The sequence below is a fragment of the Arachis hypogaea genome, chromosome 4 (genome assembly GCF_003086295.3).
Source record: "Arachis hypogaea cultivar Tifrunner chromosome 4, arahy.Tifrunner.gnm2.J5K5, whole genome shotgun sequence".
Taxonomy (NCBI): domain Eukaryota; kingdom Viridiplantae; phylum Streptophyta; class Magnoliopsida; order Fabales; family Fabaceae; genus Arachis; species Arachis hypogaea.
Window position 1 is genome coordinate 10,020,625 of NC_092039.1, and position 72,089 is coordinate 10,092,713.

General features: G+C 38.7%; 3 protein-coding genes across 3 annotated transcripts; 1 reads left to right on the forward strand and 2 right to left on the reverse strand.

Annotated features, from left to right (window-relative positions):
• Nucleotides 1–16,471: 16,471 nt before the first annotated feature.
• Nucleotides 16,472–41,873, reverse strand: LOC140184034 (uncharacterized). Its single transcript, XM_072234315.1, has 4 exons — nt 41,184–41,873; nt 40,457–41,105; nt 16,804–17,241; nt 16,472–16,737 (listed from the first exon to the last, which is right to left on the reverse strand). The coding sequence occupies exons 1-4, from the start codon at nt 41,871–41,873 to the stop codon at nt 16,472–16,474; spliced, it is 2,043 nt and encodes a 680-aa protein (XP_072090416.1).
• Nucleotides 41,874–53,542: 11,669 nt separating this feature from the next.
• On the reverse strand, nt 53,543–54,423 carry LOC112794623 (uncharacterized). Its single transcript, XM_025836612.1, has 2 exons — nt 53,990–54,423; nt 53,543–53,852 (listed from the first exon to the last, which is right to left on the reverse strand). The coding sequence occupies exons 1-2, from the start codon at nt 54,421–54,423 to the stop codon at nt 53,543–53,545; spliced, it is 744 nt and encodes a 247-aa protein (XP_025692397.1).
• Nucleotides 54,424–67,365: 12,942 nt separating this feature from the next.
• LOC112796204 (berberine bridge enzyme-like 21) lies at nt 67,366–69,142 on the forward strand. Its single transcript, XM_025838557.3, has one exon. The coding sequence runs from the start codon at nt 67,373–67,375 to the stop codon at nt 68,960–68,962; it is 1,590 nt and encodes a 529-aa protein (XP_025694342.1). The 5' UTR covers nt 67,366–67,372; the 3' UTR covers nt 68,963–69,142.
• Nucleotides 69,143–72,089: the final 2,947 nt, after the last annotated feature.

Sequence of the window (72,089 nt, forward strand, 5' to 3'; positions counted from 1 at the left end):
CGGATTGAGGTCCTTATTTGAAGTGAGGTTCTGAACTAACCACTCATTGAGGTCTGTGCTAACGAAAGAGCTATTGCCATTGGGGGGATTAAGCGTGTGCCATATACTCTTTGCATAGTAACAATCTCTCAAGACATGAATGGTAGATTCTTTCTGGTTTCGGCATTGAGGGCAGGCATCATCAGCGGTCAAGTGTCGTCGTCTTCTTTCCAAGTTTGTGAGGATGGCATTATGAGCTACTTGCCAGAGGAAGGTTCTGACACGTTCTGGTCCTTGCCAGTGCCACACTAACTGAAAAATCATGTTGGGAGAGTCGGGGACCTCCATGAGGAATTGATAAGCTGACTTTGTACTGAAGGATCCATCCGGGGAATGACGCCATGCAATACAATCAGCTCCCTTCCACGGCGATGAGGGAGAAATAGCAACAATCTTGTTGATAATGTCCTCTGGCAGCATACCCCGAAGCTTCCCAACGTCCCATTGCCCTGAAACAGTAAGAAAGTCCATCACCATTTCGGAATCATTGACATTACTACTTACCTGGCTTGTGCTCTCGCTTTGCCGTCCTACGCCTAGAACCCAGCAATGCTTCCAGAAGCGGATTTGGGAGCCGTCTCTAATTCTCCAAATGGAACTTTGTTGAACATTGTCCCACGCAGAACAAATACCCTTCCAAAGATTTGAGATACTACGCTTCCTTTCCACCTTAGGAATGAGATCTGTACTGCTGTAATATTTAGACCTGAGGACTCTAACCCATAGAGCATCCCTCCTTTCTATAAGCCCCCAACTGGCCTTCATCATAAAGGCTTGATTCATTTGGCTTGCATGTCTAACGCCTAGTCCTCCAAACTTTTTTGGCGTACAGACTTTCCTCCAATTAAGCAGGTGGATCTTCTTTGTTTGTTCTGTGTCTCCCCAGAGGAAGTTCCTGCAAACACGGTTAATAGTATTATAGGTAGCAGCAGACAAAATAGCAGATTACATTTGATATAAAGGAATTGATGATAGGACAGATTTCACCAGAGTTACTCTCCTAGCAAGAGACAGTGAGGAGGCTTTCCAAGAGTTTAGGCTGGCATGGAGTTTATTGATAATGCCCTCTAAAGTATGTTTAGACACTTTAGAGTGCAGAATTGGGACGCCCAGGTATTTCCCTAAGTCGTCAGTTCTGGCAAATTGCAAGGCATCACTCACTTCAGTTCGAACATTGTGTCCCACATTCTTAGAGAAGAAGACCCTAGTTTTTTTTGCTAACCCTCTGACCGGAGCTCTCGCAGAAAGCCTCAAGGCACTTATTAATAATATTAGCTTGATCCATATTGGCTTCAGCGAAAAGGATAATATCATCTGCAAAACACAGGTGCGAGATAGGGGGCCATCCTTCTTGAGGAGTATTGGTTTCCAGAAGCCATGTTCCACTGCTGTATTGATGAGTTGGGACAATCTCTCGATGCAGAGAACAAAAATGTATGGGGAGATAGGGTCTCCTTGTCTAATACCTCTGGAAGGCGAGAATTCATCAAGTTCCTCGCCATTCCAAAGGACCCTCATCCTTGTTGTCAAGATATAGGAGAGGATGAGATTGATAAAGGCCTGGGGAAACCCAATATCGACGAGGGTGTCCTTGATAAAATCCCATTTTCTCCAGGTCAATCTTGATGGCAATCCACCCTTTCTTCCCTTTCTTCTGTCCATAGAATGAATGACCTCTTGCGTGATGATAATGTTGTCGAAACTGTCTTCCGGGAACAAAGCTGCACTGGTTCAGCATAACTAACTTATCCATAACTCTGCATAGTCGATTAGCGAGAATTTTTGTTACCGCCTTATAGGAGACATTGCAGAGGCTGATGGGCCTTAACTGTTTTAGATGAGAAACAGGTTCAGTCTTGGGAATGAGAGTAATTAGGGTCTCGTTGATCTCAGAGATCTTCTTTGGGTCCTGGAAAATGTTTCTGATGAGATCGCAGACATCCATACCCACTTTGGTCCACTGGCTCTGGTAGAAGATGGCTTGAAGCCCATCTCTGCCAGGCGCCTTCCAGCTACCAATTCCAAAAATAGCGTCCTTCACTTCCTCATTTGTCACCATCTATCCCATGGAGTTATTCTCTAGGCTGCTCAAGGGGGGAAACATGTTTTGGAGGATAAACGGGGTGTGGTTAGGGCTGTCCGTATAGAGGTTTATAAAGAAAGTAGTGGCCATACTCTCTAGGGTCGCCTTATCAATTACCCAGTCACCATTATCATTTTGAAGGTTGGAAATCTTGTTTCTGCATCTTCTAATCATCGTCGAGCCGTGGAAATACTTAGTGTTTCAATCTCCAAACTCAAGCCATTTGTACCTCGCTTTTTGGAACCAGAGGATTTCTTCTTGGATGAGAATGCGTTCGTACTCCAGCCACAAATCCTTTTGAAGTTTATCCAGGAAGGGATTATGCGAGTATCCCAACCTATTTGCAATCCCTTGAAGCCTTCTGAGGATTCTCTGCTTCCATTTGAAGATGTTACCAAACACCGAATTATTCCAGTCCTTGAGCTTGTCTTTCAGATTGGATATACCCTCAGTCTAGGACACATGAACATTCCAAGAAGCATCAACGAAATTTCTGAAGTCAGGATGGGTTATCCAGGCTGCAAGAAAATGGAAAGGCCTTCTGCCTCTATTCTGAGCCATAGCGTTGGAGAGTTGTAAACAAATCAGGGAGTGATCGGATTTAAGCATGGGTAAGTGTTTAACATAAGCCTCAGGGAAGGCAATTTTCCATTCCACATTGCACAGCCCCCTGTCCAACCTTTCCGCAAGATTACCTCTTTTCCAAGTGAATGGCCATCCAGAGTAGCCCAGGTCAATTAAGCCACTCGTCGAGACACATTCTTGAAAATCCTTGCAAGCATTCTGGTGGTTGTTAATCGCCCCTCCACGCTTTTCATGACTATGCAGCAGGGCATTGAAGTCACCCAAAAAGCACCAAGGGAGATTGACATTACTTGCATATACTTTAATGAAGGACCACATAGTTCTTCTAGTAACCCTTTGGGGCTACCATAAACTGCTGTGATAAGCCAAGGGGTTGAATTATTACCCGCGCTAGAGACTCTGAGATGAATATACTGTTTATCGTGCTCTAGGACGTCCACTCTCCAAACCGAGGAATCCCACAGGAACTAAATGCCTCCAGCACAACCCTCAGCTTCCACAACAAAAGCCTTATCAAACCATATCTTATCCCTGATCTGCTTACCTCACGTACCACTGATGTAGGTTTCTAAAAGAAAAAACAGATTTGCCCCATACTCCTGGCGAAAGTCTCGAATAATCGACGAGAAGGCTTTATTGCCGACCCCCTGCAATTCCAACTAATGATGTTCATCATTGCAAAACCAAGGGAGAGAGAACCCACCAGAGGTCAGCATCACTTTTGGGCACGAGCCCATGATTTCGGATCGACTTGATCCCTGGCCGACGAATCTTCCTTTCAGCCCCTGTCTCTAGCTTCCACCATGGTAATCTCCGCTTGCATCCCTAGGCTACCCCTAGGATCGGGGGCCCCCAATCGTGTTCTTGGCGGCTTTGTGTTATCCTCTGAACTGAACAAAATGTTGTCGCGGACTGCATGTGGGTGCAGGTTCATACGGGCATCCTTCAACGACTTGAAAGCTTCCCATTGGTCTTTCTCCATTCTCCTTATGTATTCCTTGACAACCATCTCCATACCTTCCAAATCTGGATCCTTGTCTTTTCCTTTCATGGCTCTCGACGGTGTTTCCACACCCTTAGGGGTAGCTAGTGCACTTTCTGAATTCTTTGCCTTGTTTCTGTTTTGGTTTGGAATCCCACCCTGCTCTAGTAAGGCCCTGGGTGTAGACACGGGTTTCTTCAGGGTTTGAGGGTTTTTGCCTGCACCCGTTTTGGGAATCTGTTTTAGAGATTGGGTCCTAGCCATTACCTCTTGGGCCTTGGGTTGCTAAGGCCCTATCTGCCCTACATCCTCTTGGTCCTTATCCAAACCTTCCATAATATCTTGTACGTTCCCCAAATTTTCCTCATGCAAAATATCAAAGCGAGATCCTTGCCCAGAATCTTTCCCTTTTGAAGACCCGTCCTTTCTAGAATTGTAGCTAGGAATCGGCATTTGATTGGCCTGAGATTTCTTGTGTTATGATTGAGCTTTCCTTTGGTCAGCATATCTTTTAACCAGCATCCATGGCCCGAAATTAGCGTTGGATTGACCATTAATGTGATTTGGCTGATTTTGTGGGGACTCAGACTTTTCATTCTGGTCACCCTCCCTCCCAACCGGTTCTTCCACCGGAGTAGTATCTCTGGTGCTAGTGTCTTTCATCGGGTTGTCGCTAGATGTGAGGTTCTCCATACATTGCTTTGATCTATGGCCATACTTGCCGCATGAAAATCATATTTGGTGCAAACCTTCATACTCTAGGTGGAGTTCACACCCAAGAACCGAGATTCGGAGTACTAGTTATTTAGCCAAGTCAATTTCAACACAAATACGGGCAAACTTCCCCCTCGAGTGAATTGAGGTGGTTCGATCAACTTTTAGCATATGACCAATAGCAGATCCTACCCTCCAAAGAAACCGGTAGTTATAGAGCTCAATCGGAAGATTCGTGATCCAGATCCAGGCAGCAATTTTTCTCACTTCTGTGGAACCTGATAGGAAGAACGGTCTCCATCTCTGAACAATGAGCTAGTGGCCAGTGATCATCCAGGGCCCTTCCATAAGCACATGTGTGTAGTCTTCCTCGTCTGAAAAATGAACCAAAAAATAGTCACGGTTCATATCAATAACATGAACTTAACCTTTGTTTTCCCAATCTCGACGGAGACGTTGTTCCATGAACGTGAAAGTAACACGTTTTCCCAACACCTTGACCACAAGAATATTTTTCCATGGTCTGCACCACTCTTCAAACTCCTCTTTTGACATTGGAATCGTAGGGCAAGGGTTGAAAGATTTTTCAACATTCCCCCCATCCTCAACATCTTGATACCACTTGTCTTCAGGGTTAGGCTCATGATCATCCATGTTGAACGGCTCTTCCTGGTCGCTTTCAAGGCCAGGACTGGTCAGTAGAGTATCCTTGTATGAGCTTTTCGCGAACAGTTGATTTAGATCCACCTTTCCTTGCGTCTTCACTTATTTCGTACTTCGCTATACTAGGTCGTCTTCTTCAGTGGAAACCCTAACAGAGCGCTGTTTCGTATCCATTAATCTGATTAATCTATTTTATCAATTTAATTAACCTTATTTTTTTTGCTTCTATTTGGTCATTATTTTATCCACTGACGTGTTACTTCATAATAGATATCATATAATGTTTGATTACACATACACTACAGCACCTTTGATTTGCATTGAGAGTATCCGTTTTCTCAAAAAAAAAAATGGTCCAATAATAGATAATCAAGTTGAAAGATTTTTTCTTGTAAGAAATTGGAAATAATATATATATATATATATATATATATATATATATATATATATATATATATATATATATATATATATATAGTGAATATTTTATAAAAATAAATTTAAAAAAAAGAAAGACATATAGACATTACAATTTTTTTAACGATAGGATGTGATTTTCATTAATGAAAATAAATGGTTTAAAATGGACTACAGACAAGGATAAAAATGGATAGATCCATAAACAATCTAATACATATCTTATTGTAAAAAAAAAAAAAAGAAAAGGTGAGACTTTCAAATTCTTCGACGTTTTTCCATAGCCTTCCGAACTGCTACCAAGACTTCAGATGGAGAGATTTGATGACCTTTAAAGATGAGAATGTTTCAGGCTTTTCAAATCTGTCAGGTAATATTTGTTGCGAGTTCTCTTTTTTTTAGTTGCTTTATTTCTTCTCAATTCATTTTCCAGTCTCATCCACCATTTCTAGGTTTCTTCTTGCTAGTCTGGTGTTGACAGATTTGCTGTTTGCTAAACATCCTTCGATTCTGTGTACTTCTAGAAACAATGAAAGGTTAATTCCTCAACTTCGTTGCACCATCGGCAGATTAGGTTTACTGATTGAATTTAGGATTGGATTCCATGACCTGTATGTTGAGGATCACTGTAGCAATTTCTAGGCTGAAGATTGATTGAATTAGTGATTGATTTCATGACCTGGTAGGTATAATTAGGTCCAAAACTCTCTCTGGTCTTTCTTCTGTATGTTGTGAGAGATTAGGAGTGATAGCTACATAGTCTTTGACCCATGAATCCTCCCTAATTTGAATAGATAGACCTCCACCCACTTTTCCAGAGAATTCCTTTCTTTAAGACTTTCATTCTTTCCATTATGCTATGCCAACTCCAGGAAGGATTTGTACCTGTTTCTGCTCTTAGGAAACTAGAATTCCAATAATACTTACTTTGGTAAACTTTACTGATAAGAGAGTTTGGCCTGGAGAGTAGACGCCATCCTTACTTTACTAGCATTGCCAGATTAAAGACTTTAAGGCCGTCTTTGAAGTTTAGTCCTCCTTGATTCTTTAGTCTGCAAGTAATTCTCCAACCAATCCAGTGCATTCTCTGTTCAGACTCCTTTTGTCCCCACAAAAATTATAAAATGGCTCTTTGAATTTCTTCAAGGAGAGTTTTTGGTAGTTTAAAACAGCTTAGAGTGTAAATAGAAATCATCATAGCTACAACCTTAATTAACACTTCTCTGTAGGGGTGTGTATGGTCCGGTCTAGCACGAATCCGGCTTCACCCGAGCTGTGTATATATGTTTTAAATTTATTTCAATATTATGTTATATTAAGGGATAGGTATTGTTTTGGTCCCTAACGTTGAGGGCCAGAAGCGAAATCGTCTCCAACGTAATTTTTTATTTAGAATCGTCCTTAACGTTTTATTTCGTATTAAAATCGTCCTTTTAACTTTTTTTGAACAAAAATACCCACCACCACCACCGATACCTTTACCTCTACCACCACCAGCACCTTTACCACCACCACCAAGAATAACAACATCAATGAAATCAACACAAATTTAATAAATCAAGGAATTAGAAATTCAACAAATCAACAATTCAACACAAATTCAACAACCAAATCAACACACAACAATAATAAAATTAGAAAATAACAAATCAAAATCAGAATTAAAAGTAGAAGCAGAAGCAGTCACAAAAGCACAAGAAGCAGAAGCAGAAAGCAGAGGCCAAAGTAAGGAGCAAAAGCCAAAGCAAGAAGCAGAAGCCAAAGCAAGCAGCAAAAGCGGAAGCAGAAACAGAGGTCGAAGCAGAAACAGGGAGGAGCAGCGGCGAGGCGACGAAAACGCGGCGGGGAGGAGCAGCGAGAACGCGACAGGGAGGAGTGGCAAGAACGCGGTGGGCAGCGAGAACGGGGCGGGGAGGAGCGGCGGTGCAGAAGCAGAAGCTCTCTCCCTGGCTCGCAATGGTGACAACGACAGTAGCTCCAAGCTTCGCCGGCATCGTCCCCCTTCCCCTTTCCCCTCTCCCTTTCCCCTTTTCCTTCCCCCTTCCCTCGCGTCCTTTCCCCTTTTTCCTTCTCCCCTGCCCCCTCGCGTCGTTTTCGTTTTTTTTATTTTATAATTTTTTATTAATAGGGGTGATTTAGTAATAAAATAAAAAAATTTATTAAAAAGGACGATTTTAATACGAAATAAAATGTTACGAACGATTCTAAATAAAAATTACATCAGGGATGATTTTGATTCTGACCCTCAACGTCAGGGACCAACACAATACGAATGATTTTGATTCTTATCCCTTATATTAATTATAAGCTTATTTTTTATTTTTAATCACACTTGTTGAATTGGAAAATAGATAAAATTAGAATTTATGGACAAATTCAAGTTCAAATATGGATATCAACTTTTCGGTAACAAGTTTCTTCCTTATAAATAAGTGCATCATAAATAAGTTTTTTTATAAATAAATTTCTTTATAAATTATTGTTAAAGCTTAAAAGACCCAGTTTTCACCCGGTTTGGACTCGGTATAGTTGTGGCCTGAAAATATTGAGGTTTCATCGGGTTTAGAATCGGGTTAGGGTCTAAAAAATAGACCCGGTGTATATTTAGGGTTGGGTCTGAGTCAAGACAAACCCGGTTTCACCTGACCCATGAACACCCCTACTTCTCTGTCACTAGTAGATAAAAGAGCTTGTTTCCAATGACGCAATTTCTGAATCACCCTATCCTTAATGTAGTTGAAAGTAGCCTTCTTGGATCTCTGAATCACTGCTGGGAGGCCCAGATATTTGTTCTAATTTTCAATGTGTGGTACCAAAAGAATTTGAGCTAGCTGGTCGTGAATGTGAACTAGGATATTTTTGCTGAAGAAGGCAAATGGCTTATCAAGATTAACCTTTTTCCCACTTATTTCCTCATAAACCTGTAAAATCCGAAGCAAGTTTTGTCATTTTTCCTCACTTGCTTTGCTAAAAATTATTGAATTATATGCAAAAAATAAATGGTTGATTCTAAGACACCTCTAATTGAGTCTCAACTCGGATATTTTCAGTCTCTATTCTCCTCTGTGGAGCAAATGGGAGAGTCTTTTTGCACAAAATAGAAATAGATAGGGGGATATAGAGTCACCTTGTCGTAACCCTTTACGTGGCTTGATAAAACTATGAAGTTGACCTTCCACACTAACAGAATAAGAAACTGTTGTTATAAGTTCCTTTATCCTAACCATCCATTTTTCACAAAATCTTAATTTCTGCATTATATTCCACAAAAAACTCCATTCAACCCGATCATAAGCCTTGCTCATATCTAATTTCAATGCCATATCATAATCTCTATAATTCTTATTTTTCAAAAAGTGCATATATTCATGAGCAATTAACATGTTATCACTAATAAACCTACCTTTGATAAAAGCACTCTAGGGGATCATTTATAATTCTGTTCATCACAGTTTGTAGTCTATGAACTAGAATTTTTTTCGTAAAAAATAGTGCTTAAGCTTATAGGGCGAACGTGCTTCATAGATTTAATATTCAGTACTTTTAGAATAAGACAAATATGTGTGTGATTGAAGACTTTAAGAATTTTACCTCCAAAAAAACTCTTTACTGTCTGAACCACATCACCTTTGATATTCTCCTAAAAAAATTAAAAAAATCTGGCTGTATAACCATCTTCCCTCAGAGAGGAGAAGGGGTTGATGGAATAAACTGCTGTTTTATTTATGTTTCAGTAACTGGCCAAATCAGGAACCTATTTGTGGCTGCATTTATCTTGTTCGGTATACCTTGCAACTCGACTTCTAGGTTTCTAGGTTGGCTAGTCGCAAAAAGATCTTCAAAGTATTTTTGCACTATTGGTGTCATATCCTCCAGATCATTAGCAACTCCACCCTCTTCATCCTCCAACTCCACTAACTTATTTTTCCTATTCCTGACTTAGAATTTGGAATGAAAAAATTTAGTGTTCTTGTCTCCCATTTAAACTACTACACTCTTGATTTTTCTCTCCAATACCGTTGCTCCTGTTCCAATGCCTCTTCTAGTTCTGCTTCCCATATTTGAATACTACTTCCATTTACCTCGGAATATCTTTATTGGATTCTTAAACAAGCTGATCCTTAAGGTGATGAATATTGGTTTGTGAGTTAGACGAAGAGGTTCTTTGCCATTCAACAATCTTATGCCTGCAATGTTTTAATTTCCCAACCAGCTTGTACATTAGTGAGCCTTGAATGTCAACCTTCCAAGACCTTTTGATAAGATTAATAATCTCTTCATTCTCACACCAGGATTCCTGAAACCTGAAACGACGCTTCTCTCTCCTTTCCTCCATCCCCGAACTGAGAAGTAACGGTCTATGATCAGAACCTGTGTCCTCTAGATGCTTCGCAACAGTTGCTGAAAATTCAATTCGCCAGCTATTTGTAGCTAAGATTCTGTCCAGTCTTTCTCTAATAAAGTTTCTTTCGAATTGTCTATTGCTCCATGTGAATTTATCACCCTCGTATCCCATGTCTACTAACCTCCTGGAATTAATAAAATCATTGAACTGCTGGATAGAAGTTGCGGTCTTAATTCGGCCACCTTCTTTTTTATGATTAGAACGGATTGCATTATAATCACTCATCACTATAATACTCTCACCCCCTCTCTCCAGAACTTCCAGAACTTTATTAAATTGTCCTGTCCTTATACCTTTTTCAGTATGCAAGTAAACATCTATCACCTATCATTATAATACTTTACTCTTTTATTCTTTAATTGTATAATGAGTGTTCTTATTCAATTTTTTTTCTTATAGAAGGATCATCTTTTACACAATTATTTATAATAGATTACATCCATAATGTTCTATTCTAAATTATTTTCGTCGATCCAAATGCTAATTATATTAGAATCTGATAAGTTACGTCTATTTAATTTGGACATGTATTACTTAATATTTTATTTTATTTTTTACTATTTATGAGTTTTTTTTGTATCAAATTTAAACAAAATCAAGTAACTAAGTTAAAAATACCGTTATTTTAATAGTATGCCATATAATTTTAATATTCTTTTATGCTATCAATACATAAAAATTAAATTTTTTAAAATAATAATAATATTTTTTTGCCAATAATACTAAATATATGTAAACAAGTAATACTTTAAATATATATTTTAGGGCAAATGACCTCAGTAAACCAAATGGATTTCAATATATCCTGAATGTTCCAAACTAAAAAATACAACATCAAAGTTTTAAACTACATTTCTATATAAATCGAATTCAGTAAAACACGTAGTAAAATACGTAGTAAATCGAATCAAATTAATTCGAATTAATTGAAAAAGAACTTGAATGAAAATCGAAGCTAGTCAATTCAAATTACGTGAATAATAAAGAAATATATAAATCGAATTTAGTAAATTTAATTTTTAAATATGCGTAAATCAAAATAACAAGATTCGATTTAGCCAACAGTCTTAGTTTCATCATCAACGTAAATCAAAACTATTTGATTTGATTTAATGGTTTTGTAAATCAAATTTACTTGCGCTTATCCTCCTTCGTATTTATTGTGATTAAGACGACTTATCCTCCTTCGTATTTAATTAATCACACGTAAGTCAAAGATTAACATGCATATAATGTATACTAAACTGAATTTTTTTATTTAAATTAACAAAATATAATATTTATTAAAATATGTAAAATATAAAAAATGATAATTTTACATTTATATTACACATTTTGAATATATAGCATAAAAAGCTCCTAACAATAGAAGTGAAATATAGTGTACTAATATATGATACATTATTAAAAGAAAAAAAAAACTGATTGCACTCGAAATATGTTATAATAGTGTAATTGTACTAAATATGATAAATTTAATATTTAATTTTTGATGTATCTATAATATTTTTACTAAATTAAAATTTTCATTTTTTATTTTTAATATTTTTGAGTTTTTATTATTATAAACTTTTGGTATTTTGTGTACTCCTTGTTTTAGAGGTTTTTGATATTCTTGTACTATTAGTACTCATATTTTTAATAAAAATATTATATATACATCAAAAATTAAAAAGAGTATTAAGAGAGTATGTTAAGTGACTAAGTCTTTAACAAGATGGGCATAATATATTTTTATTTCTCTCTTTTATAAAAATATTTCTACAAATTATTAATTTGTTCTTATTAAAATTAAAAAATTTAATATAACTTTATATATTAATAAATGTACGGTTGTTGGGGTACCGGACAGTTCGATGACGGTTTCTGGGTGTGACGGTAGGTTCAGCCTCGATCTGGATCTGGGACGTGAGAAGTGTGAGCAGACGACTCCACGAGCTCTTCGAAAGGTACGGAGGGTGCCACCTGCATGGATACTCCGACGCTCAAGTCAGGAAAGATGCAGGTGGTAGGAAGATTAGGGATGTCGTAACGTACCTTGGGGGAGGGGTAGGACCCTCCCCTTATATACTCTGTCAGTAGAGTGGGCCCCGCAGAAAAAGTTTCCTTCCAGGAAGCATCATTCCCCACAGCTGTCATGCAGCTGTCAGCAGGGGCGCGTGTCCGGGCTGCAAGCCGGGTAACGGTCGCAACCCAACCGCTTAGGTCGGGTCGTCCTTGAGCCGGGTTAGTTAACAGGCCAGTTGCGTTGGACCGTAACAGTGCCCTCTAACGCGCCAGTTAGGGCCGTTGTTGGTGTGTTCTTGTGTTCTCCTTTGTGCGTCGTCGCCTTGTCGGTTGCAAGTGGGTAGGATGCGCCTTTGGCGTGTGTGGACTTCTTCGTTATAAGGGAGCGTCTTTTCTCGCCTCGTTCTTTGCGCCGAAAATTTAATGCTCTTAATGAGTGATTCAAAACTCTGTGAAGAATGACTATTCTACCCCTGTCCTTCGCGCTTCTTAGGTTTGATTATTGTTCAGTTTCTTTTCTCCTTTCTCTTTCACGCTTCATCCTTCCAGATCATAATCATTTCTTCTTCTTCTTCTTTTTCTTCCATTTTCTCCCAAGTTTCTGCTGCGAATCGCTTGTTTAGTCTGAATCTTACCAAGGATTTCCAACCTTCCTCGACCATTTGCATCATCTTGGTAAGTTGCTTTTTCCTTTCTCTTGTTCTTCTAGTTTTGCCATGTAGTTATGCTGTTTATCTTCTGTTTCAATTGTGCACGTTTATTGTACGTTTTGTTGCATGTTTGAATAGTTCCAACATTAGGTAGGTGCATTGGGGGGGTTACCATTTTTTAGGATTTACTTTGGCCATAGATTTATCCCCTGCTTGGTTGTAGACATCAGATAGGCAAACTGTAGTTTCTGGGCCAGCTCCGATCTCCCGGTCTCTTAGACTAACTGAGTGGCGCCCCCACTGTAGGTATGGCCCAACGTCATGTTGCACAGGTTCCCGTCACGAGAGCGCCTTACGACCGGTACGCCTGGGTAACCTCGGACGTGAAAGACTCTCCTAACCAGATGGGCATAGAGGAGCTTACCGAGTTCGGACAAGCTAAGTACTTGTGCGGTGGGACTGACGAGGAATCCAACTATGAGGTTTTCGTCCCCGCCGCTCGCGAGCGGATATATCAACTCAACCTACAGTCCCCCTGGATTGCCGATTGGATTTGATTCTATAAGGCGATGTTCACCCAATTGGGGGTTCGTATTCCCTTTTCCCCTTTTCACATGGTGCTGCTCAATCGATGTGATGTAACTCCGTCTCAGTTGCATCCGAACAGTTGGGCTTCTATCTACTGTTTCGAGATGGTATGTGAGTACCTAGAACTACCGGTCTCCGTTGAAGTTTTTCTTTTCCTCTTCACCCTGACGAACCCCTCTAAAGAGGGAAAGGCCAAAAAGGGGTTTATGTCTGGTCTGCCCAAGGTCGGAGGATCTTCGGATTATTTGAGGATTTATATCATGGATTCATTGACAAAAATTTTAAGGTTCACCCTGTTAGAGGTTGGCATCCCTTTTGGTTGACGTTGGAAGGGGAAAGGCGCATCTCGACCTATTGGAGTTTTGGGGCGGGAGCCAATGCCTTTACCAAGGTTACTTACAAGGGGCTGACTCCCGAGAATAAGAGGGTTGCTGACGTGTTGTTGGCCGTTTTCAGAAAGAATCATGTTAACCCCCACCTCCACATGAGTGATCGGGACGTTGCTAGGAATTATATACGTGAGTAGTTTTTGGCGGTTTTTGTGTGTTTACTATTGTCCTTATTTTTTTTCCCGATTTGACGACTAACAGACTTCGGTGTTTTGCTGCAGTGTCAATGTCTGCTGAGGTAACAGGACTTGATGCTTTGTTCAACACATTCCTTGCTGGTGAAAGCAATGATGAACATCAGGAGGTACCTCTAGAAAATAGCGAGAATTATGATGTGCCTCCCCATAATGCCGTCGAAGTCCAGACTCCCTCCCAACCTTCCCAGGGTGAAGTGATCGGGACAAGCGGTGGTTCGGGTCCTCGACCAGACTTCGAAGAGGATGAGGTAATTATTGTTAACAACCCGAAGAAGAGAAAACCTTCTTCTATCCCCGAGGGAGTCCTCACAGTGACGGAGAAAAACTTCGATGCTGGGAACTTTATCGATTCTCAACTGCTTCCCGGCACGGAGGACTTCTTCCATGGCGGGAATTTCTCTTCGCAGGCGAGGTGGAAGTATTGTACTTTACTCCGTGGAGCCACCATTGCGAGGAAAGCGAAATTCGCCCTAGCAGGGATGCAGTCGTTGCAGAACAGGCTCGAGTCCTCCGTTCAAGCTAATAATAAATACAAGGTTGAAGTTGAGTTGCTTCGGGAGCGACTAGCTAGTGCAGAGGAGAAGGTCAAGACTACCGAAGAGAAGGTCAAAACTGCTGAGGAGAAGGTCAAGACTTCTGATGCTGCCATTTCCTGCCTTACCGAGCGAGAGCTTACCTTGGAGGGCCAGCTCAACGCTACTCAAGGTTGGGTGGCCGAGTTAGAGAAGGAACGCAATAAGGCCTTCTCATTGGCTAAGACTGCTCAGGCCGAAGCCGCTGAATTCAAGAAGAAGTATAAAAAACCGTGAAGCAGAGTAAGAATGCCATCTTGATGACCAAGGGGGCTCTTAAAGCTCAAGTAAAGTTGGTGGCTCCTGACTTCGACACCTCGGCTGTTGGAGTCTTCAAAACCATTAGGGATGGTAAGATTGTTGATATGCCGAAGAAGTAGCTTTGCATCTCTTGTAACTTTTCCTAAACTTTTGAACATTAGTATTCTTAAGGAATATGTTTGCCGCTTGGTCGGCGTGTAACAAATACTTTGTTTCCCGTTTTCTCGGTAGTCATTTTACCTTTATGTTTTCTTACCGTTTGCTGGTAATCAGCTAGTCGCTTATACTTGTTTACCGTTTCGCTGGTAATTAGTGAAACAGGGACGTGGCTCGTGTACTCATTTAATTCACTGTTTGTATTACGAGGGTTCCCGGGGTGATTAGTCTCGGGATACCGTGTCGTTCTGACGTTAATTTTTTGGCAAAAAATTTGGTTTGAATCTTAGATACGAAACCAAGAAATTACGACTTATCGATAAACAGTCAATTGAGGAAAATTTAACGACAACCGATAGCATAATAGAATCATGAGGTAATGTCAAACTAAGGGTAATGACAAACATGAAATGGCATAGGTCTTACGAAACAAGTTCGGCCGGTGGAACGGTTGCTCGCCCAGTGTACCTTGGTTGCTAGGAATAGAATCTTCTTAAGTTGCTCGCGTTCCATGTCCTGGGAACTTCCTTCCCGTCCAACCGTTCTAGTTTGTAGGCTCCCTTGTCGAGGACCTCTTTCACTCTGTAAGGGCCTTCCCAATTTGCCACAAGCTTTCCTTCCCCTGAGGTCGGGAGCCCAACGTCGTTTCGTCGTAGGACTAGGTCGCTCTGTTCGAAGTCTCTTCTGAGTACCTTGGCGTTATAGCGTAGGGCCATCCTTTGCTTCAGCCTTGCTTCCATCAAGTGGGCCATCTCTCTAGCCTCGTCTACTAGGTCTTTTTCTACAGCCTCCTCAACTTCCTCCAAGAGTAGTCGCGGGCTCGATTCGCCGATCTCTACGGGTATTATTGTGTCTACCCCGTAGGTTAGACGGAAGGGGATTTCTCCGGTAGACAACTATTGAGTTGTGCAGTAGGACCAGAGGACTGAGGCTAACTCGTCTGCCCACGCTCCTTTCTTATGGTCAAGTCGCTTTTTGAGGCCTTGTAAGATGACCTTGTTTGCAGCGTCGACTTGGCCGTTAGTTTGGGGGTGTTCAACTGACGAGAATCTTTGTTTTATGCCCAAGCCAGCTAGAAACTCTCCAAACTTTTTGTTAGCAAACTGAGTACCGTTGTCCGATATGACAAACTCTGGGATCCCAAATCTGGTTATCACCTGCCTCCACATGAACTTTCGGCAATTGGCCGAGGATATATTGGCCAGTGGCTCGGCCTCCACCCATTTGGTATAGTAGTCGATAGCAACAATTAGGTATTTCACCTGTCTGGGTCCCATCGGAAAAGGCCCCAACAGGTCGACTCCCCATTGCGAAAATGGCCGGGAGGTCATTAAAAGGCTCAGTTCCGTTGCCGGCGCCTTGTGGAAGTTCGCGTTCTCCTGACACCTCCTGCATCTTTCCACAAATGCTTTGGAGTCTGCCATCATCGAAGGCCAATAGTAGCCAGCCCTGACGAGCTTTCGGGCTAGAGCTCTCCCCCTATGTGGTGACCGCAGCAGCTCTCATGGACTTCGCTTAGCACGTAGTCTGTTTGGTCGAGATGCAGGCACTTCAATAGGGGGTTGGCTAAGCCCTTTCTTAAACATTTAGCCTTGTATTACAGTGTACTTGGCTGCTTCTCTCCTTAACCCTTTTGCCGCTTTGTCGTTGCTAGGGAGTTTACCATTTTCCAATAAATCAGTAATCGAATCCATCCACGAGGGACTTGAACGGGCAAGGTGTAGTGTCACTGCTGGTTCCTTCATCAGGCCTTGAATGAGAGATCAGTTGCCCGTCCCTGGTTTCGTGCTCGCTAGTTTTGATAACAGGCCAGTCCATGTGTTCTTCTCTCTTGGGACGTGCTGTACAGCGACCTCGTCAAATTCCTTGCTTAACCTCTTGACCTGTTCTAGGTACTTTTGCAGTGAATCCTTGGCTTGATATGCCCCATTGACCTGCGATGTGACGATCTGAGAATCACTGCACACTTCTACTCTCGTGGCTCCAACCTCTCTTGCTAGTTGGAGGCCGCCAAGGAGGGCCTCGTATTCTGCTTGATTATTGGACACAGGAAAGTCAAACTTGATCGACTACTCGTACACGACTCCGGTAGAACTTTCCAAGATGATTCTTGCTCCTCCGAACGTTTGGTTGGAGGCTCCGTCTACAGGGAGCTTCCACTGTGTGTTCGGGGAGTCGGGAAGGTCCCCTGTCACCTTGACTAGGAAATTTGCCATTACCAGGGCTTTGATGGCATGTCTAGGTTCATACTGCAGGTCGTATTGGGACAGCTCGATTTCCCAGGTCATCATCCGGCCTGCCAGATCGAGTTTTTGCAGTATCTGCTGAATCGGTTGGTCTGTCCTAATTGTTATCTGATTCCCTTGGAAATAATGCCGGAGCCTGCGGGATGAGGTCAAGAGCACATAAGCCAGCTTTTCTAACTTACTATATCTCAATTCAACTCCTTGCAGCACCTTACTCACAGAGTAGACCGGTTGTTGAACCTTCCCCTCTTCACGCACCAAGACGGTTGCCAAACCCTCATCTGTCACTGATAGGTATAAGAGCAGTATTTATCCATTTTTGGGTTTACCGAGGATAGGTAGTGACGCAATAACGCTTTTGAAGTGGTTAAAGGCTTCCTCGCAAGCCGGGGTCTATTCAAATGCTATTTCTTTTTTCATCAAGTTGAAGAAATGGAGGGCCTTGGCCGCCGACTCGCCGAGAAATTGAGTTAGCACGGTTAACCTATGGTGCACGAAATTGCAATCACACTTTTGCAACCCCGCACAACTAACCAGCAAGTGCACTGGGTCGTCCAAGTAATACCTTACGTGAGTAAGGGTCGATCCCACGGAGATTGTCGGCTTGAAGCAAGCTATGGTTATTTTGTAAATCTTAGTCAGGACATCAATAATTATCAAGGTTGATTGTGAAAAGTAAAAGAACATGAAATAAGTACTTGTTTTGTAGTAATGGGGAACAGGTTGAGGTTTTGGAGATGCTCCATCTTCTGAATCTCTGCTTTCCTACTGTCTTCTTCATCAAGCACGCAAGGCTCCTTCCATGGCAAGCTGTATGCAAGGGTTTCACCGTTGTCAGTGGCTACCTCCCATCCTCTCAGTGGAAATGTTCAACGCACCCTGTCACGGCACGACTATCCATCTGTCGGTTCTCAATCAGGTTGGAATAGAATCCAGTGATTCTTTTGCGTCTGTCACTAACGCCCAGCCCTCAGGAGTTTGAAGCTCGTCACAGTCATTCAATCATTGAATCCTACTCAGAATACCACAGACAAGGTTTAGACCTTCCGGATTCTCTTGAATGCCGCCATCAGTTCTAGCTTATACCACGAAGATTCTGATTAAAGAATCCAAGAGATATCTACTTAATCTAAGGTAGAACGGAGGTGGTTGTCAGGCACACGTTCATAGTTGAGAATGATGATGAGTGTCACGGATCATCACATTCATCCGGTTTAAGAACAAGTAATATCTTAGAATGGAAGCAAGCATGATTGAATGAAAAACAGTAGTAATTGCATTAATCCATCAAGACACAGCAGAGCTCCTCACCCCCAACCATGGGGTTTAGAGACTCATGCCGTGGAAGGTACACAATAAAAACGTGTAAAGTGTCATGATGTCCAGATACAATGTCAAAAGATCCTATTAATAGTGAACTAGTAACCTAGGGTATACAGAAATGAGTAAATGACATAAAAATCCACTTTCAGGCCCACTTGGTGTGTGCTTGGGCTGAGCATTGAAGCATTTTCGTGTAGAGACTCTTCTTGGAGTTAAACGCCAGCTTTTATACCAGTTTGGGCGTTTAACTCCCATCCTTGTGCCAGTTCCGGCGTTTAACGCTGGGAATTCTGAGGGTGACTTTGAACGCCGGTTTGGGCCATCAAATCTTGGGCAAAGTATAGACTATTATATATTTCTGGAAAGCCCAGGATGTCTACTTTCTAACGCCGTTGAGAGCGCGCCAATTGGGCTTCTGTAGCTCCAGAAAATCCACTTCGAGTGCAGGGAGGTCAGAATCCAACAGCATCTGCAGTCCTTTTCAGTCTCTGAATCAGATTTTTGCTCAGGTCCCTCAATTTCAGCCAGAAAATACCTAAAATCACAGAAAAACACACAAACTCATAGTAAAGTCCAGAAAAGTGAATTTTAACTAAAAACTAATAAAAATATACTTAAAAACTAATTAAAATATACTAAAAACATACTAAAAACAATGCCAAAAAGCGTATAAATTATCCGCTCATCACAACACCAAACTTAAATTGTTGCTTGTCCCCAAGCAACTGAAAATCAAAATAGGATAAAAAGAAGAGAATATACTATAGACTCCAAAATATCAAGGAAACTTAGCTCCTATTAGATGAGCGGGACTAGTAGCTTTTTGCTTCCGAACAGTTTTGGCATCTCACTTTATCCTTTGAAGTTCAGAATGATTGGCATCTATAGGAACTCAGAACTCAGATAGTGTTATTGATTCTCCTAGTTAAGTATAATGATTCTTGAACATAGTAATGTCATGAGTCTTGGCTGTGGCCCAAAGTACTCTGTCATCCAGTATTACCATCAGATACATATATGCCACAGACACATACTTGGGTGAACCTTTTCAGATTATGACCCAGCTTTGCTAGAGTCCCCAATAAGAGGTGTCCAGGGTTCTTAAGCACACTCTTTTTGCCTTGGATCACAACTTTATTTCTTTCTTTTTCTTCTATTTCTTCTCTCTTTTTTTTTCATTTTTTTTGAATCACTGCTTTTTCTTGCTTCAAGAATCAATCTGATGATTTTTCAGATCCTCAATAACAGTTCTCTTTTTCCTTCATTCTTTCAAGAGCCAACAATTTTAACATTCTCAAAACAACAAATTTAAAAGACATATGCACTGTTCAAGCATTCATTCGGAAAACAAAAAGTATTGTCACCACATCAAACTAATTCAACTAGTTTCAAAGATAAATTCGAAATCCTGTACTTCTTGTTCTTTTGTGATTAAAGCATTTTTCATTTAAGAGAGGTGATGGATTCATAGGACATTCATAGCTTTAAGACATGAATTTTAAATTTTATTAATTATGAATTAAGAACAAGACTCAAAAATAGATATAAGATGAGACTAAAAAAAATAGATCACAAAAATTTAAATAGGCTCCTAATGATAGAGGTTTTCACAGAGTTAGGACTCAACAACCTTGATTTTGAGAAGTGGATGCTCCCTCAAATTGAGGGGAGAATTTTTGGCGTTTCAGTTCTTGAAGCTCACGCCCCTGCTTCTCTTGTTCCTTCAGTAATTTGCAGAGCATGCAGTTCTGATTCTGCTGTTCTTCCTTAAGTTGCTCCATAGTTTCTTGCAACTTGGTGATAGATGCTTCTAGGCTGGCCCAGTAGCCAATTTCAGAAAATTCAGGGAGGAACTCCTGCGCCCTCCTTTTGATAGAGTTGTCTTGCATTTGTCCTTCCATTGACTTCTTGGTGATTGGATGTTCAATGGGTATGAATTCATCTACTCCCATCTTTACCCCAGCCTCTTTACAGAGCAAGGAGATCAAGCTTGGGTAAGCCAGTTTGGCTTCAGTGAAATTCTTATTTGCAATTGTGTAGATCTCACAAGCAATCAGATGATGAACCTCCACTTCTTTTCCAAGCATAATGCAATGAATCATCACTGCTCTCTTGATAGTGACCTCAGAACGGTTGCTAGTGGGCAATATGGAACGCCCAATAAAGTCTAGCCAGCCTCTTGCAATTGGTTTGAGGTCTCCCCTCTTGAGTTGGTTTGGGACACCCTTTGAATTGGTTATCCACTTAGTTCCAGGGAGGCAAATGTCCTCTAGAACTTGATCCAACCCTTTATCTGCTCTCACCATTCTCCTATTAAAGGATTCAGGATCATCTTGCAGTTGAGGCAATTTGAAGATTTCTCTTATTTTGTCCAGATGGAAGTAGATAACTTTCCCTCTGACCATGGTTCTGTAAGTATGGAAAGCAGTTCCAGTCATTCTCTGCTTATCTGTTAGCCACAGATTTGAGTAGAATTCCTGAACCATATTTCTTCCAACCTTTATCTCAGGATTGGTTAGAACTTCCCATCCTCTATTTCGAATTTGCTCTTGGATCCCCGGATATTCATCTTCTTTCAGATCAAATTTAACTTCCGGGATCACTGACCTCAGACCCATTATTTTGTGATAATGGTCTTCATGTTCTTTGGTTAAGAACTTCTCTTGATTCCAAAGATTCTTTGGATTATTCTCTTTCTTTCCTCTTAAATTGGTTTGTTTTTCCTTAGGAGCTATGATCTTGATGAATCTTGGCTTAGTGATCACGGAAAAGCACACCAAACTTAGAGGTTTGCTTGTCCTCAAGCAAAAGAAAGGAAAGAAGAGAGAGAGAAGAGAAGAGCAAATTCGAATGGTGTGGGGGAATAAGGAGGCCGAACGTGTTTTTATAAAGGGGGGAGGAGAGATTTCGAAAATTTGAAAGGAGATTTGAGAAGATATGGAAAGAAATTGAGAGAAAGGTGAGTTTTTTTTTTGAACAAGATTTGGGAAAGATTTGAGAGAGATTTGAAGAATGATTTTAATTTTTGAAGAATTGAAGATGATTGATGAAAGTTTGGAATGGGTTTGTGTAGAAAAGTATGGTTTAAAAAAGAAAGTTTGAAAAAAATTTAATCAGAATGCAAAATCTCTGTCCCCCACCTTTCTGGCGTTAAACGCCCAGAATGGTATCCATTCTGGCGTTTAACGCCCAATTGCTAGCCAATGTGGGCGTTTAACGCCCAGCCAGGTGCCCTGGCTGGCGTTAAACGCCAGAATTCCCTTTGTCACTGGGCGTTTTGCTAAACGCCCAGGATGCTGCACACCTGGCGTTAAACGCCAGAATGGGCCCAAAATGGCACCCTTACTGGCGTTAAACGCCCAGAATGGTGCCCATTCTGGCGTTTAACGCCCAAAATGCCCCTTACTGGCATTTTTTCGCCAGTAAGCTCTTTTTCTCTGCTTTTTGCACTGAATCCTTCTGTAACTCTGTGAATTCCTTCAATTTTGATAATTGCCTCTGTAGAAATAAAACATATAACCTGCTAATGACTGGGTTGCCTCCCAGCAAGCGCTTCTTTATTGTCTTTAGCTGGACCTTTACTGAGGATCATTCCAGCCTCAGTCTTGAGCATTCCTGCTCAAAATTGCTTTCAAGATAATGCTTGATCCTCTGTCCATTAACAATGAACTTTTTGTCAGAATCAATATCCTGAAGCTCAACATATCCATATCGTGACTGATGAGCGGATAATTTGTATGCTTTTTGGCATTGTTTTTGATATGTTTTTAGTATAATCTAGTTCGTTTTTAGTATATTTTTATTAGTTTTTAGTTAAAATTCACTTTTCTGGACTTTACTATGAGTTTGTGTGTTTTTCTGTGATTTCAGGTATTTTCTGGCTGAAATTGAGGGTCCTGAGCAAAAATCTGATTCCGAGACCAAAAAGAACTGCAGATGCTGTTGGATTCTGACCTCCTTGCACTCGAAGTAGATTTTCTGGAGCTACAGAAGCCCAATTGGCGCGCTCTCAACGGAATTGGAAAGTAGACTTCCTGGGCTTTCCAGCAATATATGATAGTCCATACTTTGCCCAAGATTTGATGGCCCAAACCGGCGCTCAAAGTCACCCTCAGATATTCCAGCGTTAAACGCGGGAACTGGCATAAAACTTGGAGTTAAACGCCCAAACTGGCATGAAAGCTGGCGTTTAACTCCAGAAAAGGTCTCTACACGAAAATGCTTCATTGCTCAGCCCAAGCACACACCAAGTGGACCCAGAAGTGGATTGTTACGTCATTTACTCATTTCTGTACACCCTAGGTTACTAGTTTACTATTAATAGGATCTTTTGACATTGTATCAGCACCTCATGACACTTTACACGTTTTCTTTGTGTACTTTCCACAGATGAGTCTCTAAACCCCATGGTTGGGGGTGAGGAGCTCTGCTGTGTCTTGATGGATTAATGCAATTACTACTGTTTCTCATTCAATCATGCTTGCTTCCATTCCAAGATAATACTTGTTCTTAACCCGGATGAATGTGATGATCCGTGACAATCATCATCATTCTCAACTATGAACGCGTGCTTGACAACCACCTCCGTTCTACCTTAGATTAAGTAGTTATCTCTTGGATTCTTTAACCGGAATCTTCGTGGTATAAGCTAGAATTGATGGCGGCATTCAAGAGAATCCGGAAGGTCTAAACCTTGTCTGTGGTATTCTGAGTAGGATTCAATAATTGAATGACTGTGACGTGCTTCAAACTCCTAGCAGGCGGGGCGTTAGTGACAGACGCAAAAGAATCACTGGATTCTATTCCGGCCTGACCGAGAACCGACAGCTGAATTCCGCGTGCTGTGACAGAGCATATGCAATCGTTTTCACTGAGAGGATGGGAGGTAGCCATTGACAACGGTGAAACCCTACATACAGCTTGCCATGGAAGGAGCCTTGCGTGTCTGAAGAAGAAGACAGTAGGAAAGCAGAGATTCAGAAGATGGAGCATCTCCAAAACCTCAACCTATTCTCCATTACTGCAAAACAAGTAACCATTTCATGTTCTTTTGCTTTTCACAATCAATCCTGATAATTTCTGATATCCTGACTAAGATTTACAAGATAACCATAGCTTGCTTCAAGCCGACAATCTCCGTGGGATCGACCCTTGCTCACGCAAGGTATTACTTGGACGACCCAGTGCACTTGCTGGTTAGTTGTGCGGAGTTGCAAAAGTGTGATTGCAATTTCGTGCACCAAGTTTTTGGCGCCGTTGCTGGGGATTGTTCGAGTTTGGACAACTGACGGCTTATCTTGTTGCTTAGATTAGGACTGTTTTATTTTTGTTGGTTTAGAGTCTTTTAGTTGAGTCTAGTTTCATATTTTAAGTTTGGTGTCAGTTGCATGCTTTTGTTTTTCTTTTAATTTTCGATTTTGCATGTTCTTAGTCCCTTTTTGATTCATAAAAATTCTAAGTTTGGTGTCTTTTTGTGTTTTTCTCTTTCCTCTTTTCAAAAATCAAATCTTTTTCAAAAAAAAATTTTTCAATCATATCTTTCTAATTGCTATTTTCAAAATCTTTTTAATTAACTAATTGATTCAGTTTTCAATTTGCTTTGATCTTATTTTCTTTTTGATTTTCGAATTTTTATTTTACTTTTATTTTATTTTATTTTATTTTTTTTTCGTTAATTCAAAAAAAAAAAACAAAATTTATCTCCTTGCAATCATTATCATTTCCCTTTTGTCCATTATGGACTTAAGTGGGATTAATCAGTCCGAAAGGACTCTGGGGTCATATGCTAACCCCATTACAGCTGCATATGGGAGTAGCATCTGTACACCTCCCATCAAAGCAAGCAGCTTTGAATTAAATCCTCAACTCATTATCATAGTGCAGCAAAATTGCCAATATTCCGGTCTTCCACAGGAAGAACCTACTAAGTTTTTGGCACAGTTTTTACAAATTGATGACACAGTACATGATAAAGAGGTAGATCAGGATGTCTACAGACTATTACTGTTTCCATTTGTTGTAAAAGATCAAGCTAAAAGGTGGTTGAATAACCAACCTACAGCAAGCATAAAAACATGGAAACAGTTGTCAGACAAATTCCTGAATCATTTTTACCCTCCAAAAAGGATGACACAGTTAAGGCTGGACATCCAAGGCTTTAAACAAGAGGATAATGAATCCCTTTATAATGCCTGGGAGAGGTATAGAGGTATGCTAAGGAAATGTCCCTCTGAAATGTTTTCAGAGTGGGTACAGTTAGACATTTTCTACTATGGGCTTACAGAAAAAGCTCAGATGTCTTTAGACCACTCAGCTGGTGGATCTATACACATGAGGAAGACAATTGAAGAAGCTCAAGAGCTTATAGACACTGTTGCTAGAAACCAATATTTGTATTCTAGCAATGAGTTCTCTCCAAAAGAGGAAGTCATGACAGTAGTCACTGACCCTAGTCCTCAAGAACAGATAATTGAGCTTAATCAACAATTGCTCCTGATGACAGAACAGTTAGCAGACTTTAAAGAGATGCTCTATGAAACTAAAGTTGCTAACAAGAGCATAGAACTGCAGTTGAATCAAGCAAAACAGCAAATATCTAAATAGATAACAGAGGAATGTCAAGCAGTTCAATTGAGGAGTGGGAAGACCCTGAATAACACTGCTCAAAAGAGTAAAAAGCCAAACAAGGAACAATTGACAGAGGACAACCAAACTACTGTTCAAAATCCCTCTGAGGACAGTAAGAGCCCAGAGAGGAATGTCATTGGCGTTCAAACGCCAGAAAGGGAAGGAAAGCTGGCGTTAAACGCCCATTCCTTGCCCAGTTCTAGCGTTCAAACGCCAGAAAAGGGGGAAAAGTTGGCGTTAAACGCCCAATTTCCACCCAATCCTGGCGTTCAGACGCCTAGGGAGAATCAGACACCTGAGAGTGCTGACAGTAATCCCTCTAACAAGGCTTCTTCAACCACCTCTGTAAGGAATAAACCTGCAGCATCTAAGGTTGAAGAATATAAAGCCAAAATGCCTTATCCTCAAAAACTCCGCCAAGCGGAGCATGATAAGCAATTTGCCCGCTTTGCAGACTATCTAAGGACTCTTGAAATAAAGATTCCGTTTGCAGAGGCACTTGAGCAAATACCTTCTTATGCTAAGTTCATGAAAGAAATCTTAAGTCATAAGAAGGATTGGAGAGAAACTGAAAAAGTGTTTCTCACTGAAGAATGCAGTGCAGTCATATTAAAGAGCTTACCAGAAAAGCTTCAAGATCCAGGAAGCTTTATGATACCATGCACATTAGAAGGTGCTTGCACCAAGACAGCCCTATGTGATCTTGGAGCAAGCATCAATCTAATACCTGCATCCACTATCAGAAAGCTTGGGTTGACTGGAGAAGTCAAACCAACCCGGATATGCCTCCAACTTGCTGATGGCTCCATTAAACATCCATCAGGCATAATTGAGGACATGATTGTCAAGGTTGGGCCATTTGCCTTCCCCACTGACTTTGTAGTGCTGGAAATGGAGGAGCACAAGAGTGCAACTCTCATTCTAGGAAGACCTTTCCTAGCAACTGGACGAACTTTCATTGATGTACAAAAAGGGGAAGTAACCTTGAGAGTCAATGAGGATGAGTTCAAGTTGAATGCTGTAAAAGCTATGCAGCATCCAGACACACCAAATGACTGCAGGGGCGCTGACATTATTGACTCTCTGGTAGAAGAGATCAATATGACTGAAAGCCTAGAATCAGAGCTTGAGGATATCTTCAAAGATGCTCAACCTGATCAAGAAGAACTAGAGGAAGCAAAGGAATTTTTGAAAATTCCTCAGGAGGAGGATAAGCCTCCCAACCCTGAACTCAAACCACTGCCACCATCCCTGAAATATGCATTTCTGGGAGAGGGTGACACTTTTCCAGTGATTATAAGCTCTGCTTTAAATTCACAGGAAGAGGAAGCACTGATTCAAGTGCTAAAGACACACAAGACAGCTCTTGGGTGGTCTATAAGTGACCTTAAGGGCATTAGCCCAGCTAGATGCATGCACAAGATCCTATTGGAGGATAATGCCAAACCAGTGGTCCAACCACAGAGGAGGCTAAATCCTGCCATGAAGGAGGTGGTGCAGAAAGAGGTCACTAAATTACTAGAGGCTGGGATTATTTATCCTATTTCTGATAGCCCCTGGGTGAGCCCTGTCCAAGTTGTTCCCAAAAAGGGAGGCATGACAGTGATTCATAATGAAAAAAATGAACTGGTTCCTACAAGGACAGTCACAGGGTGGCGCATGTGTATTGACTACAGAAGGCTCAATACAGCCACCAGAAAGGATCATTTTCCTTTACCATTCATAGACCAAATGCTAGAAAGACTAGCTGGCCATGATTATTACTGCTTTTTGGATGGCTATTCAGGCTACAACCAAATTGCAGTGGACCCTCAGGACCAAGAGAAAACAGCATTCACTTGCCCTTCTGGCGTGTTTGCCTATAGGAGGATGCCTTTTGGTCTGTGCAATGCACCTGCAACCTTTCAGAGGTGCATGCTCTCTATCTTCTCAGATATGGTAGAGAAATTTCTGGAAGTCTTCATGGATAACTTTTCAGTATATGGAGACTCATTTAGCTCCTGTCTTAATCACCTAGCACTTGTCTTGAAAAGGTGCCAAGAGACTAACCTGGTTTTAAACTGGGAGAAATGTCACTTTATGGTGACTGAAGGAATTGTCCTTGGGCACAAAATTTCAAGCAAGGGAATAGAGGTGGATAAGGCAAAGGTAGAGGTAATTGAAAAATTACCACCACCTGCCAATGTTAAGGCAATCAGAAGCTTTCTGGGGCATGCAGGATTCTACAGAAGGTTTATAAAGGATTTTTCGAAAATTGCAAAACCTTTGAGTAACCTGTTAGCTGCTGACACACCATTTGTGTTTGACACACAGTGTCTGCAGGCATTTGAGACCCTGAAAGCTAAGCTGGTCACAGCACCAGTCATCTCTGCACCAGATTGGACATTACCATTTGAACTAATGTGTGATGCCAGTGACCATGCCATTGGTGCAGTGTTGGGACAGAGGCATAGCAAGCTTCTGCACGTCATTTACTATGCCAGCCGTGTTCTAAATGACGCACAGAAGAACTACACAACAACAGAAAAAGAGTTACTTGCAGTGGTCTATGCCATTGACAAGTTTAGATCCTATCTAGTGGGATCCAAAGTGGTTGTGTACACTGACCATGCTGCTCTTAAATACCTACTCACAAAGCAGGATTCAAAACCCAGGCTTATCATATGGGTGTTGCTTCTGCAAGAGTTTGATATAGAAATAAGAGACAGAAAAGGGACAGAGAACCAAGTAGCTGATCATCTGTCCCGAATAGAACCAGTAGCCGGGGCGTCCCTCCCTTCTACTGAGATCTCTGAGACTTTCCCAGATGAGCAACTCTTTGCCATTCAGGAAGCTCCATGGTTTGCAGATATTGCAAATTTTAAAGCTGTGAGGTTCATACCCAAAGAGTACAGCTACGTGCAGAGAAAGAAATTAATTTCAGATGCCAAGTACTACCTCTGGGATGAACCATATCTCTTTAAGAGATGTGCTGACGGAGTGATCCGCAGATGTGTACCCATTGAAGAAGCACAAAAGATCCTATAGCACTGCCATGGATCACAGTATGGAGGACATTTTGGAAGTGAGCGAACAGCCACTAAAGTCCTCCAATGTGGTTTCTACTGGCCTACTCTCTATAAAGATTCCCGGGAGTTTGTGCGTAACTGTGACAGTTGCCAAAGAGCTGGTAACTTGCCTCACGGATATGCCATGCCTCAACAAGGGATATTAGAGATAGAATTGTTTGATGTATGGGGAATTGACTTCATGGGGCCATTCCCACCATCATACTCAAACACTTACATTCTGGTGGCTGTGGACTATGTATCTAAGTGGGTAGAAGCAATTGCTACACCCACTAATGATACCAAGACCGTGCTGAAATTCCTCCAGAAACACATCTTCAGCAGGTTTGGTGTTCCCAGAGTACTAATCAGTGACGGGGGCACTCATTTCTGCAACAGACAGCTATACTCTGCTATGGTTAGATATGGAATTAGCCACAAAGTGGCAACTCCGTATCATCCACAGACAAATGGGCAAGCTGAGGTCTCTAACAGAGAACTAAAAAGAATCCTGGAACGGACTGTGATAGCCCGAAGAAAGGATTGGGCAAAGAGCTTGGATGATGCTCTGTGGGCATACAGAACAGCATTCAAGACTCCTATAGGGACCTCTCCATACCAACTGGTATATGGGAAGGCCTGTCATTTGCCCGTGGAACTGGAACATAAAGCCTACTGGGCAACCAGATTCCTAAACATGGATGCACAGTTGGCTGGTGAAAAAAGATTACTCCAGCTAAATGAGCTAGAGGAGTTCAGACTCAATGCCTTTGAAAATGCAAAAATCTATAAGGAAAAGGCAAAGAAATGGCATGACAAGAAGTTGTCAACCTGAGTCTTTGAGCCAGGACAAAAAGTTCTGCTCTTCAACTCTAGGCTCAGACTGTTTCCAGGAAAACTCAAATCCCGGTGGAGGGGTCCGTATGTGATTACAGGAGTGTCACCATATGGATATGTTGAGCTTCAGGATACTGATTCTGACAAAAAGTTCATTATTAATGGACAGAGAATCAAGCATTATCTTGAAGGAAATTTTGAGCAGGAATGCTCAAAACTGAGACTTGAGTGATTCTCAGTAAAGGTCCAGCTAAAGACAGTAAAGAAGCACTTGCTGGGAGGCAACCCAGTCATTAGGAGGTTATATGAATTGTTCTTACAGAGGCAAGTATCAAAAATGAAGGGATTCACAGAGTTACAGAAGGATTCAGCTCAAAAAGCAGAGAAAAAGAGCTTACTGGCGAAAAAACGCCAGTAAGGGGCATTTTGGGCGTTAAACGCCAGAATGGGTATCATTCTGGGCGTTTAACGCCAGGAATGGTACCATTTTGGGCGTTAAACGCCAGAATGGGCACCATTCTGGGCGTTTAACGCCAGGTGTGCAGCATCCTGGGCGTTCAGAAAAACGCCCAGTGATAAAGGATTTCTGGCGTTTAACGCCAGCCAGGGCACCTGGCTGGGCGTTAAACGCCCAAAAGGGGCATCAAGTGGGCGTTAAACGCCAGAATGGGTGCCATTCTGGGCGTTTAACGCCAGAGAGGTGGGGGGACCACAATTTTGTTTTCAACTCAGATTTTTTCAAACTTTCCTTTTCTTTCCCATATTTTTCTACAAAAACATATTTCAATCTCTCATCATTCACTTTCAAATTATTCAAAAATTTAAAATCATTCTTCAAATCTTTCAAATCATTCCCAAATTTTGTTCAAAAACTCACCCTTCTTTCAATTTCTTTCCATATCTCCTCAAATCTCCTTTCAAATTTTTCTTTTTTTCGAAAATCTCTCCCCCCACTCTATAAATAAACGTTTGCCACCCCTCACTCCCCACACCATTCGAATTTCCTCTTCCTCTCTCTCTCTTCTTTCTTTTCTTTTGCTTGAGGACAAGCAAACCTCTAAGTTTGGTGTGCTTTTCCGTGATCACTAAGCCAAGATTCATCAAAATCATGGCTCCTAAGGGAAAACAAACCAATTCAAGAGGAAAGAAAGAGACTAATCCAAAGAATCTTTGGAATCAAGAGAAGTTCTTAACCAAAGAACATGAAGACCATTATCACAAAATAATGGGTCTGAGGTCAGTGATCCCGGAAGTTAAATTTGATCTGAAAGAAGATGAATATCCGGGGATCCAAGAGCAAATTCGAAACAGAGGATGGGAAGTTCTGACCAATCCTGAAATAAAGGTTGGAAGGAACATGGTTCAGGAATTCTACTCAAATCTGTGGCTAACAGATAAGCAGAGAATGACTGGAACTGCTTACCATACCTACAGAACCATGGTCAGAGGGAAAGTTATGTACTTCCATTTGGACAAAATAAGAGAAATCTTCAAACTACCTCAACTGCAAGATGATCCTGATTCCTTCAATAGGAGGATGGTGAGAGCAGATAAAGGGTTGGATCAAGTTCTAGAGGACATATGCCTCCCTGGGACTAAGTGGATAACCAATTCAAAGGGTGTCCCAAACCAACTCAAGAGGGGAGACCTCAAGCCAATTGCAAGAGGTTGGCTAGACTTTATTGGGCGTTCCATATTGCCCACTAGCAACCGTTCTGAGGTCACCATCAAGAGAGCAGTAATGATTCACTGCATTATGCTTGGAAAAGAAGTGGAGGTCCATCATGTGATTGCTTGTGAGATCTACACAATTGCAAATAAGAATTCCACTGAAGCCAAACTGGCTTACCCAAGCTTGATCTCCTTGCTCTGTAAAGAGGCTGGGGTGAAAATGGGAGTAGATGAGTTCATACCTATTGAACACCCAATCACCAAGAAGTCAATGGAAGGACAAATGCAAGACAACTCTATCAAGAGGAGGGCGCAGGAATTCCTCCCTGAATTTCCAAGAATTGACTACTGGGCCAGCCTAGAAGCATCTATCACCAAGTTGCAAGAGACTATGGAGCAACTGAAGGAAGAACAGCAGAATCAGAACTGCATGCTCTGCAAATTGCTGAAGGAACAAAAGAAGCAGGGGCGTGATCTCCAAGAGTTGAAACGCCAAAAGCTCTCCTCTCAAGTTGAGGGAGCATCCACTTCTCAAAATCAAGGTTGTTGAGTCCTAACTCTGTGAAAACCTCTATCATTAGGAGCCTATGTTGTTGCATTTTTTTTTCTTTTATTTTGTTTTCTATTTTTATTTTTACTTTCTAGTCTCATCTTATATTTATCTTTGAGTCTTGTTCTTAATTCATAATTAATAAAATTGAAATTTTATGCCTTAAAGATATGAATGTCCTATGAATCCATCACCTCTCTTAAATGAAAAATGCTTTAATCACAAAAGAACAAGAAGTACAAGATTTCGAAATTTATCATTGAAACTAGTTGAATTAGTTTGATGTGGTGACAATACTTTTTGCTTTCTGAATGAATGCTTGAACAGTGCATATGTCTCTTGAATTTGTTGCTTTGAGAATGTTAAAAATTGTTGGCTCTTGAAAGAATGAGGAAAAAGAGAACTGTTATTGAGGATCTAAAAATCATTAGAGTGATTCTTGAAGCAAGAAAAAGCAGTGGATACAAAAAAAAATCGAAAAAAAAGAGAAGGAGAAAAGAAAAAGAAAAAGAAAGGAATAAAGTTGTGATCCAAGGCAACAAGAGTGTGCTTAAGAACCCTGGACACCTCTAATTGGGGATTTTAGCAAAGCTGAGTCACAATCTGAAAAGGTTCACCCAATTATGTGTCTGTGGCATGTATGTATCCGGTGGTAATACTGGAAGACAGAGTGCTTTGGGCCACAGCCAAGACTCATACACTAGCTATGTTCAAGAATCATTAGGCTCAACTAAGAGAATCAATAACACTATCTGAGTTCTGAGTTCTTATGGATGCCAATCATTCTGAACTTCAAGGGATAGAGTGAGATGCCAAAACTGTTCGGAGACAAAAAGCTACTAGTCCCGCTCATCTAATTGGAGCTATGTTTCCTTGATAATTTGGAGTCTATAGTATATTCTCTTCTTTTTATCCTATCTTGATTTTCAGTTGCTTGGGGACAAGCAACAATTTAAGTTTGGTGTTGTGATGAGCGGATAATTTGTATGCTTTTTGGCATTGTTTTTGATATGTTTTTAGTATAATCTAGTTAGTTTTTAGTGTATTTTTATTAGTTTTTAGTTAAAATTCACTTTTCTGGACTTTACTATGAGTTTGTGTGTTTTTCTATGATTTCAGGTATTTTCTGGCTGAAATTGAGGGTCCTGAGCAAAAATCTGATTCCGAGACCAAAAAGGACTGCAGATGCTATTGGATTCTGACCTCCCTGCACTCGAAGTGGATTTTCTGGAGCTACAGAAGCCCAATTGGCGCGCTCTCAACGGCATTGGAAAGTAGACTTCCTGGGCTTTCCAGCAATATATGATAGTCCATACTTTGCCCAAGATTTGATGGCCCAAACCGGCGCTCAAAGTCACCCTCAGATATTCCAGCGTTAAACGCCGGAACTGGCATAAAACTTGGAGTTAAACGCCCAAACTGGCATGAAAGCTAGCGTTTAACTCCAGAAAAGGTCTCTACATGAAAATGCTTCATTGCTCAGCCCAAGAACACACCAAGTGGACCCAGAAGTGGATTTTTACGTCATTTACTCATTTCTGTACACCCTAGGTTACTAGTTTACTATTAATAGGATCTTTTGACATTGTATCAGCACCTCATGACACTTTACACGTTTTCTTTGTGTACTTTCCACAGCATGTGTCTCTAAACCCCATGGTTGGGGGTGAGGAGCTCTGCTGTGTCTTGATGGATTAATGTAATTACTACTGTTTCTCATTTAATCATGCTTGCTTCCATTCCAAGATAATACTTGTTCTTAACCCGGATGAATGTGATGATCCGTGACAATCATCATCATTCTCAACTATGAACGCGTGCTTGACAACCACCTCCGTTCTACCTTAGATTAAGTAGTTATCTCTTGGATTCTTTAACCGGAATCTTCGTGGTATAAGCTAGAATTGATGGCGGCATTCAAGAGAATCCGGAAGGTCTAAACCTTGTCTGTGGTATTCTGAGTAGGATTTAATGATTGAATGACTGTGACGTGCTTCAAACTCCTAGCAGGCGGGGCGTTAGTGACAGACGCAAAAGAATCACTGGATTCTATTCCGGCCTGACCGAGAACCGACAGCTGAATTCCGCATGCTGTGAGAGAGCATATGCAATCGTTTTCACTGAGAGGATGGGAGGTAGCCATTGACAACAGTGAAACCCTACATACAGCTTGCCATGGAAGGAGCCTTGCGTGTCTGAAGAAGAAGACAGTAGGAAAGCAGAGATTCAGAAGATGGAGCATCTCCAAAACCTCAACCTATTCTCCATTACTGCAAAACAAGTAACCATTTCATGTTCTTTTGCTTTTCACAATCAATCCTGATAATTTCTGATATCCTGACTAAGATTTACAAGATAACCATAGCTTGCTTCAAGCTGACAATCTCCGTGGGATCGACCCTTGCTCACGCAAGGTATTACTTGGACGACCCAGTGCACTTGCTGGTTAGTTGTGCGGAGTTGCAAAAGTGTGATTGCAATTTCGTGCACCAGTGACACTCCTGTAATCACATACGGACCCCTCCACCGGGATTTAAGTTTTCCTGGGAACAATCTGAGCCTAGAGTTGAAGAGCAGAACTTTTTGTCCTGGCTCAAAGACTCTGGATGACAACTTCTTGTCATGCCACTTCTTTGCCTTCTCCTTATAAATCTTTGCATTTTCAAAGGCACTGAGTCTAAATTCATCTAGCTCATTTAGCTGGAGTAATCTCTTTTCACCAGCTAACTTAGCATCCAGGTTTAGGAATCTGGTTGCCCAGTAGGCTTTATGTTCCAGTTCCACGGGCAAATGACAGGCCTTGCCATACACAAGTTGGTATGGTGAGGTCCCTATTGGGGTCTTAAATGCTGTTCTGTATGCCCACAGAGCATCATCCAAGCTCCTTGCCCAATCCTTTCTTCGGGCCATCACAGTCCGTTCTAGGATTCTTTTCAGCTCTCTGTTAGAGACTTCAGCTTGCTCATTTGTCTGTGGATGATACGGGGTAGCCACTTTGTGGCTAATTCCATATCGGACCATAGCAGAGTACAGCTGTTTATTGCAGAAATGAGTGCCCCCATCACTGATTATGACTCTGGGAACACCAAATCTGCTGAAGATGTGTTTTTGGAGGAACTTCAGCACGGTCTTGGTATCATTAGTGGGTGTGGCAATTGCTTCTACCCACTTAGATACATAGTCCACTGCCACCAGAATGTAAGTGTTTGAGTATGATGGTGGGAATGGACCCATAAAGTCAATTCCCCATACATCAAACAACTCAATCTCTAAGATCCCTTGTTGAGGCGTGGCGTATCCATGAGGTAAGTTACCAGCTCTTTGGCAGCTGTCACAGTTACGCACAAACTCCCGGGCATCTCTATAGAGAGTAGGCCAGTAAAAGCCACATTGGAGGACCTTAGTGGCTGTTCGCTCACTTCCAAAATGTCCCCCATACTGTGATCCATGGCAATGCCATAGGATCCTCTGTGCTTCTTCTCTGGGTACACATCTGCGGATCATTCCGTCTGCACATCTCTTAAGGAGATATGGCTCATCCCATAGGTAGTACTTGGCATCTGAAATTAATTTCTTTCTTTGCACTCTGCTGTACTCCTGTGGTATGAACCTCACAGCTTTATAATTTGCAATATCTGCAAACCATGGAGCTTCCTGGATGGCAAAGAGTTGCTCATCTGGAAAAGTCTCAGAAATCTCAGTAGAAGGGAGGGACGCCCCAGCTACTGGTTCTATTCGGGATAGATGATCAGCTACCTGGTTCTCTGTCCCTTTTCTGTCTCTTATTTCTATATCAAACTTTTGCAGAAGCAACACCCATCTTATAAGCCTGGGTTTTGAATCCTGCTTTGTGAGTAAGTATTTAAGAGCAGCATGGTCAGTGTACACAATCACTTTGGATCCCACTAGATAGGATCTAAACTTGTCAATGGCATAGACCACTGCAAGTAACTCTTTTTATGTGGTTGTGTAATTCTTCTGTGCATCATTTAGAACACGGCTGGCATAATAAATGACGTGCAGAAGCTTGTTATGCCTCTGTCCCAACACTGCACCAATGGCATGGTCACTGGCATCACACATTAGTTCAAATGGTAATGTCCAATCTGGTGCAGAGATGACTGGTGCTGTGACCAGCTTGGCTTTCAGGGTCTCAAATGCCTGCAGACACTGTGTGTCAAACACAAATGGTGTGTCAGCAGCTAGCAGGTTGCTCAAAGGTTTTGCAATTTTCGAAAAATCCTTTATGAACCTTCTGTAGAATCCTGCATGCCCCAGAAAGCTTCTGATTGCCTTAACATTGGCAGGTGGTGGTAATTTTTCAATTACCTCTACCTTTGCCTTATCCACCTCTATTCCCCTGCTTGAAATTTTGTGCCCAAGGACAATTCCTTCAGTCACCATAAAGTGACATTTCTCCCAGTTTAAAACCAGGTTAGTCTCTTGGCACCTTTTCAGGACAAGTGCTAGGTGGTTAAGACAGGAGCTGAATAAGTCTCCATATACTGAGAAGTCATCCATGAAGACTTCCAGGAATTTCTCCACCATATCAGAGAAGATGGATAGCATGCATCTCTGAAAGGTTGCAGGAGCATTACACAGACCAAAAGGCATCCTCCTGTAGGCAAACACGCCAGAAGGGCAAGTAAATGCTGTTTTCTCTTGGTCCTGAGGGTCTACTGCAATTTGGTTGTAACCTGAATAGCCATCCAAAAAGCAGTAATAATCATGACCAGCTAGTCTTTCCAGCATTTGGTCTATGAATGGTAAAGGAAAATGATCCTTTCTGGTGGCTGTATTGAGCCTTCTGTAGTCAATACACATACGCCACCCTGTGACTGTTCTTGTAGGAACCAGTTCATTTTTTTCATTATGAACCACTGTCATGCCTCCCTTTTTGGGGACAACTTGGACAGGGCTCACCCAGGGGCTATCAGAAATAGGATAAATAATCCCAGCCTCTAGTAATTTAGTGACCTCTTTCTGCACCACCTCCTTCATGGCTGGATTTAGCCTCCTCTGTGGTTGGACCACTGGTTTGGCATTATCTTCCAACAGGATCTTGTGCATGCATCTAGCTGGGCTAATGCCCTTAAGATCACTTATGGACCACCCAAGAGCTGTCTTGTGTGTCCTTAGCACTTGAATCAGTGCTTCCTCTTCCTGTGGATTTAAAGCAGAGCTTACAATCACTGGAAAAGTGTCACCCTCTCCCAGAAATGCATACTTCAGGGATGGTGGTAGTGGTTTGAGTTCAGGTTTGGGAGGCTTATCATCCTCCTGAGGAATTTTCAAAAATTCCTTTGTTTCCTCTGATTCTTCTTGATCAGGTTGAGCATCCTTGAAGATGTCCTCAAGCTCTGATTCTAGGCTTTCAGTCATATTGATCTCTTCCACCAAAGAGTCAATAATGTCAGCGCCCATGCAGTCATTTGGTGTGTCTGGATGCTGCATAGCTTTTACAGCATTCAACTTGAACTCATCCTCATTGACTCTCAGGGTTACTTCCCCTTTTTGTACATCAATAAGAGTTCGTCCAGTTGCTAAGAAAGGTCTTCCTAGAATGAGAGTTGCACTCTTGTGCTCCTCCATTTCCAGCACCACAAAGTCAGTTGGAAAGGCGAATGGCCCAACCTTGACAATCATGTCCTCTATTATGCCTGATGGATGTTTAATGGAGCCATCAGCAAGTTGGAGGCATATCCGGGTTGGTTTGACTTCTTCAGTTAACCCAAGCTTTCTGATAGTGGATGCAGGTATTAGATTGATACTTGCTCCAAGGTCACATAGGGCTGTCTTGGTGCAAGCACCTTCTAATGTGCATGGTATCATAAAGCTTCCTGGATCTTGAAGCTTTTTTGGTAAGCTTTTCAGAATGACTGCACTGCATTCTTCAGTGAGAAATACTTTTTTAGTTTCTCTCCAATCCTTCTTATGACTTAAGATCTCTTTCATGAACTTAGCATAAGAAGGTATTTGCTCAAGTGCCTCTGCAAACGGAATCTTTATTTCAAGAGTCCTTAGATAGTCTGCAAAGCGGGCAAATTGCTTATCCTGTTCCGCTTGGCGGAGTTTCTGAGGATAAGGCATCTTGGCTTTATATTCTTCAACCTTAGTTGCTGCAGGCTTATTCCTTACAGAAGTGGTTGAAGAAGCCTTTTTAGAGGGATTACTGTCAGCACTCTCAGGTGTCTGATCCTCCCTTGACGTCTGAACGCCAGGAATGGGGGAAGGTTGGGCGTTTAACGCCAACTTCTCTCCCTTTTCTGGCGTTTGAATGCCAGAACTGGGCAGGGAATGGGCGTTTAACGCCAGCTTTCCTCCCCTTTCTGGCGTTTGAACGCCAAAAGTACTCCTCTCTGGGCTCTTACTGTCCTCAGAGGGATTTTGGACAGTGGTTTGGTTATCCTCTGTCAATTGTTCCTTATTTGGCTTTTTGCTACTTTGAGCAGTGTTATTCAATGTCTTCCCACTCCTCAGTTGAACTGCTTGACATTCTTCTGTTATCTGTTTAGATATCTGCTGTTTTGCTTAATTCAACTGCAGTTCTATGTTCTTGTTAGCAATTTTAGTTTCATGGAGCATCTCTTTAAATTCTGCTAACTGTTTTGTCATCAGGTGTAATTGTTGATTAAGCTCAATCATCTGTTCTTGAGGATTAGGATCAGTGGTTACTGCCATGACTTCCTCTTTTGGGGAGAACTCATTGCTAGAGTACAAATATTGATTTCTAGCAACAGTGTCTATAAGCTCTTGAGCCTCTTCAATTGTCTTCCTCATGTGTATAGATCCACCAGCTGAGTGGTCTAAAGACATCTGAGCTTTTTCTGTAAGCCCATAGTAGAAGATGTCTAATTGTACCCACTCTGAAAACATTTCAGAGGGGCATTTTCTTAGCATACCTCTATACCTCTCCCAGGCATTATAAAGGGATTCATTATCCTCTTGTTTAAAGCCTTGGATGTCCAGCCTTAGCTGTGTCATCCTCTTTGGAGGGTAAAAGTGATTCAGGAATTTGTCTGATAACTGTTTCCATGTCTTTATGCTTGCTGTAGGTTGGTTATTCAACCACCTCTTAGCTTGATCTTTTACAGCAAATGGAAACAGTAGTAGTCTGTAGACATCCTGATCCACCTCTTTATCACATACTGTGTCAGCAATTTGTAAGAACTGTGCCAGAAACTCAGTAGGTTCTTCCTGTGGAAGACCGGAATACTGGCAATTTTGCTGCACTATGATAATGAGTTGAGGATTTAGCTCAAAGCTGCTTGCTTTGATGGGAGGTGTACAGATGCTACTCCCATATGCAGTTGTAATGGGGTTAGCATATGACCCCAGAGTCCTTCTGGACTGTTCAATTCCACTTAGGTCCATGATGGATAAAGGGAAATGATATGGATTGCTAAAATATTTTTTTTTTGACCGAAAATAATAAAATAAAATAAATGGAAAATAAAATCAAATTTCGAAAACTAAAAGAAAATAAGATCAAAGCAAATTGAAAACTGAATCAATTAGTCAATTAAAAAGATTTTGAAATTAGCAATTGAAAAGATATGATTAAAAATTATTTTGAAAAAGATTTGATTTTTGAAATGAGGAGAGAGAAAAACAACAAGATGACACCAAACTTAAAATTTTCAGAAAATCAAACACTAATTTTCGAGAATTCTTAAGGGAGAAACACAAAAAGGACACCAAACTTAGAATTTTTAAGGATCAAAAAGGGACTAAGGACATGCAAATTCGAAAATTAAAAGAAAAGCAAAAGCATGCAATTGACACCAAACTTAAAATATGAAACTAGACTCAACTAAAAGACTTTAAACCAACAAAAATAAAACAGTCCTAATCTAAGCAACAAGATAAGCCGTCAGTTGTCCAAACTCAAACAATCCCCGACAATGGCGCCAAAAACTTGGTGCACGAAATTGCAATCACACTTTTGCAACCCCGCACAACTAACCAGCAAGTGCACTGGGTCGTCCAAGTAATACCTTACGTGAGTAAGGGTCGATCCCACGGAGATTGTCGGCTTGAAGCAAGCTATGGTTATCTTGTAAATCTTAGTCAGGATATCAATAATTATCAAGGTTGATTGTGAAAAGTAAAAGAACATGAAATAAGTACTTGTTTTGCAGTAATGGGGAACAGGTTGAGGTTTTGGAGATGCTCCATCTTCTGAATCTCTGCTTTCCTACTGTCTTCTTCATCAAGCACGCAAGGCTCCTTCCATGGCAAGCTGTATGCAAGGGTTTCACCGTTGTCAGTGGCTACCTCCCATCCTCTCAGTGGAAATGTTCAACGCACCCTGTCACGGCACGGCTATCCATCTGTCGGTTCTCAATCAGGTTGGAATAGAATCCAGTGATTCTTTTGTGTCTGTCACTAACGCCCAGCCCTCAGGAGTTTGAAGCTCGTCACAGTCATTCAATCATTGAATCCTACTCAGAATACCACAGACAAGGTTTAGACCTTCCGGATTCTCTTGAATGCCGCCATCAGTTCTAGCTTATACCACGAAGATTCTGATTAAAGAATCCAAGAGATATCTACTTAATCTAAGGTAGAACGGAGGTGGTTGTCAGGCACACATTCATAGTTGAAAATGATGATGAGTGTCACGGATCATCACATTCATCCGGTTTAAGAACAAGTAATATCTTAGAATGGAAGCAAGCATGATTGAATGAAAAACAGTAGTAATTGCATTAATCCATCAAGACACAGCAGAGCTCCTCACCCCCAACCATGGGGTTTAGAGACTCATGCCGTGGAAGGTACACAAAGAAACGTGTAAAGTGTCATGATGTCCAGATACAATGTCAAAAGATCCTATTAATAGTGAACTAGTAACCTAGGGTATACAGAAATGAGTAAATGACATAAAAATCCACTTCCGGGCCCACTTGGTGTGTGCTTGGGCTGAGCATTGAAGTATTTTCGTGTAGAGACTCTTCTTGGAGTTAAACGCCAGCTTTTATGCCAGTTTGGGCGTTTAACTCCCATCCTTGTGCCAGTTCCGGCGTTTAACGCTGGGAATTCTGAGGGTGACTTTGAACGCCGGTTTGGGCCATCAAATCTTGGGCAAAGTATAGACTATCATATATTGCTGGAAAGCCCAGGATGTCTACTTTCCAACGCCGTTGAGAGCGCGCCAATTGGGCTTCTGTAGCTCCAGAAAATCCACTTCGAGTGCAGGGAGGTCAGAATCCAACAGCATCTGCAGTCCTTTTCAGTCTCTGAATCAGATTTTTGCTCAGGTCCCTCAATTTCAGCCAGAAAATACCTGAAATCACAGAAAAACACACAAACTCGTAGTAAAGTCCAGAAAAGTGAATTTTAACTAAAAAATAATAAAAATATACTAAAAACTAATTAAAATATACTAAAAACATACTAAAAACAATGCCAAAAAGCGTATAAATTATCCGCTCATCAACCTACCTATAAGTCGCTGCACATCCTTTAAGTTTCTCGGGCTTGCCATCCGCAGGATTGCCTCACACTTTTCTGGATTGGCTTCTACCCCTTTCTGGGTTATCATAAAGCCTAGGAACTTCCCGGCCTCCATGGCGAAGGCACACTTGAGCGGGTTTAGCCTCATACCGTGCCGCCGAAGAGCAGTGAACACGCTTTCCAGGTTACTAATGAGGTCGTCGGTCTTGATGGTCTTTATTAGAATGTCGTCCACATAGACCTCCACCATCTTACCGATGAGATCACAAAATATCTTGTTCATTAGCCTTTGGTACGTGGCTCCCGCGTTCTTCAGCCCAAACAGCATCACCTTGTAACAGTATGTTCCCCCTGGCATTATGAATACCATTTTTTCCTCATCTGGTTGGTGCATCGAAATCTTGTTGTAGTCAGAATACGCGTCCATGAAGCTCAGGCACCGATATCCCGAGGCCGCGTCAACCAGTGCATCAATATTGAGGAGGGGAAAAGAGTCATTGGGGAATGCTTTGTTGAGGTCAGAATAGTCTATGCACATTCTCCATTTCCCGCTGGGTTTCTTGACAAGGACAACATTTGATAGCCATGGTGAGTATTCCAGCTCTCGTATGAACCCCGCCTCCAAGAGGCCGGCCGTCTGCCTGGCCACTTCATCGGCTCTTTATTGGGACATTTTTCTCCTTTTTTGCGCCACTGGCTTAGCCTTCGGTCTCACCGCTAGATGGTGCGACATGACCTTGGGGTCAATCCCCGACGTGTCGGCTGGCGTCCAGCCGAACAAGTCGCCGTTCTTCCGGATTATCTCCACCAGTGGTTCCTTTAACTCATGAGGGAGGTTCTTGTTTACGAAGGTGAACTTTGCCTCCGAGTCACCAACCCTGACTTTCTCGAGGTCTCCCTCGGGCTCAAGCATGGGTTTGTCATCGACTCTTGCATCCAGGTCGGCCAAGAAGACCCCAGCTGCTTCCTTGGTTTTCTTTCTTAGGGAGAGGCTAGCGTTGTCACATGCGACCGCCGTTTCTAAATATCCCTTGATAGATCCAATCGTCCCATTGTCAGAAACAAACTTCATTACCAGTACCTTATAGATTATCACTACGAGCTCATTGATGGTTCCTCTGCCGATGATGATGTTGTAAGCTGTGGAGTCCCTCAGAACAACGAACTCCGCCATTATAGACCTCTTTTCTCGACCACTTCTGATGGAGACCGGCAAGGAGATTAACCCATCAGGCTTAATGAAATTGTCTCCAAGACCGACCACACCGTGCTGGTGGGTCTTCAGGTCGGTATCTCGGATACCCAGGGCATCGAGTACATTGCGAAACATAATGTTCGAATCTGAGCCAGTATCCACCAGGATTTGCTTAACCAGTCTGGTTCCCACCCTGGCTATGATCACCATTTGAGGGTTTTCCGGCAGGCTTTGGATCCATTGGTCTTCAGGTTCAAATGAGATCAGTGGTACTTTCCTTAGAGAAGGCGCTGATAAATCTCTATTTTATGATTCATCTTGTGCTTAAATTGAGTGTTTTTATCAATTCTTCACCCAATTATTCATATGAATTTGCATGGTTTTACAATTCCTTCCTTATGATATGACATATGAGAAAACATGTTTCCAATGCCTGAAAAATATTAAATTTAATTATCCTTTATTATCATTCGATGCCGTGATTTGTGTGTTGAGTACTTTCAGATTTTATAGGGTAGGAATGACTTAAAGGATTGAAAGGAAACATACAAAAATGGAAGGAAAGCACAAAATGGAGTTATTGAAGAAACTGGTAGCGAAGCGTCCGCGTGGACGACGCGAACGCGTGCTTTGCGAAAAGTGGCATCTGCACGAACGTGTGCATGGCGCGAACGCGTGGCTTATGCGAAACACAACTGACGTGGACGCATGACTGATGCGACTGCGTGGAAGAGCGAAACTCCAGATGACGTGACCGCGTGACCCACGTGGACGCGTGACTTGCGATCTGCAGAAATTGTAGAATGCGCTGAAGATGATTTTGGGCCGCATTTTGGTCCAGATCCAAGCCCAGAGAACACAGATTAAAGGCTATAAATTTGGGAATCCATCGATTAATCAGGAGAGGATGAGAACATACATTCATACATAGTTTTAGGATTTAGATGTAGTTTTTAGAGAGAGAGGTTCTCTCCTCTCTCTTAGGATTAGGATTTATCTTAGGATTTAGGATTTCTTTTAGTCATTGAGATTGTTTCTTCATACCAGGTTCAATAATCTATGTTTCTCTTCTACTTTTATTTACTCTGATGCTTTTATTTGTATTTGATTTATGTTGCCCAATTGGCTTATGAACCATTCATGTTAGGATTTTCTTAGTTAATATGATTTGAGGTACTTCAGACTCATGATTGTTCTGCTCTATTTATAATTTATTTTCCATTTTGGCTTTGGTTAATTAATTGGTAATACTTGAGTTATCAAACTCAGCGGTGGTTGAAATTGGCAAATTGCTAATTGATTTGGATCGCTCTAAAAGTTGACTAGGACTTGAGGATCAATTTAATTAGTCCACTTGAATTTCTTTTATTTAATAAGGGACAAATAAGTGGGATTAAAACCCAATTCTCATCACATCTGATAAGGATAACTAGGATAGGAATTCCAGTTTTCATACCTTGCCAAGAGTTTTTCTTTGCTATTGATTTATTAATTCCTGTAATCTATTTTTCTTGTTCAAACCTTTTCAAAACCCAAAATATTGTTTTCTATAACCAATAATAAATCATACTTCCCTACAATTCCTTGAGAAGACGACCCGAGGTTTGAATACTTCGGTTTATAAATTTATTGGGTTTGTTACTTGTGACAACCAAACATTTGTACGAAATGATTTTCTGTTGGTTTAGAAGCTATATGATAAACCCTATTTGTAGGGTTTATCTTGTATTGATTTTAGGGGATTTTATAACCTTTTACCCACATTTATTCAATAAAATAGCATGGTTTTGTATATTCTCCTTTAATTGTGCTCAAGAGTGAAAACATGCTTTTTAGATCTTAAAATAGCTAAATATAATTTACCTTGATTCCATTTGATGCCTTGATATGTTTGTTAAGTGATTTCAGATTTAGGAGGCAAAGATTGGATCAAGGGAATGAAGAAAAAGCATGTAAAGTTGGAGAACTCATGAAGAAATGATGGAACCAAAAAGCTGTCAAGCCTGACCTCTTCGCACTTAAATGACCATAACTTGAGCTATAGAGGTCCAAATGATGCGGTTTCAGTTGGGTTAGAAAGCTAACATCCGGGACTTCAAAACGATATAAGATTTGCCATAGTTGCATCGCGCATAGGGGCGCGCACATGCACGGTACACGGACGCGCCGATGGTGGCACATGACCTACTTAATGCAACATGTGGCCAGCGATTTTAGAAGCCTTGTGGGCCCAATCTAACTCATTTCTGATGCTATTTAAGCCAAGGATTGAAGGGGGAATCAATATACTTTTCATACTTTTGATCATTAGTCATAGTTTAGTTTTTAGAGAGAGAAGCTCTCACTTCTCTCTAGAATTAGGATTAGGAATTAGGGTTAGATTAGGATCTTATAGTTCTAGGTTTAATTCAAGTCTCCTTCTACTTCTACCTCCAATTGGTGATTGCTACACTTTGGTTCTTCTCTCTATCCCTATTCTCTTGTTGTAATTTCTCTTATTTTGTTTCTAGGTTTTGTAATTGAGATACTCTTGTTCTCTTTATTTTCTTTCAATAATGCAATTTGAGGTAATTCATGATAATTGTGATTTCCTTGATTGTTGTTGTTAATTCTTTACATTTAATTGTAGTTAGAATTCATTCTTGTTGTGATTTACTATACTTTTCTTTTGTGCCTTCCAAGTGTTTGATTAAATGCTTGGAAGAATGTTAGACTAGAATTTTATGTTCTTGGCTTGAGAAGGTAACTTAGAATTTCTTGAGTCACTAGTGTCCAATTGATTGATAGTTGATAGCCATTGACTCTAGCCTTCAATAATCCAATTAGTGAAAAGCTAGGACTTATGGACTTGGATTGATATTACTCTTTTGACTTTCCTTTGCTACTTGATTGAAGGATGACTTAGTGAGATTAATCCTTGAAACTACCATACTTGTGGCTAGTGATAATGATGAAGACCCTTGACAACCAAACCTTGCCAAGACCATTTTGTTAATAAAGTTTTCTTACCATTTACTATTCATATTTCTCATCCAAAACCCCAAAATAAACAAGTCCATAACCAATAACAAGAACACTACCCTGCAAGTCCTTTGAGAGACGACCCGAGGTTTAAATACTTCGGTTATTAATTTTAGGGGTTTGTACTTGTGACAAACAAATTTTTGTATGAGAGGATTATTGTTGGTTTAGAGACTATACTTCGACGAGATTTCATTTGGAAAATTCTAAACCGTCAAAAATCCAATCATCACTATACTTATAACGCGAACATATTTGTGAATTTCTTTACCGATAGAAAATCCGTTCGTCAAAATGGCGCCATTGCCGGGGAATTGCAAACATGTGCCTTATTATTGGTTATTGTAAAGGAAAAATTTTCCTTTACTTGTTTATTTGTTTTTGTTTTTCCCTTTTTATTTCTATTAGCTACTATGAGTTCTCACCCCTCTCGCTTTGAGTTTGGTTCTAATTTTGTTGAAAAGAATGGAAGCTATAACAAGACTATGCATCAAAATCAAAGCAATCAAAGATAGATGGAGCCAAGAGGAACTGATCAACCCTTTAGGCAACTACACATTCCTAGATATCATAGACAAGGACCATTCTACAATGCATACCAAGCTGATAGATATGGTGGACCCCCTTGTAGTTACCAACAAGCCCCACCATGTGCTCATAGACCATCCTCTCAATATAGCTTCGAACCACCACACTCACAAGCCCATTTTCACCATTTACCACCATATGATCCTTATCCACCCCAGTTCCAATCCAATTACTCCCAAGAACCACCACTTCCCTATGTACCATGTCCATATCCATCACCTCAAGAATCACAGGCTCGCTTCGAAGAATTAGTAGATCAATTTCATGCAACCCTTCATCAACTGGAGCAAGCAATAAATCAGTTATCTTCCAGATGTTCGGACACTCAAGGAATCCCCATGGCTTCATGTGGAGAATCTAATGAAGAACGTAGTACGAAGGAGACACTAGAAACTCCAGTGAACAGTAAGGAGCATGACTTTGTTCTGGAACAATTGGAGGAAGCCCAAATTATCCAAGAAGAAGAAGTACTGATTGAAGATTTAGGAAATGCTGAACCTCCAAGGGAATCCAGAGTTGTGGAAAATTCCGTCAAGGACGTTATAATTGATGCTAAGGAGGATAGTGCATAACCCCCAAAGTAGGTATACTATGAAGAACTGGACGGAACAACTCAAGAAACGGGTTTTCTTGATGATGATAATCACAAGTCAAGTTCTCTTAGTAACGAGCTTGCATCCGCAAGTGAATTCTTTGAGATAGAAGAATCTTTCCCAAGTGAATACGAAGATGATGTAGAGGTAGACTTTCTCAACCTCCCAATTATGACTCAAGTGATGAGGAAGATATCAAAGACTTTGATCAAGACATGGTTGAAATTGAAGAAGTTGGCAAAGAAGTTGAGGAATTCACAGAAGACCACAAGGGAGTAGAGCTTGTAGAACCATTGGCAATACCTATCCCAAGGCCATTACCGCCCAATACAAACTTCAAGTGGGTAAAATCCTTAGCTTTTATCTTTACTTTTCCACTTGAATATGGTTTACTTGAAACAGATGGCCAGCTTAGAGCTCTCTGTGGCTTTAAGAGCAAAAGGGAATTGACTCACACTCAGCTGGTATGCAAGATTCAATGAGGTTTCAGATTTCAATTTGAGGTGCAAGGATTGGTGTCAAGCTCAATTGAAAGGATCTCGGGAGCTGTTTGGTCACTACAGTGAGAATTCAAATTAATTATCACCCGGCTGAAAAAATGCAGATCAAGACAAAGACGGGTGTAAGAGCAAAGTTTGGGATCCTGGAGTCTGTTCTGACATTCAGCACACTGGAAGCCTGAGAACCTATTTGAAACTGCTCAAGGGCTTTACGTGCCTTGTTTGGGACCCCGGAGGCTGTTGGCATTCCAAACACTAGTGGAGATTTCAGGATGTAAACACAAGCCACCATAACAGGAATCTCATCAAATGTCCAACTTAAGGACTTTAACTAAAAGTGCTAGGTGGGAGACAACCCACCATGGTATGATCGTTCCTTTTCCATTTTAGTCTATTTTTGAATTCTGATTGAACCTGAAATTGTGCATAACATTCATTGCATTTTGTATTCTGCATACTACATAAAAAAAATTTCACCCCACGCGAGCGCGCAGGCCACGCGTGGGCGTGGAATGGAAATCGGCGTAAAGATCCAACACCCAGAAAGTTGGGCTAGAATCGTGCGGCTGTTGTGCGTTTAGCACAAAATGGCCCACGCGTTCGCGTCCCTGACACGAACGCGTCACTTGCATAACACTCATCCCACGCGAAAGCGTGAGTGACGCATCCGAGTCGCATGAATTTTATGGCCCCCTAAATGGAAACAGAGAGTTGCACCAAAATGACGCTGGAACTGTGCGTCTAGCACAATTCACAGTGACGCGTTCGCGTGCCTCACGCATCCGCATCACTCATCTTTTACCCAACTTACGCGATCGCGTCAATCACACGACCGTGTCATATCCTTTTTGCCATATTCACGCGATCACGTGCTCCATGCGTTCGCATGGATTTGAATCCACTAAACCCAAATCACGCGAACCCTAACCCATCGTGCCCCTATTACCCCCTCTTTCTCCTTCTTCCTCTGCAACCATCCATCACCCCAAGCCGCCCAGACCGCCGCCACGCCAAGCCACCCACACTGCCACACCACCCCGCGACGCCCGCTCTCCCTCCTCCTTCTTCTTTCTTCTCTTCTTCTCCACCACTTCTCCTTCCCTTTCACTTCCTCCACCTACCATCACCGCCAACCACCACCGCGTAGCCTCCCATCACTGCCGACCACCCCATCAGAACCGCAACCCTTGCCCCTCCCCTTTTCTTTCCTACCACATCCCTTAACCTAACCCAACACCACCACACAACCATAAGCCACTGCCCTCATCCGAACCACCGCCGTGCCACCACCGTGCCACCGCCGTGCAGCTACCAGCGCCACAATTCCCCTTTCTACCTCCTATTATGATCCTACCCACACCAGGTTCCGCCGAACACCATTCTCTTTCCCAGTTCATTAGTTAGTTAGTTGCATATTTTTCAGATTCTGTTCAAACTAGAATAGTTAGAGATGCATGATTGTAGTGGATTCTAGGTGGTTAGGTAACTAGGATGTGGTTAGTGGATTTATGCCTGATAATTGTGCTGTTCTTGATTACCTGTTTTATCTATGTCGCAATTTTGATCTGGCTATGAAAATAATTCTGTTCATATGTTATTCTTCATGTTTCATGCTGCTATTACACTGCTCTTTACTGTTCCTGTATTTGTGACTCTTTGCAGCACATTTTTATCTCATATGAACTGTTTTTCTTGCTATTTATGACCTGGGAACATCCAATTTTAGACGAAATGATGCCCAATTTTCTGCAACCTATTTTCATGTATTGAGTTTGGAAACTTAAAATTTTGCATTACTTGATTTCAACCAAACCGATTCATGACTGCACGGGCTAGCATTCTTATTCCTTTTGACTCCCTGGTTAATAAATTGCTTCATTGACGATTTAATTTTAATTTTGCAACTCTTGCACATATCTGAATTGTCATCAATAAAATGATATCTTTGCTTGAATTTGAGTTGATTGTTCTTTAAATTTGTGGATTTCTTGTTAACTAGGAAACCCATCATCATGCCACTTACCTTAACTGTCTTTTTACTAACTCACTACTTTCACTTTCTAACTTCCTTTTTACCTACTCACCATTTTAACTTTCCAACTTCTCTTTTTACCTGACTACTTTGACTTTCTAACTCAGGGCATGATCATTGTTTTTCCTAATTAACATGACTTCCACTTATCATATATTTTTGGATTGTGATTTCTATTTTCAGACTTTTCCACTTGCATACAATCCACAATGCACATATCTTTAACTCATTTCATGCTTCTTTTACTCTTTTGCCACTCTGTGCTTATATTGCTATTATTCTATTTGCCTACCTGTTTTCCTGCTTTTATCCTTCCATTATATCCTGGAATTCCTATTTTTCAGGATGTCTGACCCTCAAAGCAAAGAAAAGGGCAAAGCAACCACTGGCAAAAGGAAAAGAGGCAAATCCTCTATGTCCATCCTTGGCATCTTACATGATGATTCCTGGCGGGAGAAGAACTTTACCCCGCAGGAAAAAGCTGATCAGTTGGTACCTGCGGCTGACCCGGTAAAATTTGCAAACAAATACTGTGAGCTGAAGTACCCAGTTTTTGCCACATCCAGGAACCTTTACCTGGAAAGGACACTCAAAATTCTGGAAGAACTCAAGCAATACACTTCAGACCAAATTAAACAGCGAGGCTGGTTCTTTCTGGAGAGAAACTTGACTGAGATCAACTCATCCTGGGTCAGAGAATTCTACTGTAACTACTTTAAAACATCCCTGGATGCAGTACAGCTCAGAGGCAAGTAAATTCTGGTTACTGAGGAAGCAATTGAAGACATTCTCCAGATCCCACCTAAATCAGATCAGCCAGGCGGTTACCAAAAGGTTGAGGAGGATATGAGATTCCTGAGATTTGACTGCGATGCAGTGAAACGGGCTATAGCTCTTGATCCTACTGTTCCATGGGTCATGGGAAAGAGCACAGTGGTACCCAAGGAAATCAGGCTAATATATCTGAATGATGAGGCTCGACTATGGCAGCAGATTCTGAGTAACTACGTAATGCCGAGCACTCATGAGACAGAGGTGCCAGCTGCTATGATTATCCTCATTTGGTGTGTGATGGAGGGTAAGGACCTATATCTGCCCCGCTTCATCCGGCATTATATGACCTGGGTCCATGTGAGAGGCACCCTCCCGTTTCCATTCCTGATTACTCAGTTGGGTCGCCGAGCTGAGGTACCTTAGGAAATCGCTGATGAAAAGCCATCTGCCGCGGACTGCAGGAAGATCATCCCTCACAGTAGGAAGTTTCAGGCTCTTGGCTACTAACCTTCATTTCTCACTGACTCTGCTGAGGCAGCTACATCTTCAGCTGCCCCTTCAGCATCCACGGTCCCAACTCCATCCACTACACCTCCACCTGCTCCTGAGCCAGTTTATCGTCTGCTGCACCGACTCTTTGACCGCTTAGACCAGATGGAGCACCGCCACTAGCAGCAATTTGAGAGATCTGAACGTCGCAACAGGCGACGTTATGAGAGGTTTGAGCGTTACCACAGGCGACGCTATGAGCACCTCAAGCTGATGATCCGATCCGGTGGCGACATCCCCTCCGAGCCCGACACACCATCAGAGACATCTGAGGAGGAGGCGAGCGATCTTGAGGAGGAGGCACATACCCAGGCTGAGCAGGTAGCACCTGAGCACACTGCACCACACCTTGAGGAGCACCACCACCTACAGGCCGCAGATCCGGAGATTCCTCTATAGACAGAGCCTCCGCTTCAGCAGACCGCTCCTCCTACACTCACAGAGACTGCAGACCCTCAGCCTACTACCGAGACACCAATAGCCCATCCTTCTAGAGATGACACTTCCTCACACCCAGTTTGAGTGAGCATCGAGGACGATGCTATTATTTAAGTGTGGGGAGGTCGCCATCTCTGGCATATTTTTTTGGTGAACCACTACAGACTCTTATCTTATTTTGTTCACTTTCTGTATTTTATTTGCACATTTTTCTTTTGCTTTTACTGTATTTTTGCATTCTGCACTTTGGGCTGTATATATCTTAGATATTTTAGCTTAATTTGCACCTTTAGTTTACTATATATATTAAGTGGATTAATTAGTATAGTTTACCCTTTTAGCATATGATAAGTTGGTTTAATTGAAAATAAAAGAGTAAACTAGGAACTTTAGTAAATTAAAACAATCCACACACCTTGTATATATAGCATTACATGTTAGTTAGTTAACAACATTTCTTCAAGAAGAAACACTAAGATTTTAAGGGGCACCTTAAGATTTACATTGAGTTGAATGGAAACTCTTGATTTCTACTTGCATGACATATATAACTTATATATGATTTCTGAGCTAGAGAATACACAGCCCGTGAGTTTTGAGCTTAATTGTATGGTTACATCAAACCATAAATTTCATTCATTTGTGTTTCGCACTTCTTTTCTATGCTTGCAATCTTTATTTTGTTTTAATCTATATGTCCAATTATAGAATATAGATGCATACCAAGAGATGATTGAGGCCATTATTTGTATTTGTGCCCACTTGTCCCAAATAAACCTACATTTTATGCCATCCTTGTTAGCCCCCTTGAGCTTTTTAATCCTCTTTTATTTTATAACCACGTTACTAGCCTTAAGCAGAAAAACAAAATAAAAATCCTAAGTTTAATTCTTGGTTAGCTTAAGATAGATATTGTGTAAAATTTAAGAATGGAAAATTTTATGGGAACATGGGATGACAAAAACAAAGTAGGGATTTGTATTAAATAAGATGTTTCAAAAATTTGGGAAGCATGCTCATGTGAAATCAAAACAATTAAATTACCATGTGCATTAAAAAAAATATTTTCAGTATTTAAATAAGGGGATACAAAAACTACCCCAAATGCAATACAAAGAATCAATGCACATGGGACAAAAGTCAAAAACAAATTTTGATCATGAGCATGTAACACAAAAGTGGAAAGGTTTGGGTAGCTAAGTGAAGAATTATGAAATTATATAAAATATGTATATGTTAGGTGAGATCTTAGACTAGTCAAGGATTCACTTTGTTAGCTCACTTAGCCTTATATATACATCCTTACCTTACCTCAGCCCCATTACAACCTGAGAAAAGACCTTATGATTTTTGTATGTCTATATTCCATATTTGTTGATTGGTTAGATGAAAAATAAGGTTTTAGAAAACATGACTAGAAGAGAAGAGAGTGATTAACCCCAAACACTGAGTGATTAGAAAGTAAACACAAAATCCAGTGAGGGTTCAATAGCTCATTCTCATATATCCATATTTAATTAATTGTCTTGCAAGTTATGAACTATCTTAACTCAACTCAATTATAACTATGCTTTAATATGATTTGGCCCTAGTTGCACATATAAGATTCCTTGAAGATATGAATTAATTTAGCTACATGTAAGCCTTATATATAGGTGAATAATAACTAGAATTGCATGACTCATTTAGGTAGTTGCATTTAGAATAGATTACATTACATAAGATTCCACCATTTTACCTTTACTCTTTTCTCTTGGATTTAGCATGAGGACATGCTATTGTTTAAGTGTGGGGAGGTTGATAAACCCATATTTTATGATTCATCTTGTGCTTAAATTGAGTGTTTTTATCAACTCTTCACCCACTTATTCATATGAATTTGCATGGTTTTACAATTCCTTCTTTATGATATGAACTATGAGAAAACATGTTTCCTATGCTTGAAAAATATTAAATTTAATTATTCTTTATTATCATTCGATGCCGTGATTTGTGTGTTGAGTACTTTCAGGTTTTATAGGGCAGGAATGACTTAAAGGATGGAAAGGAAACATACAAAAATGGAAGGAAAGCACAAAATGGAGTTATTGAAGAAACTAGCAGCGACCGTCCGCATGGACGACGCGAACGCGTGCTTTGCGAAAAGTGGCATCTGCGCGAACGCGTGCATGGCGAGAACGCGTGGCTCATGCAAAACATAACTGACGCGGACGCATGACTGATGCGATCGCGTGGAAGAGCAAAACTCCAGACGACGCGACTGCATGACCCACGCGGACGCGTGACCCACGCGGACGCGTGACTTGCGCGATCTGCAGAAATTGCAGAATGCGTTGAAGATGATTTTGGGCCGCATTTTGGTCAAGATCCAAGCCCAGAGAACACAGATTAAAGGCTATAAATTGGGGAATCCATCGATTAATCAGGAGAGAATGAGAACATACATTCCTACATAGTTTTAGGATTTAGATGTAGTTTTTAGAGAGAAAGGTTCTCTCCTCTCTCTTAGGGTTAGGATTTATCTTAGGATTTATGATTTCTTTTAGTCATTGAGATTGTTTCTTCATACCAGGTTCAATAATCTATGTTTCTCTTCTGCTTTTATTTACTCTGATGCTTTTATTTGTATTTGATTTATGTTGCCCAATTGGCTTATGAACCATTCATGTTAGGATTTTCTTAGTTAATATAATTTGAGGTACTTCAGACTCATGATTGTTCTACTCTATTTAGGATTTATTTTTCCTTTTGGCTTTGGTTAATTAATTGGTAATACTTGAGTTATCAAACTCAGCAGTGGTTAAAATTGGCAAATTGCTAATTGATTTGGATCGCTCTAAAAGTTGACTAGGACTTGAGGATCAATTTAATTTGTCCACTTGACTTTCCCTTATTTAATAAGGGATAACTAAGTGGGATTAAAACCCAATTCTCATTACATCTGATAAGGATAACTAGGATATGAATTCCAATTTTCATACCTTGGCAAGAGTTTTTCTTTACTATTGATTTATTAATTCCTACAATCTATTTTTCTTGTTCAAACCTTTTCAAAACCCAAAATATTGTTTTTCATAACCAATAATAAATCATACTTTCCTGAAATTCCTTGAGAAGACGACCCGAGGTTTGAATACTTCGGTTTATAAATTTATTGAGTTTTTTACTTGTGACAACCAAACATTTTGTACGAAAGGATTTTCTGTTGGTTTATAAGTTATACTTACAACGCGAACATATTTGTCAATTTCTTTACCGATAGAAAATCCGTTCGTCAGGCGCGACACTGGATGAGGATGCTGCCAAGACTTTGGCGTCCTTTCTACATGATGATCTTGACCTGGGCGCCGCGTCCCTTCCTACTACAACATTCACGACAGTGAGTCATCGTTTGCTGTCTTCCTCGGGCTCCCGTCTTTGTTTCACGGCCCGGTCCCTGTTGTCATCAGGTCGGTCCCTATCCCGCCTTCTCAGTTCCCTTATAAGATGGGAGAGTTCCGCCAGCTTTCCATCTCGAATTGCTTGTTCCAGGGCGTCTTTAAGATCAAAACAGTCTTGGGTCTTGTGACCAAAGCCCTTATGGTAATCACAGTAGAGGTTTTTGTTCCCTCCTGTCCTGTCCTGTCCTTTAGAGGTCAAGGCTTCAATAGAATGTCCTTGTCGGCGATCTGCTGATAAATTTCCACAATCGAGGCTGTCAGGGGGGTGTAATTGGCAAACTTCCCAACCCGGAGAAACGGCTTGAAGGTCTTGGTCGGAGCTCCGTCCTTGGAGTGCTCCTTTGGCCTTTCCCCACTAATGGGCTATCGAGCTTGATTGTGTGCGGGTTGCCGTTTGTTGGCCGCCACGACCTGGCTAACCTCTTCATCATTTATGTACTCCCTGGCCACGCTTTGGATTTCTTGCATCATCCACACGGGTTTGGTAGTGAGGTGCTTTCTGAAATCCTCGTTCAGCAAACCGTTCGTCAAGCATAAACTGGCCACCGAGTCTGTTAAGCCGTCGATCTCCAAGCACTCGTCGTTGAACCTGTCTAGGTATTTCCTGGTCGGGTCACCGGCTCTTTGCGTTACTCCTAACAGGTTAATCGGGTGCTTCACCTTTGCGATGTATGTAGTAAACTTGGCTAGGAAGGCGCGGGTGATATCCGAGAACGCCGCTACCGAGCCTTGCGGGAGGCTGTTGAACCACCGAATCGTGGGCCCCACCAAAGTGATCGGGAAGGCGCGACACCTCACTTCGTCGCCTACCCCTTCTAAGTTCATCCTGGCCTCGAAGGCCGTCAGATGCTCTTATGGGTCTTGTGTCCCATCATACCTCATGTCTGTTGGCTTATCGAAGTGTTTCGGTAGCTGGACCTCGAGGATAGAGTGATGAAAAGAAGTTGCTCCCATAATCACGGGACGTCGAGTTCTCCTTGGTCTTTCTCTTTTTCTTCCCAGTTATCCTCCGCGGCTTGTCCGATTCAGACCGGGGGTTCTGTGTGCGTGTGGAGCGGCTTCTTCGAGGACTCTTACCCCTTCCTTGAGGAGATCGGGAGCAATCTTGCTCGGGAGTGGGTCGACGATGCCCCCGGCTCGCTATCTCGCGTTCCAGGTTTTACACCCTGTGTCGTAGTTCCTGCATTATTTTGGAACTGTCACTGCCAGTTCCTCCAAAAGGGCGTCTCTTCTGGGAGCGCGAGGAGTAGGAAGCACCGATACGACACGCGATACGGACACGACACGACACGAATACGCCGACACGTTCTTTTTATAAAAAATTGGATACGACACGTTTAGGATACGTTGTGAATTAAAATTTAAATAATATATTAAATTAATAAAATATCATATTGTAAATATAAGAGTAAATATAATTGTATAAAAAAGTCTTAAAATTATGCAATTATTAAAAAAATAAAAAATTTTAATCTACTCTTGTCATCTCGCTAACAGAAAATGTATCAATTTTTTCTCCTCTAAGTCCATCATGAATCAATTATAAAGAAAAAATTGGTTAATCGGGCCATAAAATCACAAAATCAATTGAAGATTTGCAGTCCGGTAGAAAGATCCGTCTCGTGAACATCTGAATCGGGTCGGACTCGTTCGGATTCGTGACCGCTCTACCAAGATTCGGGTCGGACTCGTTCAGATTCGTGACCGCTCCACCAAAATTTTGCACCGCAAGAAGACACGCCGCCGATACGCTCGTTTGAAGTATCCACCGAGTGTCGGTGTCGGATTCGTGACCGACACGGATACGCCAGCACCATGAGAGAATCCGTGCTTTATAGCCTCGGGTTGCCGTAGAGGAGATCTCGTATATTCGTGGGAGGAAGCCACGGAGGCGGCCCTACTGCTTCGGGTTGCCATTTCTCCCTTACGCTCAGCTCCGTCGCCTGCTTCCCCAGGACCCATCAGGAAGTTCATTCAGGCCGGTCCCCACAGATGGCGCCAATGTAGGGTTGATCGAGTACCAGACGGTTCGGTGACGGTTTCTGGGTGTGATGGTGGGTTCCAGCCTCGATCCGGATCTGGGGCACGAGAAGCGTGAGCAGACAACTCCACGAGCTCTTCGAAAGGTATGGGGGTGCCATCTGCAATGACACTCCGACGCTCATGTCAGGAAAGGTGCAGGTGGTAGGAAGATTAGGGATGTCGTTACATTCCTTGGGGGAGGGGTAGGACCCTCCCTTTATATACCCTATCAGTAGAGTGGGCCCCGCAGGAAGCTTCGTTCCCCACAGCTGTCATGCAGCTGTCAGCAGGGGCGCATGTCCGGGCCGCAAGTCAGGTAACGGTCACCAACCCGACCGCTTAGGTCGGGTCGTCCTTGAGCCGGGTCAGTTAACAGGCCAGTTAGACTGGGCCGTAACAATAAATATATAAATTTATTTAATTTTTATACATGTATATTTAGAGAGAAATAAAAATATATTACTATCTTTTTAAAGACTCAGTTACTTAACATATCGAATTACATTTGACGACAAGTGCATGTAAATCGAAACAAGTAAATTCGATTTACGTTGTTGATGAAGATTGTTGGTTAAATCGAATCATGTTACTTCGATTTACACGTATTTCGATTTATGTATTTCTTTACCATTTACGTAATTCGAATTGACTAGCTTCGATTTTCATTCAAATTCTTTTTTCAATTAATTCGAATCAATTTAATTAGATTTATTAAGTGTTTCACTAAATCGAATTCACTGAATTCGATTTATATAGAAATGTAATTTGAAATTTTGACGTTGTATATTTTTTAATTTGGAACATTTAAGAAATATTAAAATCCATTTATATATATAATATTAATGACAAATATATATTATGGAAGAAACCTAGATCATAATACATGATTATGAAAAAGATAATATTTATATATTATTAAAGTTGGAATGTCTGTATTAATAATATTTTAAATCCCTTATTGTTATATTATTATTATTATATTATTCTAAAACAGTATATATATTCTGGCGTTAAGCAGGTTGTCGTGACATATTTTAATGTGAGTGTGCTTGTCTCTTTTTTTTATTTTTTATTTTTGAAAAATATTAATTTTAAATTATTATATTTATTAAATTTAATAATTATGTTAAGATTTATCAATAATCAGAATATTTTATATCATATCTTTTTAATAATTACAATAATTTTTTTATATCTCTATGAATATTATATATAGGGTTTCATTTATACTGTTTATGAACATAAGTTTTAGAATTAAAGTATTTTGTTTTTATTTTTTAATTTTTTTAATTATTTTATATAATAATATTGTATTTTTTATTGAAATTGATTCTTTTTATAATATAAATTATAATTTTATTTTTTTTAATGAATCCAACGTTATTATAATTCTTTGATTTATATAATGAGTGTTCTTCTTATTCAATTTTTTTTGTCCTTGCAACTGGAACTATTTTTTACACCATTACTTGCAATGCATTATATCTCTATTTTTTACACAATTATTTACAATATATTATATCTATTATTATATTTCATTCCAAATTATTTTTGTTGATCCGGATACTAATTATATTTGAATCTAATAAGTAGGTCTATTTAAGTTGGATATGTCATATTAATTTCTTACTTTTTAATTTTAATTTTATTTTTATTATTTATGATTTTTTTTACCAAATTCAAATATATCCAAATAATTAAATTAAAAAATACTATTAATATAATAATATGCCATATAATTTTAATATACTTTCAAGTTATCAATACATAAAAAATAAATTCTTTAAAATAATAAATATATGGGTAATGCTAGGTAGACAAAAAAAAAACAGTCAGAACTTGTCTTATTTAGCATTCATTAATTATCGCAACAATTAATGAATGCTAAATAAGGCAAATTATGACTGTTTTTTGGCTGATTTTCTTTGGTTACCAAATATTTCTGTAATTATATTTAGTTGTCAATAACACTAAATATGTATAAGAAAAAAATTGCTCAAAATAGGTATATATTTTACATAACACTTTATATGTATATTAATATATTATATAATATTAGTAACAAATATTATGAAAGAAACGTGGATATTAATACATCATTATAAAAAAATAATATTTATATATTATTAAATTTAAAATATATATATTAATATTATAAATCACTTATTAATGGTAGTAATATATATACATGATTATATTATTAGAAAAAAATATAAAGTTTTAATTTATTATATAAATTATATTAAATATAAATTATTCAAATTATACATAAAATTGTACATAATTATTTATTCTTAAAGTAGAGAATGAATATATTTTATTATTATTATTATTAATTAATAATTTTTTTAATTCTAAAAGTATTATAATTAAAAATATAGATTCTGACTGAATAATAAATATGTTAGTCTATTAAATAGAATTTTTAAATTAAATTAAATTATGAGAGTAAAATAATATTTTGAATTTTTTTGTTCAAAATCTATAATTTATTTTAGATAATTTGAGATTTTATTTTCTGATGTATTGATTATAATTTTATTTCAGTGCTCTTTATTATCATATTATTAGTTATTAATTTCTTTCCTAAACATAAAAGAATTATACTAATAGAAGGAATATGTATACTAATTTATGATTATTAAAAATAAAATATTTATATATAATTAAAGTTAGAATACGTACATTAATGTTCTAATTCAATTAATGGTAGAGACATATATAATTATATTATTAGAAAAAAGATAATATTTTAAATTATTATTAATTACATTAAACATGAATTATACAATTTATACTACAATTATATATAATTATTTGTTCTTAAATTATGAAAAATAAAATTATTATATCATTAATTAATCATTTATTTTCTAATTTTAAAAGCATGATAATTAAATGCATAAAACTCGGATTAAGAAGTAAATATGTTAATCTTTTAAATAGAATTTTTAAATTAAATTTTGATAATAAAATAATATTTTTAGTTTTTTTCTTTGTTAGAAATCTTGTGATCGATTTATTTTAGATACTTATGTTAAGATTTTGTTTTCTAATACGATGTATTGGGTATGATTTTATTTTAATATATTTTATTTTAGTTTTTTCTACGCATAGGTGTTTTAAAAGTGTACCGTTATTTAAATAAATATTTTAAATAATATTAAATATTTTAGAATTTATCTTATACAAAATCATAAATAAAATAACTTGTCATAATAATTACAATTAAAAAAATATAGGATAAAATAATCATTAAATATAACGTATATTAATTGAATTGTTGCAATTAATAAAAAAATCAGTGTACATAGATGCATAATTAGTATATAATTATGAGATAAATAATATCTTAACTTAATACCATCTACATTGATCATTAGATTTATTATTGTGGATTTTTTATTTTATTAAATAAAATAAATGTAATATTTATTAAAATAAATATTTGTATGAGTATTTACCAATTTAAATTCTCTTGTCATATCTCATTTACACTGTAAACGAGATGATTTTTCACATATCTCATTTACAGTGACAAGTCAGGCTGACACGTGTATATCTCGTTTAAGTGATACGTGAATATATATATATATATATATATATATATATATATATATATATATATATATATATATATATATAAAAGACAAATATTCAGCATCTATAGAATGATGTGTAATTCTTGGTATTTTTCACACACATTTTATATCCTTTCTCTATTTTCTTTTTCTCTCAAAAACAAAGCTGAATGGCCAGTAACAATCTATTCATAGTTGTGCTTCTTTATCCCAATTGTCTTATGAGAAATGGCGACAACGGGGTGATATTTGAGTGTCAGGATCCGATATTGTTTCGCACTCAGCGTGTGGAGACGTTGTCTGATTTGAAGATTTTGATATTGAGCAAGCTCGGTGGGACACAAGCGAGGGAAATCAGAAGGGTGGCGTATAGGTTGCTGGCACCCATGGGAAATGGAGTATTCTGGTTTTGACTATTCCGACTTCACGGGGACGAGCATGTGCGACTGATGTTCGACATTCATGGGAGGATCATGTGTGAACAGGTAATGGAGTTGTCCGCCGAGGTGGGTTACGGTGGTAGTGGGGGTTCCATACACGAAACCTATGTGCAGGATGACCAACCTCTCGCACCACCGTCCATTCATGTCGCGATTCTGGAGCATGAGGCAGAGGAGGGTGAGGAGGAGTCGGATGAGGATTACGTGGCAGACAGTACGGACATTGAGTCTTCCGATGGTGGCGATGAGGATGAGTTTGTGTCGGAGACACCTGCAGGGGCTGTGCCGCGCCATGTGCTGCCTCCACCTCACCCGATTCCGGCGCTATCGGCTGTGCCAAGTCGCTATCACAGTCTAGATTTGGACGCCATACATCAGAGGATCCCGGTTTCTGACACCTGTGGAGTAGATCCCCCTCTCTTCTTCTTCTCCCTCACGCTCTGATTTCCTCTCCAACTCTCTCGATCTCCATCTCTCGTTTCTTTTCCTCTGTTTTGTTTCTTCGTTGAATTGTGGGTGTGGGTAAGGAAAAGGGGGTAGGTTAGGGTTAAGGTAAGGCTGAGTGAGATTTAGTGTCTCTGTATTTTTGTGAAGGTGAGGGATGAGAAAATATAGGGATTAAACAATAGGATATGTATAAAAATAAAAAATTTAGTAATAAAAACATATATTAACAGTACAAGAGTTTCACAAAATTATAAGATTAAAATAATTTAAAAATATAATTATGATATCAAATATTATTTTAAAAACATATAAAAATATATCTATTAACATATTAATCTAATTAAATATTTATTTTAAATTTAAAATTATAATAATCAAATTAATTATTTTTTTAGAATAAAATTTGAATTCAAAATATTCATGAACAATCAATTTAATTAAAAATATTCACTTTATTGTTTTTTACATTTTGACTTTTGGTATTTTATTTTTTTTATCTTTTATATTTAATTATTGTTATTTATATTTATAATTTGATTATTTTTTTTTAAGTTTTACAAATTAATTTTTAGTTAACATTAAAATAATATTAAATTTTGTGACAAATTAATTTTTTTATTACAAACAATGTTGAATTTTGTGACAAATCAATTTTTTGTTACAAAATAATTGAAATTTTTTAAACAAAAAGATATTTTGTTACAAAATATTTTGAATTTTTGTAACTATTTTATTTTTTGTTACAAAATATTATAATATTTTGTAACAAAACACCAGTTCGTTACAAAAATTAACATAATTTGTAACAAAAAAAGCACGTTGTTACAAAATATTAGAATGTATTGTAACAACTTGTAATTTTGTTACAAAACATTATTCTTTTGTAACAATCACCAATTATTATTACAAAAAATCATCTTTTTGTAAAAATTTTAAATTTGACACAAAATTTTTGTTACAAATATTCTATTTTCTTGTAGTGCGAGTGATCGAGTCCGACCGATTAAAGTATCATGTGCAGTGCTGTCAAGCTGACAGTGGGTGTCAATGGAGCCTCCATGTGGTCCTTCGTCAGAATCTCGGATATTGGTAAGTTCAAGTTTAATTGTGAATTTGAGTAGTTTTGTATGATATGTTATTTTGGTTATAGATGTTGTGTAAGAATAAATTTTTTGTTGTGATTAGGGAGGTTTGGAGATTTGGTGGACCATACAACTCTCTGACACCCACCATATCTCAAGACCATCGTCAATTAGATAGCGGTCTCATCTACAGAGTCATATTGCCCTTGATTCAGTCCAACCCGTCTGTCAGTATCTCGATCTTCCAAGGTGCGGTCCAGGTAAGCTATTACTTCAAACCCTCATACAGAAAGGTGTGGATGGCAAAGAAGAAGGCAATTGCATGGATCTATAGTGATTGGGAAGAGTCATATAACAAGGTGCCGAAACTACTTCAGGCACTACAGAGCTATTTCCCTGACACCATATGTGACCTACACGTCAAATCGTACTATGAAGGACACCTCATGGTGCGCGACTACTGCATGTTCGACAAAGTGTTTTGGGCTTTTCCGTCATGTGTCGAGGCCTTCAAGCATTGTGAATGTTGTAGTAGGCTTAGAGAAGGGGGGTTGAATCTATGCCTTTCTTTTTAGTTACTGAAATGACCCTTTAAAGCAAACTTTCAATTCTGATTCTTTTTGAACTCAGCAGCGAAAAATTTATGAGACAATTTATTTTTGTCTCATGAATATCAGAAAGCAGAACAGAGCAGAGAAGAGAGAAGTTGACACCATCATGTATCCTGGTTCAGTTGCCTTGTGTAATGCAATCTACATCCAGTCTCCACCACAGCAGTGGTGGAATTTCTACTATAGTTAAAGTATTACATACATCAATTTCACAGAATTGACACAATCCTTTCACACTCAAATAACTTAACTTGACTTGGTTATGCTAATACCTAACTATCCACTCTTGGTGCTCACCTAACTAAGAAAGGGGTACTTCACAGGTACAAGATACAAGACACAGACTTACCTAAAGAAATCTGAAATAACTCTAGACTTTTCTCTCAAGTGTATCACTCAGCCTCTTCTACTCATTGGCTTTTACTTGAGCTCTCTCAATATGCCTTTTCACTCAAGAAATTACAGAAAGATAAATTTTGAAAAGTAAAATACAATCTGTAAAACATGATGGAGATTGATTCTTCAACAGCCTATTTGCTATGTGATAAACCAGATTTGCATGTCTCTGATTCAGCTCTTCATTTTGGCAGAATGCTTCTTTGAAAGAAAGCACTGTCCAAGTAGATGAACTTCTTCAGAGAGCTTCTTCACAGAACAAAACCTCAATACACTGGGTTATCTCTCCTTGATTCTGAATGAAGAAAAATCTTCTTTTACCTCCTTGCATGTTGCTGTTTCCTAGGTCAAACCTTGAGCTTTGTGCTTCACCAACTCAACCGTTCACTTTCTTCCATTTTTACTCAAATTAGGGACTTTGATTATGACCTCCTTAGTTGACCGAAAGTCTCAGGACAGCAACACACAAAAAACATCTTTCAATGGTAAGCCAGATCTTGGCCATTGAAACACAACTTGGTCCCCAAGATATGCTTGTAACCGTAGATGCACAGCAGGAAAGAACATACTTCATCTTTCTCATATATTCCAATATGGAGTGGTAGAGAGTTGAAGATGAAGAGAAGAAAATGAGATGTGCATGTAGAAGGAAATGAAATCACCTTTAGCTTCTGACCTCTTCTTGATTCAGATTGATATGGGTGATTAGACTTCTACCATTTGCTTAACCTTCTCTTTCTTGCTTCTTTGGTGAATAGCTTAGGAAAGAAGCTCTTTCTCACTTTTCTGATTTCTGACCAAAATACAGAATTGAACGTTGCTTTTGGTGTGAGAGCAAATTTGATGGATCAGTTTGGAGTTATGGATACGGGCTTGGATCAGATTTTGATTTGCAACCCATTTGACCCATCTGACTTCATTTCTTTGATTTTCTTCGACCGTTTGTATTATTAGCCTACCAGCCTTGTTCTAATTTCATCCAATTGGGCTGCTGTATTGATTTGTAGCCTACAATGTTTAATTACAAATAATTAATATTAGTTAGATAATTGTCTAACATCATTAATTAATTTAGTTAATTTCTTAACTTAACACATTGCAAGCCATTTGTCTTTGTAGACGGCACACATTTGTATGGCAAGTACGGTGGAGTGTTGCTTATAGCGGTGGCGCAAGACGAGAACAGCAACATACTGCCAATTGCTTTTGCCATTGTTGAGTCTGAGAGCACTGAGTCATGGTCGTTCTATCTTACTAATTTGAGGTGCCACATCACCCCACAAGACGGTTTACTGGTTATATCGGACAGATCTCAGGCCATCAAGGTTGCCCTAAGCTCCGATGATAGTGGGTGGCATCTCCCTAGGACATTCCGTGCTTACTGTATCAGACACATGGCTGCGAATTTCATCAGCCGGTTCAAGTCAGCCCAGGGCAAGCAATACCTCATAAACACTGCTTACAGTCCAAGTCAAGCCGGGTTTGAGTGGTACATGGATGCATTGAGGGGCGTCTCCTCGGCGATGGTGGACGGGGCTGGTCGTTTCAGAAAGGAGATTTGGCTTTAGCATTGCGACAGTGGTTGGAGGTTTGGAAACAAGGCCACGAACGCCCACGTTTCCGTATGGTACCACCTACCAAAGTCACGGAAGCACCCCCGACAGGGTTACCGTGTGCGCGTAGGCCTAGGTGGTACCCCACGTCCTACAGGGTGATAGTGACCTCACCCCACGGGAAATAAAACGTGTGCGTCTCTGGACGCCATCGCTCCACCAGTGCCGAAATCAGGGAATTGTCAAAAGTAAAATCCCAGAGGGGCACGGTGTCGCCGAATCCGGTCTCAGCCAGATACGGGACGATAGCGTCTGGTAGAGATAAAGTATGGCTCACTCGCCGGGGCAGTAGGAGGCGAGGCCTCTGAAGAATGAAAAACAAAAATATTTTAGCCTTAAGAATACAATATTTCAACTTTCTAGCCTACACATGTCTCTACATTACATATTCAATAATAGGCAAATCCTAACTACAGCGTTATAAATACTAACAACATAGCACAGGAATAACAGAGTTCCAAACCAATAATAATTATGTCATACCAACCTAGCACAAGCGGATAGAGTTCTAAATTAAGCCTACAGACATAACTCCTAACTCATATACCAACGTTCCAGAACTTCATGACTACCCTAACAATGGCAATATCATTAAATTTAACAACCATAATGAAACAAACCTCGAAGTCGGCAACTCCGGCGTAATGTGTCATCTCGTTCAGTCCATTGATGTCCCCGTCATTCTCCGCTTGGCGCCCCATCACCGCTTTGGTCAAATGTATAGTCAGAAGGGGTTAAAAGAGGGAAGAAAAATGTTGCCAAAGTCAAATTGGGGTCCGGAACTAAGCTGTAAACGACTTCTATATATAGGCGCGTACGGGCCATATCTCGTTTACAGTGTAAATGGGATGACATTGCGCATATCTCGTTTATAGTATAAACGAGATATACACGTGTCATGCTGACGTGCCATATCTCGTTTACACTGTAAACGAGATATACGCATTGTCATATCGTTTGCACTATAAACAAGATATGTCAAAGGAATTTAAATCGATAATTTCTCGTAAGAATATTTATTTTGGTTAATATTATATTTATTTTATTTATTAAAATAAAAAATCCTTATTATTGTAATGAATACATGAAAAAAGAAGAATCAAATATTGTTTGTATTAACACAAATTGTATGAGACTTTTTAATAACTATTAATACCTAATAATTAAACCCCTTAAAATAATAATAAATGGAACCTAATCAATTTATATGTACAATACTAAACATAATTGAAACCTAATCAATTAGAACCTAATAATTAGAATTATAATCTCTTAAAAATAATTTGAATTTTGAGAGTAAAATAATATTTTAAATAATACTAAGCATAAATAAATATAATATATAAATTTATTATATAATAAAATAAAAATAACATATATATTAATATATATTAATATGCGAACGGTAAGATTTATACATTATTAAAGTTATAATGCGTGCATAAATGTTTTAAATTAATTAATAAAAAAAGTATATTATTACATTATTAAAAGAAAGATAATAATCTAATTTATTACTAGTTATTATGCATTAAATGTAATTTACATAAATTATACTATAATTATACATAATTTTTTAAAATTAGAGAATTAACTTATTATATAAGAATTGTCATGATTACTAGATTATATTTTAACTTCGGTTTAATATATTGTTAAATAGAGTATTATTTAAAATTTTAATATATATTTTTTATTTTGTTATTTTTTTTAGGTATGATCTTATTAGAGATATCAAAGTAATGTTCGAACATATATAGAGTTTGGAAAAATAAAATTACAGTACTTCGATTATGAAGTGTAAAATAATTTGAAATGTGAAGACAGAAAATTTTCTATTAAAATGGTTCTAATTGCCGATAAAGAAGTAATTATATAATTTGTATATCAATAATAAATCAATTATATATTTTATATTATTTTTAATTAATTCTTTATTTTAATATTATTTTATAAGAGTGTTTTATATAGTGCATTTAAGAATCTAAATATATATCTATTTATTTTAGGAAGGATACTATTTTTACTCAATTATATTGAAGACTCTCCAATTCCAGTAAATTCTTTTTTGCTTTGAACCAAATTAAAAAATATTCCCAAAAAAAGAGATGACTCATTCTTATAGACAAGAGTTATATAATTCATTTTTAAATGAGTTGGTTTAAATTTATTTTGATGAATTTTTAGAAATAAATTTATGTGTTTTTAATTTATAAATATAATAGAATTTTTAACTAGAAAATAAAATTAAAAAATTTATAATAAATTTAACAGTGCGGTATTTTTATTGTGCTAGAACTTGATGAGTTATAATAAATTGAAATAGTTGCAAAAATATTTTTAAATTTTATATAAATTATTTTTAAATTTATCTTAATATATTATAGGGGTGGACTTAAATTGAGATTCACATTCTATGAAAATGTTGCAAATTAAATCATCAAATATATGTATAATTATATAAATAGAAGATATGTTAAATAAATTAAATATGTTCATAATTAAAAAATATATTTTAAATATGAATACAAAAAATAAATAATTTTCATGCATTGGATACATACACTAATTAATATTAATTACATAAAATTTTATGATATTATTAATGATATTAATAGGTTTGAATAATAATTAATTTTAATAATCATTAATCATTTATTATTAACAAATCGCATGAAATATGCCTTACGAAAAATCTCGTAATTATTGATAAATATTATAATTAAGATTTAATATTTTCTTAAATGGCGAGGAGGAGAGACATACGAAGACTAACACCAAAATGCGATTTGTCAAATAAAATATAATAAGAATTTAATTTTAATGTATTGATATTATTAAAATTTTAAACAATTATTTAATTAAATTTATGTGTTTAAATAACTTTTTATTTATAATCGATAAATTAAGAATTAATCTGTTGTTAATCAAAATTTTATTTAAAAGTTTGTTGCTAGCCAATAAATAATTGTATGTAAAAAATAAAATTCGAATTTTCAATATTTATTTGTATAGATGAGTGAGTGATGACTGATGAACCACTCGACTAATTAAAGTTATTTTGTAAATTATATTGATAATTCATGAAAATTAAATTCTGTAGTATCATTATATATATAATGCCAATGATGAAATAAGGAATAATGGTGCAAGATAGTTTGATATATATATATATATGGTATGATATGAAGAACTATTTAATTTAATTTATGGAAGATTTGCTATGAACGTGAAAAGAAGGTTTAGACATACACTAGCAAAAATGTATTTGCATGATTTGCTCCTTTAGAAGATTTCTTCATAACTAATAAGGTAAGACAAACCCTCACGGAGAAAAATCTATTCCAATCTTAAAATTAAAAATAAAAACTAATTCTCTAAATAGAAATTCAACCAAATCAGATTAAGTTACTAAAATTTCTAATGATTATTTATGACAGTTTAATTATCCCAAAAAAAACCTATGAATGCATGATAATATGTTAAAGTATCATTATTAGTAAAGGATAACGGATTTTGTTTGCGAATAAAAGCGTGCCATTACCAACACCAAAATTTCAATCTCCGCACACAAACCCATCCATGGCAGAAAAGCCAGCTTCTCCTTCATGTTTTTTCTTTGCAGCTTCTCTTGTTCTTCTAACCCTTTCTTCTTGTTTGGCATCACCAACACCAACACCACCATCACCCTCCTGCCTCTCAGGCACACTCTCCAACATACTCTACCGCAACAACAACGCTTCTTTCCCCACAGTTCTTGAAAACTACATCCGCAACGCTAGGTGGAACACAACCACAACACCAAAGCCATCGCTCATCATCACACCCCTTCAAGAAGCCGACGTTCAAGCTGCAGTTCTCTGCGCCAAGAGGATTGGCCTCCAAATCAGGATCCGAAGCGGCGGCCATGACTACGAAGGCCTTTCGTATGTCTCCCGATCCCAACAACCCTACTTCGTTCTTGACATGTCCAATCTCCGGCAAATAACCGTCGACATTGGAAAACAAGTTGCCACGGTTCAAGCCGGAGCCACGCTCGGAGAACTTTACTATAATATACGGAAAAATAGCAAAATCCATGGCTTCCCTGCTGGATTGTGCACCACTCTTGGCGTTGGTGGCCACATAAGCGGAGGAGGCTACGGGGCCATGTTGAGAAAATACGGTTTATCCGTCGATAATGTAATCGACGCGAAAATCGTTGATGTTAAGGGTAGAATTCTTGATAGAAAGGCCATGGGGGAGGATCTTTTTTGGGCTATTAGAGGCGGCGGCGGAGCGAGTTTTGGTGTAGTTTTGTCGTATACAGTTAAGTTAGTTCCTGTAACTGAAACTGTAACCGTTTTTCGCGTGGAAAGGACGTTGGAACAGAATGCAACAGATCTTGCCGTTCAGTGGCAGCAAGTTGCTCCAACCATTGATGATAGGTTTTTCCTTCGGCTTCTCTTGCTCCCTTCCAACAAAACGGTTAAAGCCAGTATTGTAGCGTTTTTTCTCGGTGGTGCTGACGAGGCAGTTTCGATATTGAAGAAGAAGTTTCCTCTTCTTGGACTCGAGAAACAGAATTGCATTGAAATGAGTTGGATTGAGTCGGCGATTTGGTTGAATAATCCCGATGATTACAAGATCGGTGTTAAGCCGGAGATTATTCTGAATCGGCGTCTCAATACTGCTGGTTTCCTCAAGAGAAAATCCGATTATGTTCAGGTTCCGATCTCCAAAGAAGCGTTGGAGGGGATAGCGAAGAAGATTATTGAACTGGGGAAGGTTGCGCTTGTGTTCAATCCTTACGGCGGGAAGATGGCTGAGATTCCGGCGGACGCCACCGCTTTCCCTCACCGTGCCGGGAACTTGTTCAAGATTCAGTATTCTGTGAATTGGAATGATTCATCTCCTGCCGCGGCTGAGAATTTTGTTAATGAGACTAGGAGCTTGTATAGTTACATGACTCCATTTGTGTCCAAGAATCCAAGAAGTGCGTTCTTGAATTATAGAGACCTTGACATTGGAATCAATACATTTGGAAAGAATTCTTATGAAGAAGGGAAGGTCTATGGGGCCAAGTACTTCAATGGAAACTTTGAGAGGCTGGTGAAGATTAAGACTGCGGTTGATCCTGATAACTTTTTCAGGAATGAGCAGAGTATTCCGATTCTTCCAAACAACCACTAGTAGTTAATTTGCTAGCTAAGGATGGAAATTTAGAGCATAGCATAGTAGCTAATGATGCTCTTAATTCTGTGTTAGATACTAATAATTATTCCATGTGAATAATGCTTCATCTATTGGTATATTTAACTATTTATGACTATTGCATGCTGTACCTTTTTTTGATGTTTGAATAATAATTCAAGTGTGGTTAGTAAATAAAATACAAGACTTCATTTTTTATTCATTCTTATTTTTCCAATTACATTTATACGTAAGTTATATTAATAAATTTCAACATTGTTTCATCGTTCCCAGGATTTAATTACTTCTTCTCCATGCTCCTCCTAACAATAACGTTTAGCTGTATTAATTATGGCACTTAATCACAGTAGTGAGCAGGTTTAAATAAAAAAAAAACTTATTTTGAGGACTTATGATGCATGTGTGAACATTCTGAAATAGATACACATACGAGACACACCAACACATAAATACAGATACGTGATATAACATGGGACACACCGGACATATGAATTTTAAATTCTTATAAAATATGAGGATATGAATGTATATAAAAAATAAAGTACTTTTTAGATAAATCGTAATAATATTTTGATATTTTATTGATATTAAAATATAAATTAATTTTTAATTATTTTTAATATTTTATTTTAATTATATAAAGTATTTAAGAATAAATTTAGACACGCTAACATGTCATAATATTTAAGGGTATCCAAATGTGTTTAGAGATAAGTAATTTTTATTTTTTTCATTAAGACATGATTACTTTTATTGGACAAATATCGATGAGTATTGTATCTGAAATATGTTTGACATGCAAATACGACAACTCAATGAAGTATTTTTATAAATTTAGAATTTTATTAGAAAAAATAATTTAAACAATATATATTCATATACAAATACACGATAATTATTGGTTTAGTGATTAATTTTTTATATATACGTAATATTATTTATTTTTTTAATTTAAAATATCATTTTTCAATGTTAATTCAAGACAAATATATACTTAACTAGTTAACTCTCTAATTAAGGTAATTGCAAAACTAATTAAAAAATCTTGACCAGCATAAAGACACAAACTATCTTCAACCTTAACTATACAAGACAAAGCAAAGTCAGGATTATAATAAAGTTGACAGAACAATAAAAAAAACCTAGAGCACACAGATAGGTTTTATAGAAGCAAGAAAATTTTTTTTCGGAAAAACTGAAATCAATTTACTTTTTTTCCTTTTTTTTGGGAAGAATTAAGTAAGTTTGGCATCGATCAGCGCAGCATATATATCAAGAACATGTGGCATTCTTTTAGGTCACTATTAAATAATAAAAAAGTAAACTATGAATAAAATTAAATCAATAAATAAATTTAAAGTTAAAAAAACAAATTATCTAAATTAATAGGCAAAAAATTAATAATTCTAACTAATATTAATTTAAATGATATTGAATTTTTTAGATCAATGTAAAATAATTTTTTTAAAATTTAAAATTTTAAAATAAATTCTATTCAAGAAATTAAAAAATAAATAAAAATTATTAGATTAAAAATATAACAATTATCAATAAAAATTGATAAATTAAAATATAGATCTTTAAAAATAAAAAAATTATTAAAAGAATTATAAATAAAAATTTAACTCGTAAAAATATTATTAAATTTGTAAAAAATAAAAAAGTATCAAAATGATAATGAAAGTAGAAAAATAATATTATAAAATTTATAAAAAATAATAAAAAGATAAAACAATCCTCTAATAATAAAATTTGTGTTAAAAATGTAAATTTTAAATAAATAAAAAATCTGATATCAAAGCTGGAATGATTTTAAGAATATAGCAATATTTTTAGTTTACATCATATATAAAAAATTTAATATATGACAATATATTTAATAGACGAAATCAAATATTTTTATCTGAGTGTCTGTGTTTATTTTTTATTTTTAACTCAATATCACTTAACTGGATAAATGGATGCGTTTGTTTACAAAAACAGGGTATTAAGACAGAGACACTGAGACATAAAATTGTGTTTGACAAAAGAGATAGGATAGAAACAATGTGTTTAGAGACATTAAATTAGTGTATTTGTATCTATCATTGATAGGAAGGACACAGAGACACTAACAAGAGACACAACTTATTTTTTATTTTTTTTTCATTATTTTTGTTAATTTTTTATAATTATATTTTTTATTATTATATTTTTTATCTCAAATTTTTTGAACGAAAAAAAAGAATAAATTGGATTTTCATAATTTATTATAATTTATCACCAAATAGAATACAAAACACAAAATTTTGTGTCTCTGTCTATCAATATCTTGTCCTGTCCTATTTTTAATGTCTTGTCCTGTTATACGCAGCCTAAAGGAAGGAACTCACAAGAAGTTGGTACGAACGACTCAAACCTGCATGTTTGGAGAATATGTTTCAAGCTTTCAACACGGTAACTTTGGATTTGAAATCCTCAAAGATCCATCTAGCTACTTCACATACATTTTTGTGGAACGAAAATATAATTGCAGTAATAAAATGTTATATTCATACATATATATTCTAAAAGCAAAAGTTGTGTTCATAGATCTATTTATTTTAGATAATTCTCAATTCATACAAGTATGAATGTCTCCTATATACATATATACCTAAGACTTACCGTAGTATATGAAGAGAGAATTTTGTCTTCGGAAGTAAATTACATGAACAGATAGAAAAGTTCAAGAGTAGCATCACCATCTTCTCCCAAGCTATAGTAGCCATTTAAGCATAAGTCCTATAATTATATTAGACTTCCATTCCAGAATATATTCATCCTAGTCTTATATATACTTACGAAAACACAGCAATATGATTAATTATCATCTCAATAGAGAGACTTATAATTAAATTCTTATCAACTAAGTAAACTATCTGGCTATCTAATGTCCTTTTTCTTCCGTTGAATATCGATCTACCTTTGCTTTTACTTTTAACAAGACTAGTATATTCTTTTATTAAAATAAACGAATGAATGGACAACTGAACAAATCGCTAATTGCTGACACAATAATTAATAAATAACAACAAATCATATATTATACTTATATATATACACAGCGTACGTGTGGTATATGTAT

Excerpts from the sequence above, each read along its gene's own strand:
- LOC112796204 (XM_025838557.3), top strand. The coding sequence starts at position 67,373 with ATGGCAGAAAAGCCAGCTTCTCCTTCATGTTTTTTCTTTGCAGCTTCT.
- LOC112794623 (XM_025836612.1), bottom strand. The coding sequence starts at position 54,423 with ATGAACTTAGAAGGGGTAGGCGACGAAGTGAGGTGTCGCGCCTTCCCG. Across the intron at positions 53,853-53,989 it reads GTCGTGGCGGCCAACAAACG|CCTCGATTGTGGAAATTTAT; the intron begins GCAACCCGCACA and ends CCCCCCTGACAG.
- LOC140184034 (XM_072234315.1), bottom strand. The coding sequence starts at position 41,873 with ATGGTGATCATAGCCAGGGTGGGAACCAGACTGGTTAAGCAAATCCTG. Across the intron at positions 41,106-41,183 it reads TCATGTCGCACCATCTAGCG|ACGGCCGGCCTCTTGGAGGC; the intron begins GTGAGACCGAAG and ends GTGGCCAGGCAG. Across the intron at positions 17,242-40,456 it reads GGATGTGCAGCGACTTATAG|TGACAGATGAGGGTTTGGCA; the intron begins GTAGGTTGATGA and ends TATACCTATCAG.